We start from the raw sequence: 69873 nt of genomic DNA, 5'->3' as shown, positions 1-69873 counted from the left end.
AGATTTTAAGGCCAATATTAGGTGAAAAAAAGAAAAAACCAGAATGGCCAGAGATGTATGTAGAGGAATATAACTTGTAGGTTTAATAACGTACTTAGTTGGGGTAGGGGCACACGGGTGAGCTATAGAGATGGGTCACATTCATCTGTAACTCTAGTTCTAGGCCATCTGATGTCTTTTTCAAATGATGTCTGTGGGCACCAGGAACATGCAATACGTGCTAACAAATCTTGGGGGGAATCAAAAAGAAAAAAAATAAAACACCAAAACCAAAAACTAAAACCAAAAAACCCTTACTTGGCTAGTGTTGCTAGCTATAAAGAACCTCAAAGCCTTGTGTGGGGAAGTCTGGTCCCTAGACAGTGTCACTTTTGAGAGGCAACTGGACTGTGAGAGCTTTAATTTCATCAATGAATTAAACCAGTTATCAATTCACAGCTGAATGGGCTTTGGGAATGTGGAACCAAGTATGAGGCAGCATGTCACTAAGGATATGGCCTTGGGAGGGGACATCTTGTTCCTGTGTTCTCTCTCTCTCTCTTTCTTTCTCTCTGTGTGTGTGTGTGTGTGTGTGTGTAGTATATATGTGTGTGTAGTATGCGTGTGTTTGTATGTGTGTGTAGTGTGTATGTTGTATGTGCGTGTGTTTGTGTGTCTATGTAGTGTGTGTGTTTGTTTGTATGTGTGTGTGCTTGTGTTTATGTGTGTGTGTGTGCATGTGTGACTCCTGGCTGCCGTGAAGTAATCAGATTTCCTCTTCATGGCCTTCTGTCATGATATTTCTGCTTTACCATAGGCCTAAAAGTACTGAAGACAGCCAAGCATGGAACAGAAACACCAGATATTATAGTACAAAATAAATCTTTCTATTTTTAGTTGTTTCCCTTAGGTGTTGTCATGGGGATGAAAAACTGATTAATACAGAAATCTCTGTGAGTCGTGCAAAAACCTAGTGACCACAGTCACAGTTTTGCTGTTGTTAAGTGGAGGAGGCTCCATGGAGGGAGCCGACTACACTGTGTGTCTTTGCTGGTATCTAGCTTTTGAACTACTTGATGAAATTATCCATTCAGTATGTCAGTTTAATCTGGCTATTTACTGTTGACAATCCAGCCTGAAGATCTATCTTTTAGATTTAAGAAAATTTGGCTCAGACCTTGATGATGTGCTGAGAGCTGGCGAGCCTCTACGCTTTAACCAATGGCAACCCCAAGCACAACAGGCCCACTCACCAACCAACATGGCCCTAGGTGTGAAGCTGAGTTGGAGTGTACACATGCAGATGCTTATGGAAGGGTAGGAGGTGGGAAGTCTTTATGGTGTGGGAAGCAGGCACGGGACTGGAAGAGTTGTGGAGAGTGCCCCAAAGGAGTTGGATAAAAGTCACTAGCTAAGACTCAAAATGGGACAAAGAAAGGAAAGGCTGTTTATTCAGAGATGCAAGAATTGGAGGTTCCCAGGCATTCAAATTCCAGTTACCCATGGACCCGCTGCCCTAGAGGCTGCTTTGTAAATCAGTTAGATCTCTCCAACTGTAACTATTCTACAACAAGCAATTAAGAAGCATTCATTGATTATGAATGACTTCACAATCAAGGCTAGCAGAAGACTCTGTGTGTATGTGTGTGTATGTATATATGTGTGTACCTGTGCACATGCGTACAGGCATGTGTATATGTGAGTGCATGCGTGTTCATACATGTGTGTATTTGCATGTGTGTGCGTACCTATGTATATTGTGTGTTTGTGTGTGCATGCGTGTGTATGTATGTTTGTATGTGTGTACATGTGTATGTGAGTGTGAGTGTGTATGTGTATATGTGTGGGTGCAGGCATGTATGTATGTGTGTGTGAATGTGCGTATTTATGTATGTTGTATGTGTGTGCACGTGCGAGTATGTATGTTTGTTATTGTGTATGTGTGTGCATGTGTATGTTTGTGTAGTGTGTATGTGTGTTTCACATCCATTTGATTCTTTGCTGTCTCTCTACTCTGAGATGTCTTCATTTCTCTGAGTTCTTAGTTGTCATTTTATCTACAGAGCTGGGCCTTGTCCCCTTTGCCTTCGTCCTGTGGCTCTGCTCTGTACATCTGTCTTCTGTCACGGTCCCTTCTAGACTTCAAGCCTTCAAGCCTTGTCATTCATCCTCGGCCTCAGCTGAGCTAGCCAGAGCTCGCTTGAAGGACTCAGACAGTATGGAGCATCCTTAGCCTCTGAACCTTTGCTTCATCTCCTCTGGCTGCTTGGACTCATTGTTCTAGACTGTCATCCTACTATTTCATGATCAGGATGCAGATGTGGTCACATCTGGTGATGTTTCTTTCAGGTTACAGACAGCTGACTTCTTACATTGTCTTTACATGAGAGAGAGAGAGAGAGAGAGAGAGAGAGAGAGAGAGAGAGAGAGAGAGAGAGAGAGAAAGAAAGAGAACTCTCTCAGGGTCTCTATCCTAAGGACACAAATCACATTAGTGAGAGTTTCATCCCCATGGACTAGTTCCTGCCCCGCCTTTATATACTATCACATCAGGGTTGTAATTTCAACAGGATTTTGGAGACAGTGCCAACTTCCAGTTTATTTGACCCTCCAGGAAGTAGTGAAGGGCCTCTAAGTGAAAGGAAGATCCCAGTGGATCTAACAAGGGATCACTGTTCAACCACAGCCAATCTAAAGTAACCATGTATCAATCATGAACTTCCAACAGTCACTCAGGAAACACATTATATTCATTTTGCAGACAGAGAAGCTATGTACATACAGTGTCCTTGCCTAAAGACCACTTGGCTGATAAGTGGCCAGTTCTGAGTTTTTAACCCAATCAGTCTCCAGAGTCTGAGCTCTAGCCTTCAAATCACACATACACACACACACACACACACACACACACACACACACACACACGGGCATGCACAGCAGACTGCTTCTAATTTTAGGCTGTGGCTGTCAATCCAATCTCCTGTGCATCTGCGTCAGGTTGAATTCCACTCTCACTAAATCTCCACAGCTCTGCTTGCCTCCCCCGGTGTCCTCTGCAGCCCTCACATTCCTCACCTTAGTGTCTGGCTCTGTCCTCAAGTCCTCCTGGCCCAGCTTGTCATCCCTAGCTGCCAAACATGGGGCCTCAGACATCCAGGAAAGAACCTTCTAGAAAGAAGCAGTGAGTCTGAATGCTTAAAAATAAAATGTTATTTGAAAACTGCACGGCCATGATGTCCCATTCGAACGGAAAGGGGGGGTGTGGTAAAGCAGAGCAGGCAAAACGACTTTCTACCCACAGCCTGACAGGAGTGGGGCTCACAGACTTGTCCCTGATCCAAGTAGAAAAACCGAGGTACAACAGTGAGGAATATTCTATGAGGTCTTCTCTGAACAACAGGCAAGGGCTCTGGAAAAGACGGACATAGGGGCTGTGCAGGAGACATGAGTTACTCAAGCTCAACTCTTGCCAGGACAGTCACCCTCTGTTGACATTCTCTTGCCTCGCCCAATTCTATCTGCTCTTAGGTACCTGGAAAGTTTCCCTCGCTTCCAGAGCCACACACCCAAGTTCCACCACCTCTGTCATCGGGAAACAAGAGAGGTACACATGATACCTCTCTGTGGAGGCGTTAGATAAGGACACAGGAGTCCTCCTCGCTAGCAGGGGTGTGTGAGGCAACCTGACCGCACAGGCGAGAGGCTACCTGAGGCCTGTTGTCACATAGGTTCTCCTTCAGAGCCAAGGGCAAAAGGAGGAGCCTGCTTCACAGACGTAGCCCAGGCAACTACTGTCTCCAGGAGATCACTGCAAAGGGGCTCGAGTGGGTGACCCTCCAGACAGCACTCTGCCTGGTTGAGAAGGCCCCAGACCTGCAACTGGAAAATTTTCAAACTTAGAAACTTCTAGGAAAACTTAGGCCACATAAACTCCCGATCAGTTAAGACAGTGATTCTCAACTTGTAGGTTGCAATCCCTTTAATGATCCTTTCACAGGGGTCCCCTAAAACCATCAGAAAACACACAGACTTATATTACAATTCATCACAGCAGCAAAAGTACAGGTATGAAGTAGCAATGAAAGTAACTTTATGGTTGGGGGTCACCACAACATGAGGAACTGTGTTAAAGGGCCGCAGCACTAGGAAGGTGGAGAAGGTTAAGAGCAGCTCAAAGCTGATGTGGAGCGGTAACTATTGGTCTTCCAGAGTGTTTCTGGGTCTTTGCTGAAAGCCTGACCCCAACACTGGTAACCAGAAGTGAGTGTGAAAGGGACAACAGAGGTGGCAGCCAGATGAACCTCCATCTAAAAGTATGACACTGGGGAACCCAACTTCATGACCATCTGCTGAACTCTGATGGAGAAGGAAATTTCCCGTCAGGCACTTGAAACACACTCTTCATTATCAAAGACACAACCTTATAGAAATGAGGCTGTGAAGAAGAGCCCTTGTTCCTGGGATGGACGGATCACTGCTGTGACGGCACCCAGACTGGGGGTGACAGGGATCTCCCAGCCGGTGCAAATGGAGAGGTTATATCGAAGGCAGAGCGCCATGGAGAAACGTCCGGGGAGGAATGTCTCAGTTGGCAGAGAGATGAGTGGGAGGTGGGCAGAAACCTTGGAGGGCCTCGTGTGTGTTATTAAAGTATAGACCTGCTAGACCTTCTAAGGCAAGGAGAACATGGGACGTTATTAGCTGGACAATCAGAAAGAAGGGCATGGCTCCCACCGGTTCTCAGAATTGTTCCCTGCTCAGTGGCCACAGAGGATGTGTTACCAGGTTTTAAAAATGACAAGGATGTCTTGCTTGGTCCTTGAGTGAGGATAGACTACAGGCTCAGGAATTCACAGAGCTGGGGGGCGGGATCTGTTTCAGAGGCTCTGGTGGGAAAGCTCAAGCTCAGAAGAATCACATCTTAAAGCTGGACCCAGCTCTCAAGCTGAGTTGGTGGTGGCCTTGGTCCTAACCATGTCTCCATTGCTTCTCCATCACCACCATCAAGTCTCCTTAAGTCCATCCGGCCTCTGTTCTGATGACAGCATTTGGCCATACAACACACAGAATTAATCTATTGTAAATGAAGAAGAGAAAGAAGAAATAAATCATTTTTAAAGGACTAGAGAGTAACCAGGTAGAAATGAGGCCCACCATAACAGGCAAGACTGTTCATTTTAAGGGAAACAAAGAACAAATGTTCCATAGTTCTATATTCACTTTGGGAAGCCAAGAGTGGTCTCCATGTGCCATGCTTTCCTTCTTCTCTGGTCATTTGTTCCAGCTCTCCTAAAAGTTACTGGATCCCCTGAGGAGTGAAATAAGTCTGCGTCAGATTGAGTACCATTTCCTTTCTCTCCCCTAACTCTGATTTCCAAGACCGCAGCAGTAAGCCCCAGGGAGGTACTCACAGCCTGTGGGCACCTTTGCCTTGCCACCAGCCGCCAGGGTCCCCCTGTACCTCCCCCCTTTCCATTCTGTTCCCCATGAATGGCAGATTCCTCTGTCCGGGTCGGGTTTCCAATCACCATAGAAACAAACTGGAGGCAGTTTCATTAATCATTTAGAGCCCGAGAAGTCTAGGTCAGTCTGATTGCAGCATATAATGTATCATCTCCCGGCCACATGGGACTCAGTCGATTTGAATTAAAAAAGATTAAGCTGCCCTGGGCTGCCTGGCCCCATCAGTTTAAGTTCTCATGTGACAGGGGTCTCTGGAGCCATATGGATTAGTGAGTGAAGCTATGCATTTATGTGGCAGGATTCCGTGAAACATTAGATGGGTGCAGGTGTCTGAGCGGAGGAGGACAGGAATCACACGCAGGGGTTTTTTTTTTGTTGTTTTTTTTTTTTTTTTTTTTTTTTATACTTATTGCTGTTCTTTTGAAACTGGAAACAATAACTCAGTTTTATTTTTCCAGTGACAGTTACCACTCTTACTGACCATGAAATGGTACATTTGTTACCCAGGGGTTTATGGTTCATAACGAAGCGGTCTGGGAGGAGCCCAGGAATAGCCGTGGTCCCTGTCATCTCCAGGGTGGCGGATGAGAATGTTGACATTTTTTTTTCTTCCTTTCCTACAGAGTGGTAAGAAATACCTTAAATAAATATTGATGACATTTTAGTTTTGGTTGAATCAAGATTTATGAGCCCCAGGAAATTGACTTAGAGGCAGCTACAAATCACTGCGCCTCTGAAAGAGCTGTGTGGGGATCCCTCAAAATGAGCACCCCCAACACGTCCAAAGGCCCAGCCTTATTTATGGGCCTCTCTGGGACTTCAAAGAAGTTCTGTAACTTAGGCCAGACTCTTTTACTGCTTCATGGAGCTACGATGTTGCTGGGGAAGATCCAGGTTGCCGCGTGTTAGCGTGTTAGCGTGTTAGCTTCGTGTGGGTGGTGGGCAGGGGCTTTGTGCACACTGAACCGTTGATGTAAACTTATTACCGGCCAGCTTCCTACAGCATCATTCCTAAATCTTCTCAGCCTACTTGGCATTATCTGAAGTCCGAGGTGGTAAAATCCAAGCAAAAAGAACTTTTGTATTCTCTTACCCTGACCCCTCGTTCTTGGGGGCAGCTGCCTTAGACTATCAAGGAGGCAGCCTGGCCAAGGGCGATCAATTACAGAGTTCTTTGGAGTGTCTGCATGGGCCCATTAGACCTAGGGCAGTGCTCTGTTACATTCTCTGTTGAGATGCTAGTAGTTCTGAGTTCTCTGCTGAGAAAGCCAGGAGACAGGGGCATCCTGGAGTCTGCAGCCAGCCTGTCTGAACACTCTACACTCAGAAGAGGCAACTTAAGGGGATCAGACAAGCCAAGACCTGGGGATGTTCTGGTCCTCAAACCAGTTATGCTACTCTTACCTGTCTGTTTGACCTGGAGTGGGAGCTGTTTCAAGGTGCTTTCTAGTGTCTATTTTCTCACCTCAAGAAATGTCACCAACTCTCTCAAGTTGTAAAACTCTTCAATTACTTCCGATTTTTAATCACTTGATTGGCCCTCAAAGAGGAGAAACTGTGGCCTAACCAGGGTAGAAGAGACATAAATAGATTTTTATCCAGCCCTAGTTGGCCTTTCTTCTTCTCTTCTTCTTAACCATACAGTACTAAGAGGTGGCCTGCTGCAGCAGCCACTGTCACCTACAGTGCCACAGATAACCTCCAGTGCCACAGCAACGAACAATCCTGCAACCACCTCCAGTGCCTGAGTCACCAGCATCATCGTAGGTGGTAACCAGTTTCACTCCTCAGGTGCCTGTAGCCATGCTGGGCTGTCAGAAACCCATTCTGCCTGGGGGAAGGGCTGAGACCCTAACAGACTAGAGTAATAGAAACTGCCAGAAATTGTTTAGAGGGAATAATGGATGTGGAACCTAGGAAACATGGAAGAAAATTTTCCAACAGTAGGTACCAATGAGACCTAGGGAAATAGCATGACTGATTGGTCTATAGCTGATCAAACTAATTGAACTTATTATCCACTCGTGACTTCTTTTCACCCAAGAAACTTTTTTTGAGAACCCAGGCATGTCACTCTATAAAATAGGTACATAAATCAAGCAATTGCTGATAATAAACAATAAGGATATGTATTTTAATTTTTTGGTAAATAGGCAACTTTACCATATATTAAAATGAAACCTAAGTAATGAGAGAGATGTGTTTGTTTAACATGAAGAATTACATCTTGTCCGAATATATGGTAGTATAGGTCATGGCACATCTTCAACATTCTTCAGAGCTAATGGGTACTTCTATCCTATTCATCAGCCATTTTCATAAATATACAGCAAGGATGGCAGACATCTGTTTAGGACTTGTAATGGTTAGTTGTGAAGGCACTGGGACTCACCTAGAAGACATACCTCTAAGAGGTGTCTGTGAGGGTGTTTTTAGAAAGGCCTGAGAGGGAAGACTTGCCCTGGGTGTGGACTGTATCTTCCTTTGGGCTGGAGGAAGTGACTTGAGTGTCTGAATTCATCCATGTGATGCGTATGAGTGGCCACCTCATCCATGCTCATGGCCGTGGTAGACAGCATCCTTCCTAGAGTCCAATCAGCTCCTTCTTCCCTAACTTGCTTTTTCCAGGATTTTCTCAGAGCAGGGTGAAAAGGCTATTTCAGTACAGGGCTATTTCAGAATTTCTTCCCTAAGTTAAAATTTATCTGACATTTTTTATGAAGCCAAATAATTTTAAATACAGCATTTTAGCCACAAAATCCAAGATCTGCTGATCTGATGTTTGCTTGTTGAGGAGAGATGGGGGGAAATATTAAAAGTCTTTTCCTTAACTGAACCATTATGTTTCCATAAGAACAGAAAACTTTGAATATACAGTAAAAAAGACCACAATGTATGATGTGCATCAGACTAGAACCTGAGCCAAGATGTTTGTAGAAGCATTCAGTGCCATTTGGAATTGTGTGGAATTCTGTCTTCATTAGGGTTTCCATTGCTCTGAAGAGTCACCATGACTAAGACAACCCTTATAAGGAACAACATTTAATTGGGGTTGGTTTACAAGTAGAGATTTAGTTCATTATCATCATGACAGGAAGCATGGCAGCACCCAGGCAGAGCATGGTGCTGGAGAAGAAACTGAGAGTTCTACATCTTCATCTAAAGATAGTAAGACTGATTGACTGTCACCCCCACAGTAACTCACTTTCTCCGACAAGGCCACGCCCCCTCATGATGTCACTCCAGGGGCCAAGCATATTCAAAACACCACAGACTCCTTGAAAACATTACACATTTGATTTTGAATTACTTTGCTCATTCAGAAATCTTTTACTGCTGCTAACGTTTTCAAACCCCGAATTCAGTTTTGTGACCCCATGTGAGGTCATAATCCACACCTTAAGCCATAGTTCAGAGTAGAGGTGACATAGCCTCATCTGGGGATATCACTTGTGAGTTGTAACTTTGAATAAGCCGTTTAACCATCATAAGCAGAGAAAGTCCTAATTACTGGAGCAAGATATCCTGGTACTAGTTTTGTCTCTCTGGTATCTTGGTGTAAGCTTAGTAAAGTAACTTTATGTGGGGAGCTCTCTGGTCCCTTCAGGACCCACTTGCAGCCCCTGGGAGGGAAAAATCTTCAGGAATCTCTCTCTTTCAGAAATTACCTCAGCCAATGAGAATGAGGTCAGGCTCTTCCTGGGCAGCTTGCATGCTCTGGGTGTCAAGCAAAGGAATGCCAGGAGGGCCAACTCTGAACAATCCTGCAAGGTTCTCCTGGCTCCAGAGTTCACTGGGTAGTCACCAGGAAGGGCCTTTCCTGGAACTACATCCCAGCTCAACTTCCCTCTTTTCCACCAGCTCATCCTTTGACCAGGCACGGGTCCTCCCTGGTTCCTTCTCACACGCATTCTGCCCATTCATTGCAAACCTCAGAACTCCCTCCCCAAGGAGCAGCAATGACCTCCCCAGGGTCTGGGGCACATCTCACCTAGGACACTTGCACAGTGAGATTCCCTAGCCATGGGGCTGTGGTGTGGGTTTAATGGGACCAATTCTATTCATCCAGTAATCCATTCAGCTTGTTCCCTGATGTGAATCAGGAGTTCCACGGACTGGCTATCTTTGTCTACCACAAACTGCTTACTTTACAGCCAAATTTAACCTGCCTTGAAGAATAAAAATAGAACCAGGAAATACAGAGGTGCTAGTTTTATTATTTGGTCTTTCTCTAACTATAATAGAAATCTAATTTTTAGCTAGGCATATGATCAGTTAGAGCAAAACCCTTCCAGTTTCTCTAGAAGACAGATATGTCCATGTGATTGATTGGGTGCCATATGTAATATAAGCCATTAAAAGCTAACATACATAACTTCCAGAAAGTCTCTCTCTCTCTCTCTCTCTCTCTCTCTCTCTCTCTCTCTCTCTCTCTCTTTCATACACACACACACACACACACACATGCATGCACACACACACATGCATGCACACACACGCATGCATGCACACACATTGTAAAAGTCATTTATCATCTCTACTATCTTACTGAAGGTTTGTGGAGGTCTGGCCCCAAGTCCCCTGGAATAGAAAGCATCAGGGTCAGTTATTATCCTGGACCCCTGAGATCTGACACTGGGTCCTCCTTTGTACCACAGCATGTATGTCTGACAATTCACTCAAACCAACTTAACTGATATATTAGTTACTTTTTCTGTTGTTTCCACCAAATGTCTGACACAAAAGCAGTGTCTGAGAAGAATGGTCTGTTTTGGCTGGTGGTTCAGAGGCATAGCTCCATCATAGTTATGAGAGCAGGTTAGCCTGTGACGCTGGTCAGGAAGCAGAAACAGCAATGCTTGTGCTCGTCTTCCCGTCTCCCTTTTCCCTTTCATTCAGTCTGAGACCCCAGTCCACGGGATGGCTGCCACTGATGTTAAAGGCAGGTCTGACCTCTTCAGCTAATCTTCCCTGGAAATGCTCTCACATATACAATCTCAGGTGTATCTCCTAGGTGAGTTTAAAGCCAGTCAAGTTAACAATGAAGACCAGCCATTACAGTTAGCATGCCCTGTGCTCCTCCCCCAGTAAATGCCAACAGGTCCTATGCAGGGGGAAAGTCTCAGTTCTCAAAACCTCTTCTGTTGAGATTTGGTCTGTTGCTATATACTGTAATGATAAATATCAGCACCCAAGGCTGGGTGCCCCAGGGATGAGGAGGTTCTCCCGTAGACTCAAGTGATGATATGTAACTTTGCCCTCCCACCCTGAGTTATCCCTGATTGGTGAATAAAGATGTCTACAACCTATAGCTGGGCCGAAAAAAGATGGGTGGAGTTCTAGTTCCTAGGCTTGGGGTCTGATAGGAAATCATGAGAAAAAGTAGGAGAGAAAAGATTGAGAGAGGAGATACCACCATGGGGTAGATGAGTCATGAGAACATGGCCGTGAGGATTGGCCAACTGGAGTTAAAAGCAGCCCAAATGGACCACGGCAAGTTATCACTCAGGGTTATTGATGGAGAAGCAGATTCTAAATAGCTTAGAGGTTAGATATCTGCCCAGCTCTAGTGCTAACTAAGGCTTATTATAAATATAAAAGTTATGAGGTTTTTATCTGTGAACTGATCTAGGGTAGGATAGACACCCTTGATTGAGATTAAATATTTACAACAACCATCTTCTATTTTCTGATGTTCTTTACGGGCATTAGGTGAATGGTGGCAGCATGACAGCCACTGTGTCTTTCATGCCAGCTGCTGTTAACTCTTCATCCTACATTCTAGATTCTCTGCCCATCATGCTTCTGCCTGTACGAGCTTTCCTGGTGTCTTTAGGAGGAAGAGGCTTATTCTTCATGGTCTTTGATCTCATCACACATCTCCAGGATGGGCACGTGCTTCTTAGCCAGAAGTACGCTGGCCGCAGAAGGAATGGACCAATAGGTTCTTAAGGAGTTTCCTAGTTTTAAAGCAAGAAAGGGGAGAAAAAAAATCTTCTTAGGAGAGAGTAAGGCTATTTTCTCCTTTGGAATGTCACAGCAAATTATCACAAACTGTATGATTTACAGCAGAAATTTATTTGCAGAAACTAAAATTTCAAAACCAGCTTGTTGGCAGGCTTGGATCTCTTTGAGACTTCATTCTGTGCCTCTGCTCTGGTAGGTGGAATCTGACAGCAAGCCTGGCCATCCCAGCTCATGGCAGCACATCCATTTGTCTTTACAAGGCCTTCTCCCAATATCTTTGTCTCCGCATTGAAATTTTGTCCTCTTAAAAGGACATTAATTACTGAAATAAGGTCCACACAAACCCAGCATGGGGTTTGTTGTCACTTTGTGGCCTCTGCAAAGATTTTATCTCCAAATAACGTCACTTTCCTGCGTACTAGATTTGGGACATCAATATTGTGGATGCTGTAACTCAATCCACAGTGAGAGACAAACTGAGGATCTGCAGCAGAAGAGATCAGTGTCTACACAAGGTGGCTCCATTAACAGTTGGATCTTTCCTAGCTGAAGCCACCTACCAGAGTTTCAGATTCCTTCTCCAAGGGAAGAAGCATAGGAGACGTGTGGAGAGGCTCAAATGGGGAAACCAGTTATAAAACAGCTGATCCTGTGCAATCCAGCTTGGTACCAAGGAGGACCTGGGGTAGTATAGGGAAGGGAGAAAGGCAGATGCTCTGTGAAGGAAAGAACACAGCATGAAAGCTAGCTGTTGCCTTGGTAAGATGAGAGTCATGCCCAAAGATCTGACTCACCCAATAGACTGGTGTAAAGGGGAGACTGAGGGAAAGTGGGTTCTAGAACTAGCTGGTTCCCTGTGGCTAACACAAGCTGCCAAAGCAAAGGCAGCATTGCAAAGCCCATGTCTACAGCCCATGGAGCATTCACTCAAATTTAATGTCTCCTCCTGGGCCCGAGGAGATAGCAAAGCATCCCAGAAGACAGGCTGTGTCGGGAGAAATAAAGAAATTGGTGTGGCTCAGCTGGGTCTCATCAGATGGGGCTGAGAAGCCTTAGAACACTCCAGGGGACACAACTTCTCTCCTTGGGAGAGAGAGAGGACAGTGGTTGCAGAGTGTCCCTCTGCTTTCAGCGTCATTCTGCTTCTGAAAGCCATCCTTGTGTCCATTGGCTGAGGGCACTGCCAAAAAAGATGGTTGTAGCAGTGAATTTTTATCTTTTTTTTTTTTTTTTTAAGGTCAAGATTTTATTGTCTTCATAACAAAATAGGCTTAGAACTGGATCACTTGGCCCTTTCTCTTCTTGTCGCCTCCTAGTTCAAAATGCTTGTGTCTCTTAATAGCCAGCATCCTCTTAGGTCTGCAGTTGGACTCAACGCACTCCAGTCTCAGCACAATCTTCTTTGCAGTTTTAACCTTTTTGAGGAAAATGGGCTTAGTCTGCCCATCATAGCCACTCTGTTTCCTGTCATAGTGCCGCTTTCCCTGGGCATTCAAAGGATCCTTGACTTTCTTGTACTGTGTCACCTTGTGGGGTTGGTGCTTCTCACATTTCTTGGAGAATGTCCAGGGGACTTAGGAACATTCACCGTGTTCACAGGAGTGCTATCAGCTCAGAAAGCAGCAGTGAGTTTTTAGCTACACAGCTTTGTGCTCCCAGGGTATCGAATGTGTGCACCTTCCCAAGAGTTATCCTTGGATCTGCGAATGAAACACACACACACACACACACACACACACACTAACTTATTTTAAATTCCTTGGCTACCTCAAAGGCTGGGCACTCCTAAGCCAGTGGCCACATGGCTGGTTGGCTTCATCTCCTGCCACTCCTGCATTCCACCCTTCTTCCCCGAGTCACACCGATTCTGTATTTCCTCTCTGTATCAGTTTATAGTTCTGGAAGCTAGGAGGTCCAGTATTTCCTCTCTGTATCCTAGCCCATGCTAGGTCCTGCCCTGTGCCCAACCATTGTTCATTGGCATCTTTATTGCTCTATTAAAAACCAATTGGGGACAAGGACCTTTAGTGTTTGGACAAGCAGATTCCCAATTGAATCAGAAGCCCCTCCCTCCAAGTCCCCCCCCACACACACACATACCCGTGGTCAGATTCCTGAGCAGGACAGGGCCAATGTAAGGCTGTGCAAAGTCCCATGGGCAAATCAAACACTTTGGGGGTGTAGACAGATATTTTCATGGCTGTCTTTCCTCTGTCTGAATAAATGATACTTGTTCAACATCAAAAGTCAGCCTGGGCAACCCTTGACCTACATTCTCCCAAATTATCTTCCATCCTTGACCCTCATTCTGCAAACCCCTTTTCACAGCATGCCTGCCTATGTCACTTGTGTTGGGCCTCATTGGCTTCTCTGAGTGCCGCTAGGAAAGCCTGCAATCCATAGCCTGGGGCTTCCCTGAGAGAGCATCCATAGCTACATAAAGACAAAAACAGCATCATACCAACCTTCTGCCTCTCTGCACTCCAGATAGCATTCACACTAAGGTTTGCCCATTGTATAAACTTAGCACTAGTAAATGTCACCCTGGCCCACTGTCACTTATCCCTAACATCTCCAAACACATGAGCAGAATTGGAGCTGTATTTTCCCCTGTAGGCTTAAATGGAGGGCAGTGGGAGACAGAGGTAAAGCGGGGAAGATGGGGTAGAAAAGAAGGGGCTTGCCAGAGGAGTTGGCCATTTGCCTGGGCTTGAATGATGCACTGGGTTTCACATCAATCTTTCCATGTCTGAGGGCACAGGCCTTGGTCTGTGTATATGGACCATAGCCTTTACTGGGCTTATAATAAAATACTTGATAGATGTAATTTAAAAGGAACATAAGTTTATCAGTTTATAGTTCTGGAAGCTGGGAGGTCCAGTATCAAGGCAAAATAGGTTTGGTGATTTTGATTGCAAGATGACATCTGACACGAGCACTCGCATGGCAGAGGTGGAAGAGCACAGAATTAATACTGATAGTATTAATTCTACCTGTGGTGACAGACCCCTCGTGGTCTAGCTCCTCTGGGGTCTTCAGCACACGGAATATTTATATGTGTTATGAGAAGAAAGGGGTCTTAGAGGAAATTGGGAGGTTCTCTGTGTACAAACTTCCCACTTTGCTTCTCAGGGGTTACAAAAGGCAGTGCTTGACCCTTTATGTTCTAGCTCAAGACCCAACCCAAGGAAAACTCTGGCTTCATTCCCAAGCTGGCTTTGCTCACAAGTCGTGAGAACAGGAAGCCCTCAGAGGCCATCCTGGTGTGAAATGATCACCTGCTGCTGCTGCTGCTGCCGCCTCCTCCTCCTCCTCCTCCTCCTCCTCCTCCTCCTCCTCCTCCTCCTCCTCCTCCTCCTCTTCCTCCTCCTCCTCCCCTTCCCCTTCTTCCCCTTCCCCTTCCCTTTCTTCCCCTTCCCCTTCCCCTTCCCCTTCCTCCTCCTCTTCCTCCTCCTCCTCCCCTTCCCCTTCTTCCCCTTCCCCTTCCCTTTCTTCCCCTTCCCCTTCCCCTTCCCCTTCCCCTTCCCCTTCCCCTTCCCCTTCCCCTTCCCCTTCCCCTTCCCCTTCCCCTTCCCCTTCCCCTTCCCCTTCTCCTTCTCCTTCTTCTTCTTCTAAATACAAATTTTTATTTGCACTTCAAAATACACTTTATTAGTGTAGCAAGACTGCAATGCTCTTACTGCAATGCTCAGTGTCTTAATCAGGTGTTCTAATGCTATGAGAAGACACTGTGACCAAGGTGACCCTTATAAAGAAGAACATTTCATTGAAGCTGGCTTACAGTTTCAGAGGTTTAGTCCATTGTCACCATGCCAGGAAACATGGCCACACACAGGCAGACATGCTGCTGGAGAAATTGAGACTTCTACAGTCTGCATCGCAGGCAGCAGGAAGAGATAGAAACTGGGCCTGGCTTGAATATTTGAAACCTCAAAGCCCACCTCAAATGACACACTTCCTCCAATTAGGCCACACCTACTCTAACAAAGTTATATTTCATAATCCTTTCAAATAGTGCCACTCCCTATGAGCCTATGGAGACCATTGTCATTCAAGCCACCATGTGCAGAGCATACCAAGTTATCCAATACATACTTATTTGCCTTGACTTAGCAAAATAATTCAGTTAAATTAAAGATATACCAGAAATGAATTCACAATTGGTTATCAGATGCCCTCCAATAAAACATGGATAAGATCTATGCTTAGGAATACCCTTGCCATAAACTGAAGAAGCTTATTATCACAAAGATACAGAATGTTTAGGCAAATAGATGAATGGTCTTTTAAAATTCCTTTAAGAAAGATATGTGTGGAATGGCAGCTTGGCTTTAAAATCTATTTTTTTTTTTATTTTCATTTCACATATATGTCTGTATGAGGGTGTTCAGTCCCCTGGAACTGGAATTACAGACAGTGAGCTGCCATGTGGGTGCTGGGAATTGAACCCGGGTCCTCTGGAAGAGCAGCCAGTGTTCTTAACATCTGAGTCATCTCTCCAGCCCTAAAATCCTTTTATATAGTGTCAAAAACTTCTTCCTCTTAAAAGAAAAGAAAAACTTTTGTGATGCTTGGACTTGAACCCAGGGCCTCCACCCATTTGGACAAATGCTCAAATATTGACTGACTTGGTCTCTCTGGCTTTCTATGGCACACACTCTGCCCTACTCGGTGCTCTTTAGAAATCTGCATTCCTGTCCACCCAACCATCCTGTTCTTGTCTTTTCTGGACAGGAACATGGTTGATCTCTTCCCCACCGCAGGCCTCTAATTCTTTGCTCTGTTTTTAACCTGCTCCCTTAGAGCCACCCCTGGGCAGCGTGTGACATACAGGGCTCCGAAACCTTTAGTTATAGTCTATCAACTTACAGTTCTAAGAACATATTACAGAGTGCAGAGATTTACAGCCTTCTCAGGCCTCAGTTTTACATACAGGAAACGAAAGTGGAACTGCCCATCTCCTACGCTTCTTATGGAGATTGCATGAGAAAGTTCACAGTGCAATGCAAGCATTCAGTAAGTGCTCAATGAATGCCTATTACCTTGAAGGTGTGTTCACAGCACAGTGCAAGCATTCAGTAAGTGCTCAATGAATGCTTATTACCCTGAAGGTGTGTTCACAGCACAGTGCAAGCATTCAGTAAGCGCTCAACGAATGCCTACTACTCTGAAGGTTTGTTTACACAGCACAGTGTAAGCATTCAGTAAGTGCTCAATGAATGCCTATTACCCTGAAGCTGTGTTTACACAGTGCTGGAAATGGTATAGCATCCTCTCTTTTGTAACTTTTTATTCACTTACTCACTGGGAACATTTCCCTGTACCGTTCAATGTTCTTCAGAGCATCTTTTGCGGCTGCACCATTTCAACTCAAGAGTTAGGGTAATTTATTTAAGCACTCTCAGAGGGATTAGTTCTACAAACTATTTACTTAGACCCACACTCCAGGTCAGAGCTACAAGGCCAAGCACTGAGTTGGATGCTTCTTACGAGCCACTGACCCTCTATCCCACCCCGGTCACCTATTTCCTGTCCTACGTCATCCTATACAGGCCTCCCTCCATCTTCAGCTGGGATGAATTGTCCTCCCTTCCCAGCCTTTTCCTGCTCCCGGTAACAACCATCAACCAACAGCCGTCGGTGTGCACCCATCTCTGTGGCAGACAACGACAGGTGCCTGAGAGAAGAGTTGTTGTCTTATCTTCAAAACTGACTCTTCTAGGGGCTAGAGAGATGGCTGCTCTTGCAGAGGACCTGGGCTTTGTTCCCAGGACCCACGTGACAGCTAAATACCTATAACTCAGTTACAGGGTATCCACAAATACCCTTCTCTGGCCTCCGAGGTTTTCTGTATGCATGTGGTACACATGAATTCCCACAGATTCTCGCACATAAATAAAAGTAAATTATTTAATTAATATTTAAGAATTTTTTTTAAAGAACTGGTTTCTCTTCCAGGAAAGAGCTTTGTGCACATCAGACAGACAGAGAACTTGGGAAGTGGCACTCAGGAACAGTGGGAAGCGACAACTGGAGCTGCTGTTCTTAGGGGCCATTGAGAAGAAGGGCCAAGAAGGCGCCCCTGCAGGGAGCAAGGTGCACCAGGGCTGGCTACCCGTGGAAGCGGGAGTGGGAGGAGCGGGCTGGGGGAGGGGCTAGGAAGAGCACAGCTGTGAACCCTGTAGGGTCATAGTCCTGCTGGGGTCTGAGCTAGTGGGGACCTACAGGACCAAAGGGGCCCCAGCACAGAACGAATGCCCCCAGTGGCCAGAGGCAATCATTTCGAAATGAAGGTAATGATCCAATTAGTGGTTATCCATCAAGTTCAGTTATCTTTTCCTGGGCTGGGGAGAGGAGAAGCTGAGTAAACACGGGCCTTGGACTGTGACAGAAAACCAGACTCCCTCGTGCTGGCAAATGAGTTCAAGATGTGGACCTGCAGGTTTGGGACTGTGGCTCCTTATTATGAGATGTGGGGCCTCTGGGCCCACAGCCCCTCCCCCACCACGGTGAGCCGGCGTCGGAGACAAGAGCCTGGGAAGCACAACATAGCCACAGTCAGACCTGGATCCTTCTGCAAGGGCTTTCACCCCATTTCAGACTTCTAGAAACCATAGCAGACCTGCCGGGCAGAATTCCTCCTCCTTGGATTCCCTGCCACACGTATCCACACCCTTCCGTTACTCTTGAGACTCCTTATTTAGACACTAAGTCCCTTGAAGATGCTAAGTCCGTATGTCTTCAAATAGGTAGCAACACAGAGAAATCTCCTATCCAAGTGCCCACTTGATTTTTTTTTTAATTATTTATTTACTTGAGACTTTTTTTCTGGTTAGTTGGTTAGTTAGTTGCTTGGTTGGTTGGTTGGTTGGTTGGTTGGTTGGTTGGTTGGTTTTTGAGCCAGAATTCTATTAGGCTGTCAAGGATGAGCTTGGCTTCCTGACCCTCATGCTTCAGCCTTCCAGAAGCTTGGACTGTAGGCATGTGCTACCACACCTGGCTTCCAACGTCCACTTCAGAACAAAGAAACTGAGGTCCAAGGATGAGAAATAACTGGCCAACACCACCCTGTTGGATAATGCCTTCCTCTGCACCACACCTAGTCTCCTGGCTCAACAGGTAAGGGGTACATGCCAGGCATCAGGGGCAGAGTCAAAGCCCTGTGCATAGCTATCATCGAGTGACATGAGGCAGAAAATCGACAAACTAAATAAACTATAAAGAACATCACAGGTTGAGAAAGGCTGAGGAGAAAAACCCAGCTGGGAGGGAGGGTTGGCAAGATAGGACAGCTGGGGGCCTTTTGGTGGGCTTGGGAAGGCTTCTAGGAAGATGGTGTGCAGGCAGCATATAGCAGGAACAAAGGGTGAGGGAGGCAGCTTTGAGCAGACTAGGAACTACAGGTGCAAAATGTCCCAGGCGAGACAGTGTCTGGAAAGTTGCGGGGGGTCAGGGAGATCCGAGCAGAGGTCAAGGGGGTTGTCATTAGAGGGTACAGAAATGTAGGTTGTTTTAAAGACTGTAAGCTTTGTTCTGAGCATGGTGGGGAGCCACCCCAAGTTTAAAAGCTAAGACTGAGCTCACCTGACTTGGGCTTTAAAGCAATGGCACTGCACCCCTCCCCCATGCACACAACCCCTACACTCCACAAACAGCCAAGACAGAACTAAAAACCAGGGTCTGGTCCAACATAGATGTCGACCTGCTCACAGCTGACCAGGGAAGGGCAAGCCTGCATACAAGGATTATACTACCAAATGCCTGGGGCAGAGGAATGCACCTAGGTCCACCATGTGTCCTAAATCAAGTGGGACTTGGGGCTTGGGTGCTTCCACACCACCTCGGGACCTCAGGCTGGGCTAAGGAACACCGGTTGAGTGATGGTGCAGAGTGCCTCAACTCCCTCTGTTCCCTAACAAAGACCATGGTTTCAAACAACCTTTCCAGGCTGGCCAGCCATCCTTGAGACTCTTCATCCAGGCCCTGAGCTTCATATTTGGAACTGTCCTCCAGTTTCTCTGCTCTCTGTACGTCGTGCCGTCTCCTACACCCCAGCCGCCTTGGAAGAGAACACTGTGTGTTTGCTCTACTCCATCAACTGGTCCTCGTTTGGAGTCTCAGCTCACGTTTACCTCCACCATCCTGCTGACCCAGCGTCGCCAGCTGTCTCAGGGGCTGTACTGCAGGACACAGCCCCTACCCCTCTGAGCCGGCTCAGCCTGACCTGATCTCCCTGTCTTATCCTGACTTTTCTGGTCACCTGAACTCACAGGAGCCAATGAAGGAAACAGCCCCCTTGGTTTTCAACCTACGAAGAACAGAGGCAGAGTCCTGATTCACCGGAACACTGGTACGGATCGCTCTGCGCTTTATTCTTTGACTGTCTAGAAGCCACAGGCCCCTTCGTCCATGGGACAGCAGGGTCTCCTTTATGCTTTCTTTCTGCCCAGATACTCCTCTCTCTGTGGGTTTCAGAGGCAGCATGGAAGTGTCTTGCTTCTGTAGCAGCATTAAAGGATTTGCAACACAGACTCACTTATTGTGCAGAAGTTTTCTAGAAAGTTCATTGCTTTTTACTTCTGACCTAGGCTATCTCTCAGTGGTCAGAGATGGGATTTTGCTGTTTCAAATGGACTACCATCCCTGGCTGCTCATCCCATACATCCTTATATTCCGGCCATGTGCCTAGTAATTGCAAGATAGTTTATCTAGTAATCTAATTTCAATTTCCTGGGGCCCCTTCTGTACTCTTCCCTCTATTTGCACCAGTGAAAATCTACCATGGGTTTCAAAGTTGGATGCCACCTGCCACTCCAGTGTCATGTGACATGGAGCAGGTGGTGTGACCCCCTCTGAGCCCTGGGTTCTCAAGGCACAGCTAGTATTGGTGGGTGAAAGACAGACTGCCCAGTGAGAAGCAGGCTTGGAAGAGCCACCTCTTCCATGGGCGCCTGTGGGGTCACCACCAGAAAATCCTTATATCCATTGCATTGTCTAGTTTACTCAGAGAGTCTCTGGAACTTCCCATAGTTGCCATGGGAGCTAAGAGAATAAGGGAGGTTTTTCTAAATTTAAAAAAAAAATGAAGTCTATCAAACAAAATTTTCTAATTGAGTACATCAGACAGCAAATGGGCAGTGTCTCCTGTGGTCACGTGTTTTGGGGGAGGGGCTATTTAAATGTAAGAAAAATGGTGCTGTGCTTAGTTAATTATGTCTGTTACTAATAACGACCCCATATAATGCATTTGCCAATGGTGTGATAAACTGTAATGCTAACGGCTATTATTAACTACCTGTGACTGTCCTTTGTCATATGTCAATGAAGAATCTGTAATATATACTAAAGTGTATGGGTGTGGGAACTTGACTAGCTTAATCTTTGTTTCAATACTTCTTTTTGTTGTTTTGAGTTTGGGGGGGTTATTCTTGTTGTTATGGAGAGGGTTGTCATTGTTTGTTGTTGTTGTTAAATACAACCTCTGCAGCCCATTCTAGGATTCATGGAAATCCTGGGTCAGTATCCCAAGCCCTGGGACTAAAGGTGATGTCCAGCATGCTTGACTTCATTTGATTTACTTTAAGTACTCATAGCTTTCCTCACAGGGCTAGGATGTAGTAAGTTATAGAACACTTGCTAGTTGGATTTCCAGTGAGAATTCTTCAAGTCAATCCGTTTATAAAGAGAAAGGAGTTTTTCTGGCTCAGAGTCTGGATGTTTTGACCTATGACCAATTGGCCTTACTTACCTTGGTGAGGTAGAAAGTCATGTGGCAAGATATGGTAGAGAAACCACCTGCTCACCTTATCCTGGAAAGAGAAAAAGTAAGGGGTAGGCTTTCAGAGGTCTCTGCTGGGCACACCTCAATGGCCCGAATACCTCTGAGAGCCCTATCTCTTCTGGTTCCACTAACTCTGACAGAACTTCTCTTAGGTACCAAACCATTAACACACAGGACTTAGGGGAGCATTCCAAAATTTAAACTGTAATGATTCTTAACAGTACAGTTCACTTCTGTACCTTACTTCTTCAAAAAGAGCATTCTAGAAATGTGGGCCTTTAATAAGAAATATGTCACAAAATAGTCAGTATTTACTATGCACTTGAGGAAGACAAATTGATCTGTGATGATGGCTCAGTTGGTAAAACACTGTCATTATAAGTGTGAGGACCTGGGTTCAAATTCCCAGGCCCCAGTAAAGCTGGGCACATCTGCACACATCTGTAATTGATCCCAGTGTTTCTTCAGAAAGACGGCAAGCAGAGACAGGTGAGTGTCATGAACTTCAGGGTCAGCTTGTCTGGTATACACAGGAGCTAACAGTTTTTAAATGAGCCTGTCTCAAAGGCAGAGGGTGACCCCCACAGTTATTTTCTGACCTCCAAACACAAGTACTGTGTGGCACGCACATGTCCTTTACTCACACGCACTAACTCACATATACCCCCACACACAGGAAGAAGAGAAGAAAGACTAGTTAAGGTGCTAACCCATGGAATGAACAAAGCCAGTGTGATCCTCCTACAGAAGGGAGAGGTGGCCATAAAGAAGATCCCCAGGCTCACTCCGAATGCAAAGCCTCCGACACTGCAACCCAGAGAAGTCTAAAGCCCGGGTACCTCAGCAAGAGAAGAACAGTATCTGTGCTGGTTCTTTATCATGGTTAGGGACGTAGGGAATGTTAGCAGAGGGCATCATCACTGTCTCTAGATTTGGTTCCTTTCTGAGTTCAAGAGTATCCAGAGGAGAGACTACTACATAAGGACCCCTCTACTGCAGATGGTACCCTTTAGATATCATCAAACTGCCTTACTGCAGAGTTACTGCTCTTCAACACAGCCTTCTGGGCTAGAGAATGGTTACCTTTTTACCCACAGGACTGAAGCTTCATGAGGTGGGGTGCTCCAGACAACATAGACAAGTTCCAGAGCTGGGACTCCCACTGGGTCTTCTGACTCCAAATCGTTACACGGTGCCATACCATTTGATGAATGAGGTCACCCCACCTACAGTACCCATTAATTTAAACAAGATCCTGCAAATTGGTAGTTGTCACCTTGAAGTCATAAATTCTTTCATCTTCTAGGGTTTTCTTTCTGAGACTTGCTTTCGAGAAGGCTTAGAGTCACTACATGTGGAAAAGGTTAGGCTGTTTGAGGAAGATGTCCCTGGGAATATGAACACCCCATCCATGGCCAGACTCCCACTGCCCTGGGCACCTGGAGGAGCCCCAAAAAGAACAGGGGATCCCTGAGGTGTGTGTCTGTAACTGGCCCATTCTTGCTTGCTGCATGCCTGTAGGTTTATATCCTCTGCAGGGCCCAGCCATATTAAGTTGCTTCAAGCAGCCTAGGAAATGAAGGCAATTATAATGCCTTGAGAAATAGTATATCCCCAACCATAAATAAATCAGGGCTCTACCTCTATCAAGGCCTGTGAGGGCTATCACACACCATGAGACTTATGCTCACAAGGGCTGTTCACAGCACCACAGAACTGAGACAGAGTAACCATCTTCATGTATTTACATCTTCCGGGTGACCGGGCTGCTGTGACAGATGTTTGTGAAGAGTCTGATCTCTCCAGATTATGACCTCAAAGTCTGCTCCCCACCTCTCACTCCCATCCCTTTGGTCTGCCCCCCCTTCGGTAGACCCCTATTTCTTTCATTTTCTTTTTCTTTCTTCACCCCATACCCTTGGACCTGCATTTTCCTCAGCATACCTTGTTTTCTTCATGGTCCTGGAAGAGTGGCTGGAGAGAAACTCCTAGCACTGAGAGGAGCTGAAAAACACAGCCAGAGAGGGCAGGTCTGGGAGAGATGGGGGAGGCACCAAAGAATAAACCTCTCCAACACCGTGATTTGTTGCTTTGCCCGAGGCCATTCATCCAGGACCTCTCTGGGGACATATAGCCTTTCCTTGCTTAAAATTTCGACGTAATTAAATCCACTAGGTGTGTTCTTGGATGTCAACCATGTCCTGGGCAACATGGAGAGTCAGAACCATATGGAACCAAGGAATGTTAGAAGCTGCCAGGCCTTTGGCAACCTAGGTTAGTTCAACTCCTCACTTTACAAATGAGGAAGCCCATGATCCAGAGAAGTAAAGTAGTGTTGTCTTTGTTGTTGTTAGATTGTGTAGCTAATTCATGGCAAAGCCCAGTGTAGACTGCACAAATCACAGAAAATGTTAACATGGCCTGCCAGGACTTGGAGGTTAGAGGAAACAAGACAGACAGATCCCTTACAAAGAGCAAAGAAGATGACACGGTGCCATGTGCAGTCTTAGGAGCTGGATCTGGGAGAGAAGGGAACCAACACTGGCTGGCAAGTTTGGCAGCTCTCTTAGACAGGGCAGGAGTGGAGCTGGATGCTGAAGGAAGCTTGGCATCTTACTTGGCAGGGATTCCCAGGGAAGTACCACAGTCAATGACACTTCCGGTAAAGGCCTGATAGCTACAATAAGCATGGCCTGGTCACAGCAGGTCACTGGGCTCCAGAAGGAAGGAGGGATCAATATCTAACTGTCAATATTGGATAGGGTCGGAGGAGTCTGGACTTCACAGTGAGATTGACTGATGGTTCTGGAAATTTTTTTTTAATAAAAAGAAATCATGTTTTTGAGCTTGATTTCATGAGCTTGGATCAGTGAGACATTGGGACAGCCTTAGCTGAAGCTCACCAAATCAGCACGGACTTCTGGATGACTCTTGGGCAGTATTTGAAAAGTGTTGCTCTAAAAAACCTGGCCTACAAACCATGTGGAAGTCCATATGCTCACTGATTGTAAGGACGGGGAAGCTTCTTTTGCAGTGGTATGGATCACCGCAGAGTTACAATTGAGTAAGAGAGACATAGAAGGCTCCAGTGACAACCTCCCCCTCCCTCAAAAGAAACATCCTAGACAGGAAACTATTGATAAGAACTCTTACAAACTGTGATAAGGATGCAGAAGTGTAGCTCTCCATAATTGATCGTTTCCGCTGGGGATGGGGGTAGGAAAGGACTCAGTTGTCTTTAAGGGGCTGGCCACCGGGAGTCTGACCATACCCCAGGGAGTATATGGGCAATACAAGTTGGAAAATTGGACTTGGTATTTTTTCGGGAAGGCGTCACAAAGGTTGAGAGGTACACCTGGGAGGATTGGGAAGTGAGTGTGATTGGGGTGCATTAGGTAAAATTCCCAAATAATTGATAAAGATAATGTGCTAGAGAGAGAGTGAGAGAGAGAGAAAGAATGAGAGAGAGAGAGACCTGGTCAAGAGTGACTGCATAGTAATCGTTCTTGCACTCAGTAATTCTTACAAAGTGAGATAAAACAATGAATTGTTTTCTAATAGGGTAAAGCGTTTGAGGATGTTGACAATTAGTAAAGATCACACTTTTTATGAACACGAACGTTTCCACATTTCTACCTTGTTGAGTAACTGGTTAAACTGTGGAGCCTGTGATCTTTCTTCCAGTCACCAGACATTCTTAGGAGCCCTCAAATATCTCCCAGAATTGGCCTCTACTGAACACAGGAGCTAAGTTACTTCTTATAGCATCATTAGTCCCTGCTAAACTGAGAAGAGTTCTGTGGGGAGACTGAGTCCCTTAATCACACAGGAAGCCTGTTCAGAACCTGGAGTCTGACCTACTTGGAATGGTGGCAGCGAGTGTTCTCCAGGTACCACATAAACCTCCTAGGCCCTGATGGTGCCTGGGGCTGCCTTGGACCAAACCAGAAAGAGCTCAACTTCCCAGGAGCTATCAAATGTAGCCTTAAGGAGAAAATTAAGTTGATTTAAAGAAAGCACATCAAGTGGTCTCTCTCTCTCTCTCTCTCTCTCTCTCTCTCTCTCTCTCTCTCTCTCTATCTCTCTCTCTGTGTGTGTGTGTGTGTGAATTTATAGTCCAAGATGAACACTTGAGTTCTCAAAAAAATCTCAAAAAATACAAACAACAACATTTTAAAAGAGTTGATCATTTATTCATTGCTCTTTAAGCTTTATTTTTGACTGTGTTCAGACTTAGAAGTAGATGCTCTCAGCGAGGGCAGACTACATCTCTCAGCAATCTCAGTTCCTGGCACTGTTTCCTGGCTCCCTTCACGCTCCTGGCCAAAAGTTTAGCATATTCTGCAGCCTCCTCCTTGTTTGCTTAGGGTGTTGGTTCTTTAGAGTTGTGATACATCAATCTTTGTGTTGGAGGACACACTGAGGAGCAAGATGCTGAATCTCGGAAGCTTTGGTCCTGGCCGTGCTCCTTTGTCTAAGGACTTTCTGACAACATATTCATGAATATCATCTTCTCTAGAGAGATTGAAAAGCTCTGAGTTTCTAACTACTTGTTACTGTTAGGTTTAAAAAACGTGCTACCCCCTTTGCCCTGGACCAATGCTGCTACCAGCCCCTCTCAGCTCCCTTTTTTTCCACCTGGCTTAGTTCCTGGATAAGTCACAGCCAAAAAGGAAGTCTAACCGGCTTCCTTTTCTACCTGCCATTACTCCAGGAGGGGTTACGCTACCACCCCACTCCTGAGACCTTTGAATCCTTGGATAAAAGACACACAGTCAGCCTTGTTGCCTTAGTTTTCCTGCTAGGCGCAATTGCTGGGTGCAAATATCTCCTGCCTGGAAATGTGTGCCCTTACCAACTTACTGTCTCCTGCTCTCCTTCCACCCAAAATTTAATTGGCTTGTTCTAATTAGCCCCTGCCAAAAATTTTTGGTCACCCACCCATAGTGGATGTTACGGGCCATAGTTCTCTCCAAGGCCTTACATGATTGCTACATTCTCATTTCTCCACAGCATGGCAGAAAAGGCCCCTCTCTCCTTCCCTATGTCTCCTTTTCCTCTTGTGACCTGGAAGTCCCATCTGTACAATCTGCCCAGCAATTGGCTCCCAGCCTTCTTTATTGACAAATCAAGAACTAATTAGCGAACTAGACCTTAGTCACAGAACCTCCCTTTAGAGTGGCTGCAAAGGAGATAGTTAGCTTTATCTTGCTACAACTGCCTGGTGATAAGAACAGACAATGTAGAGGCTGGAGACGTGGCTCAGCACTTCAGAGCACTGGCTGCTCTTCCAGAGAACCTGGGTTCAGTTTCCAGTTCCTATGTGGCATCTCATAGAAATTGTCTGTAACTCCAGCTCCAGGAGATCTGATATCCTGGAAATGTGTACCCTTACCATATTTACCAAATGTGGCTTCCTCAGGCCAGGGCACACATGCAAGCAGTACACGGACATGCACACACGCAAAAGACCCATACACATGAAACAGATGATAGAGAGATAGAGATAGATAGATAGATAGATAGATAGATAGATAGATAGATAGATAGATATTTTTAAAGAAAGGAAAAAGTAAAAGAAAGAAACATCAGAATGAAGGAAGTGTTTTACAATATCTTCTAAAGACAGAATAAAGATTAATCTGTAGGTAAGTTTCTTCTTTCCTTGGGGCTCACAGGTTAGCTCTGCAGGTAAATGTGCCTGCCACCAGCCTAATGACCTGAGTTTGATCTTGTGATGCACATAGTGGAAGGAAAAATCTATCTTCCACAAGTTGTCCTCTGACCTTCACATGTGTGCTCTGGCATGTGCATGCCCTGCACACGCCATAAATAAGTGTTATTTAAAATTACCCTTTATGCACACCAAGAAAAAGGTCCAACAGTGCAGAAAGTATAAATTTATTGGCAAACCATGAAATTTACTTGAATTTGCAAATAGAAAGAATAGAGCCCACTGTGTGCCAGCCTTGTAGAGTCAGTACCCAGTCTTTTCAAATTCTTTCTCACATTCAACCCTTTAGTTACTCTTGATTGCATCAATTGCTGTTTTATTAGGTTCTCATTTCAGCATCCCGAGGGCCTGGCTCCTCTTACCCTCTGAATTGGCTGGATATCAAATTCTCTGCTAGTTCCATCTTCTTTTTCTGTGTGATCTTCCTAGGGGACACTGGTGTTCCCACTTGTAAACTTCCCAGCATTTCTTCAAATTAGAGTCAAGACTTCCTTTCAACTTCTCCATCGCATACTTCCCCTGTTAGAAGTGTTCCAGTCTGGTGAGGGTGGGTGCGTGTGTGAGGGACAGGAGGTATAAGAGAGGCCTGGGCTTCCACAGGAGGTGCTTTCTCTTCACCATTCCTTCATTTAGTTCCTAGCACAATGGCAGGACTGGATGGATCTTTCCACAGCTGTAGAAGACTGCATGAACCTCCCCAGAAGACAGATCGGGCCAGATGAAGTCGTCAGAATCAAGAGAAGATTGACTTAAAGATGTGTGCAGCATATTTTTTTGTCAAAGCATTTGAATCATAAAATCTCACATGAAGGTTATCATCAGCAAAAAGGCAAGGTCAGAAAGCCTGTGAGGTGAAATGAAACTGAGACAGACAGAGTCCGACACGACACATGGCGACAAAGAAGGAAGCAGCCATGGGCCCTTAGCCCACCACACATTAAAAGCATGTGTGCGCTTTCTTCTGCTGCCATCTTTATATGCTCACAACAGTGTTTGTCATAAACACTAGATTAAGCTGCAGGGATAGACTGTTTACAGGCAAAGATTGCCTTATGACCACCAGGCCAAGCTAAAACTAGCAAGATCTGAGATGGTTACAGAAATAAAACACAAAGACAAAGGGAACTGAAACCAAGGAAAGGCTTCCTGAAATAAATGCCCTTGGAAATCCCTCAGTATCAGTGTTGACCCCAGGAGATCTGGCAGAGCAGGGTCCCAACCCCAATAGTTTTACTTTGAGGTAACATTTCTGATGTGTGAGCTTCCTTGACAATAGCATGGGTGACTTTGCAGAAATGTGAAGCTCATTTTTGCTAGAAATACTGACTCTTGGCCAAGGGAGATGGTTCAGAAAATACAAATACTGGCTAAGTGGTGTGATTTGCATGAGAAATGCCCCCCATAATCTCAGGTATTTGACCACTTGGTCACGATTGATAGGACCTTTAAGAGGAGGTAGAGACCTTGCTGGAGGCTTGGATAGGGCTTTCAGAGTTCAAGCCTCAGGCTTCTTTCCAGTTTTCTCTCCCCTGCTGTTGACAGTGTGGCCTCTCAGCTTCCAGCTCTGTATCTTCCTGCTGTTATGAACTTTCCCTCTGGAACTTTAAGCCAAAGCAAACTGTTTCTTCCATAATCTGCTATATTAATCAGAGTGGCTTACAGGCTGTGGTCCAGTTAATCCAACAATGGCTGTCTCCCAACAGAAAGGCTAGCTATCTGGTAGTTGTTCACTCCATGAGACTGGATGCCTTTGCAGTCCCAACCTGGTGCTGGAATCTAGGGAGTTTCTAGATCCTAAAAGTCTACACTAGAATACAAAAGAAATGGGTTCTAATAATAGTGAAGAAATACCTCAACAGCAAGATAGATGAACATGCCAGCAAGAGTAAAGACAAGCAGGCAAAAAACAAAAGTTCTTAAGTGGACTGTCAACAAAAGGTACAGCTCAAATTCAGGGTAGGCTTTCCCACTTCAAATGATCCAATTGAGAAAATCCCTCATAGGCACGTCCAGATGCTTGGGTTTTAGATGATTCCAGATGTAATCAAGTTGGGCATTAAGATTATCCAGTCCAGTCAAGTTTGGTCACAGTGTTTTATCACAGCAACAGAAATAACTCTTAACACTGAGCAAACTTGCTAACCCAAGTTTGATTCCCATAAGCCACGTAAAAGACCAGGCTCAGCACTCCTATGGTAATCTGGAAGGCAGAGAAAATATAATTGCCTAGAAGCTCAAGCCAGCTATCCTAGAGAACATAACATAGCAGTTAAAAACAACAAAGAGCTGACTCCATAAAAGGGAAGCCAAAACCAACTCCCATGGTTAAGTTGTCCTGTGACTTTTAAATGCCTGGCATGACACATATGTCTACTTGTGTGCATACATACATACTCACACACACACACACACACACACACTCACAAACATACTCACACACACTCACAGACACACACATACTCACACATACAGGTGCACTCACACACCTACAGACACACACATTGATACACATACATACATTCACATACACACACTCACACCCACACATACTCACACATATGCTCACACACATACACACTTACACATACTCACACATACTCATGCACACTCACAGACACATACACACAAATGTGCACTCACATACACATACAACCACACATACACACACATACATACACACACACACACACATATACTTACACATAGACACACACAGACATATAAAAACATCACTTACAAAATACAATTAAAAATAAACACTGACTTTTTTTTCTGAAGCCGATAGTGGGTTAAAAGCTTGGTATCTCTGCCTTTGAATCGTCTGTCTCCTTCACTGTACCAACCTTTGAGTCCGACTGTCCTCAGTTCTGAATGTAGATACGTTGATCGTTTGAGAAATGACTCATCCAAGACTACAACACAGAGGTGGGCGGGGCTGCTGCCTGTGTGAGGGGTCTGTGTCTTCTGCTCCACCCTTCTGCTTCCTCAGCACCTTCAGCTTTGCAAGTTCTCAGCCACAAGGCCAGGACATTTCTGCACGATGACACCAGCCACAGGAGTGGACTCAGCAATGCCTGACTGGTTGCACTGGGAATGCTTGAAAGAGGATGAGTCCATCAAGAGGAGGCACTTGGCAGTTCCTGGATTAGGTCACTATCTTTAGTTCATGAAGCACAAGGCTAATGCCCCTGCATACAAGAAAAAGAACTATGCCCATGACTAAGGGCCAATCATCAAACATCAGTCTATCCCGCAAAGCAACACAAACCCAGAGCCTGCTTTGCTTATAAGTAGCCTGTCAGCACTGGCTGCATTTGATACAAGTTGGCCAGCCTGGGTTGATGTCCCAGTACAGAACGCTTGCCAGCAGAGTCTGTAATATGTGGCTTGGTCTCGTTTCTGCTGTTTCCATGCCATAAGAATCCCACTGTACTATAAGTATTAAAACCAAAGAAGCCATGACACTCCTATGTAAGCCAAAATTACATGGGAACAGGAATTAGAAGTAAACAGTAGCCAGAAATATCAGGAGGAGAATGGAAAACACGGAGAAAAACGGGATGTAGGATGATGCAAAGAGACAGGCTGCCCGTGGGAAAGCGTCATGGCCACCCTTGGGAGAACGTCCTGGGCCAGATTGATGGGTTCTAGAACACATATTCTGTTCCAACCTGTTTTCAATCAGCTGGCAGGAGTTATTTTTCTCTATTCGGATTGAAATCATCTAGACAAGCAGTAGCTCTTTGAAAGCTGGCAGTCCTGGGCCCTTTGAGTGCCAAAGACTATGAATTTAGCATACAGAGCCTTGTAATTCCCAGCTCTGAACTAGAGGCTTATGATGGCTCCTGGATTTAGAGACTACAGACATACATACTCAGGTTAGAAGCTATATCTCTGAGCCTTGACTCCCAGTGACCTGACACCTTACAGCCTTGATTCTCAGCAGCAGCTAGTCCTAGCAAAAGTTAGCTTCCTCTAATGCTGCATCCTCGGAGCACTGCATACTAAGACCCTCGCTCCCCAGCAAGGGCTAGTGTTGCAGCTCTCAGACCTTGGGTGTTGAGACCCTTGGTTCTTAAGAATTGACAGCTCTCTCAAACTTGTCCTTGGCTCTACATAGTCTTCTGCCTGCTGCAATCTTGGCCTTTTCTTCTTTCTGCCATCCTTCTCTCTTGGCTGTCTCTTCTCCCTGTGCTTTCTGCCCATGTCCTCTCTGGAATTCTGCTTTCTCACTGCTGTAGTTATGATGCTGCTGCTATGGTACTGTCGCTGCTGTTGCCATGACCACCTGTCTCAATTAAGGTTTCTATTGCTTTGATGAAACACCATGACCAAAAGCAGCTTGAGGAGGAAAGGGTTTATTTGACTTATTCTTTCAGATCATAGTCTACCATTAAAGGAAGTCAGGACAAGAACTCAAGCAAGGCAGAAACTTGGAGGTTGGAGCTGATGCAGAGACCATAGACGGGTGCTTCTTAGTGGCTAACTCCCGATGGCTTGCCCAACCTACATTTTTATAGAACCCAGGAGGACCAGCTCAGGGATGACCTGAGCCCTTCCCCAATCAATAACTAATTAAGAACATGCCCAACAAGCTTGCCCAAAATTACTGAGGCATTTTCTTAATTGAGGCTCCTTCCTCTCATATGGCTCTAGTCTGTGTCAAGTTAACAGTATACCACTGCAGCAACCACTGCTGTTACTTCTGCTGCCAGGACTGTGGCTGCTTTCTCTTCAGGTGAATAGCTCAGTCCATTCTACTAGTGATTCAGATGCAAAGCAAAAAGCAAAACCTCCACATTTGTTGAACATAATGTTTCAACTGACTAAAAAAAAAAAAAAAAAAAAAAAAAAAAAAAAAAAAAATGGGTGTAGCTTAATTACCTAGCCAGAGTGAGTGTGGCAGAGATACAGCATGCAAATGTAAGTTGATGATTGACACCATCATTCCAATATCCCTGAGACTACAGCCCATAGGTAAGGACCAAGCATGGCTTTTCATTAACACGCCTTCTGCAGAGTCACAGGGGAAGTATCCTTCTGTCCCCTCAATCTGTCACCGTCATATAGAGTGATGTGACATCATTCACCAAGAGTGGCTAAGCTGAAGGAAAATCTTCCAAAGTACAGTTTATCTGGAGCAATCCTGAGTGGACAAAGTCTCCCAAAGCAGAAATCAGAGTTCTTTGCAGCTGGAGTGGAACATTCTCAGAATATCTGTGAAGAGTACGAAGCAGCCGCATTGCCATGACAGGCTGGTCACCAAAAGAGGAGCTGTTTTGTTGCCAGCTTGGCACTCAAGATAACTGAGAAGAAAAGGGATCGTCATCTGTCCATCAAAGGGTCTGACAGTCTTGACCCCCAGCAACCTTGCTTATCTAAAGGAAAAGTATTCATTGAAGGTTGCTTACAATTAAGGTTGCTTAAATTATCATCAATATTGACACCAATTTTCAGTGCTATGGAAACCAGAAGAGGCTATTGGATCCCCTGGAGCTAGACTTACAGGCCAAGAGAGCATCTAACAGGAAAGCTGGGAACTAAACACAGGTTGTCTGAAAGAGCAGTGTGGACTCTTAACTGCTGAGACACCTCCCCAGCCCTGGCAGCTACTTTCTTCCTCAACAGTCATATCTGTAGTTGATGACATAGTCTGTGAACATCAAGCTCCAGCTCCTTTTGCCTTTAAATGTGGACTCAAATCAGCAATCTTCCAAAGACCTCAACTGAAACTGCACCGTTGGTCCCTGTAGTCCTCTGAAGATGTCCCATAGTGAGTGGCATTATTTAAGGTGTGTCCTTGTTGGGGTGGGTAGGGCTTTGTTGGAGGAAGTGTGTTACTAGGGGTTGGGCTTTGAGGTCTCAGATGGTTAAGCCATGCCCAATGTGACATTCACTTCCTGCTGCCTGAGGATCAAGATGTAGAACTCTCAGCTACCTCTCCAGCACCATGCCTGCCTGCATGCCACCATGCTCCCTAACCATGATTATGATGAACTAAATCTCTGAACTACAAGCCAACCACAGTTAAATATTTTCCTTTATAAGAATTGCTGTGATCATGGTGTCTGTTCACAGCAATAGAAACCCTAATTAAGACAGTCACTCTTGATCTCAGGCTTCCAGCTTGTTGGTTGATCAGCTACTGGATTCTCTGCCTCTCTTGCATACAAATAGCCATTGCCAGGTTACCCAGCTTCTGATCATGTAGGCTAAACTAATAAAACTGACCCCTCTACTTCCTGTCTACCATCTTGTGAGCTACCCTGCTCTGATAAACCCTCCTGGCCATGATGAACTGACACAGATGAAATCATTAGACAAAATAAGTCTTTCCTCCCCTTAAGTAACTTGGTCACTCTGATGCATAAATAACGAATATAATGGGTAATTGTCTGAAAGTTACTGTTGCCCACCAGGGTTCAAATGTTGTCTAAAGTCTTATGGACTCTTATTATTAAATTATTAACATTGTGCAGAAGGGTTTATTCAGTGGTTAAGAGCATGCACTGCTCTTCCAAAGGACCTAAGTTTGATTCCCAGCACCCACATCAGGCAGCTCACAACTGCCTGTACATCCAGTCCCAGGGGCATCTGACACATGTGGCCTATTCAGGTAGCTGAACTCATATACACAGACACACAGACACCTAAATAAAAGCAACAAGAATTAAAATATGTTACTATTATTTGTGAGTTTTCTAATGTAAGGAACAAACAAGTTGTCTTTAAGAGAAAACAGGATTAAACTAGTGCAGGAATCTATGAAGTATAAAGAAAATGTTGCATAAATCTTGCAGCCCTAAAGAGAGAAACTATTCCCAGAATATGCACCTGAAAACACAGTTGCTCTTCTTTTTTGAGAATTTTTTAAATAAATATACAAAGCTATAGATAGATAGATAGATAGATAGATAGATAGATGATAGATTACACACAGGCACACAGGAAGAATGCTGGGCATGCAGCGAAATAGTAAAGTATTGCCCAGCGTGTGCAAGGCCCTGGCTGCAAACCCCAGCACTGCAGAGGAAAAAGCTTGTGTACTGATGTGCAATCTGTTGTTGCTGTTATCCTTTTCTTTTTAATTTGGAGCATCATGGACCTTTCCCCACAGGTGACATACAAATCCATGTCACCATCTCTCATTAATCCCATGGGATTCCATTCTGTACATTGTCAAATTACTGGAGCTTGATTCTCTATCAATGGACAGTTGTGGGGCAGGGCTCCAACTTTTCACTATTATAAATAATGTGATGAGGGCTGGTCGTGGTGTTGCACACCTTTAACCCCAGCACTTTGGAGGCAGAAGCAAGGGGATCCAAGTTCACTGCCAGCCAGGACTACATAGTGAAACTGTGCCTCAAGTAAATAAATAAATAGTAATGAGTAAATCATTTTTTTCATGATTGTGTATTTCTATACAATATAATATTATATACATACATTTTTGTTCAAATAATATAACACTCAAAGTTTTACAAACAATACCAAATTGTTCCCCAAAACTATTACGCCAGTTTATCCTTGCACTCCCAGAGTTATAATGTCTTTTCCCCACATCTTTGCCAAACTGGAATGCCAGCAATATGTGTCATGTTTCTTAACCTAATAGGCAAATTAGAACACAGACATTGTTTCAATTTTTCTTATTTATTATTGGTGAGATTAAGCACCGTTTCCTTTGTTTTAACCACTTGTTTGCATCCTATTATATCTTCTGTGGATCTGTGCAAATGGTTTCCCCATTTTTCCAATGAGTTGATTTTTTTTCTACTTATTAAAAAAAAAACACTAATTGGCTGGTGTGATGGCTCAGCTAATTGCCTCCAATTCTGATGATTTCATATGGTCTAAAAAGAGGACCAATTCATGCAAGTTCTGACATCCATATGTATGCCTTCAGACAGACACACAGACACACACACACACACACACAAATAATAATAGTAATAATAGTAAAATATAACTTAAAATTTTTAAAGAAGACAACTGTTGGAAACATATACAATAAAATTCTCTACTGACATTCGTAAGTTAGCATTTTAGTTTAGTAAGCTCTGCACGTGGTTGTCTTATTGGGTCAGTGTGGGTTTTTTCAACCCTTTGCTGTCCTTACAAAAATCTCAAGAATGTAAATTAGGGGCTGGTGCATGGCTTTGATCCCAGCACTCAGAAGACAGAAACAGGCAGATCTCTGAGTTCATGCTCAGCTTAGTCTACATAAGAAGTATCAGGCCAGCCAAGGATATGCAGTGAGAACCCTTCTCAAAAATAATAATAATAATAATTCTCATGTTTTATTAGATACCTGGGGCAAAAATCGGTATGTGGAGAGGCCAGCCCACCATGCAACATGGGTAGGGGAAGATACCCAGAGGCTTGCCACCCCCATGACCCACCCACAGAGGGAGCCACTACAATGTACAACGTGCAAATACCTGAGACTGTGGTAAAATCCCAGCCCAAGCTGCCTCTGAAGGCCATGCTGGGGGGGGGGGGGGTGCGGGGAGGGGTGCGGGTTCAAGGCTACGCAGCAGCAGTGTCAATGTCCATGGCTCTTATTACCATTAAAGACCAAGCAGACATCCCTGGTCTGGGCTGCCCCCTGGTACCATGTTGAAGTCCGAGGGCTGGCCCCGCCCCTCACTGGATTCAGCACTTAGTACAGCTAGCCCATCTCTCCCAGGCTGGAGCACTCTGAAAAGTGGGCTCTGCTTCTCACCTAAGCAGCGCAGGAGAGCTGCCCTGGAGGCACAGAGTCGTGTGAACTGGCTTCCAGGGTGTGAGCGCAGGAGAGCTGGCCCCCACCACTCTAGTATGCCGTGAGGTGGCATGGGCTAGAAAGAGATGTCCTCCCCACTACCTTGTGTGGGGCCACCTGTGACAGTCAGAAAAGCTGGCCCCGCCTCTCCGGGTGCAGTACTCCAGAGAGTGGGCCCTGTACATCTTAGGAGATCCGCAGAGCTGGCTCTGGTGGTGAAGATTAGCAGCCCCAAGGGCGGGAGAGCAGGAGAGCCCTGCTTCTTGCTGGTTGCAGCACTGGGTGAGCTAGCCAGGGCAGTTCCGAGAGCTCGATGGTGTGGTGTGGATGCGGAGAGCTGGTAGGCTAACCAATTCAGATACTACCCAGGCCCAGATCCAGGCTTTGAGTTGGTCCACACTAACATCTACCCCATCTATGAACTGATGGAGTATTTGAAAATCCTGCAAATCCAAACCTGCAGGATCTCCATGACACAGGGCAACAACAGGATGTCTGAGAGCATTCCCAGCGAGAATCCAGTATTGATGATGTAACAGAAGACAGAGAGGCCTTGAACCAGAGCAATGCTTCACCACAACGGACATTTGCAAGCAAAGCTGTGAGGACAAAAGGGTGTACTCTGGGACACACTGCAGCTTCAGTGACAAGATTTGTTTGTTTCTTTTATTATTTTATTTTATTTTAAATTTTTCTTTTCTTCTGTGGGAGGTTGCAAGAGCAGAGGGCAGATACAAAGGGATGGGGTAATGAGTGGTTGGGGTGCGTGATGTGAAACCTAACACAGAATCAATAAAAAGCTTTTAAAAAGAAGTTGTGTGAACTAGGAGGCAGGCAGGCTATGAAGTGAGGTAGGCACGCGGGTGACAGACAAACGTTCACTGCCACTATCTGATGCCCATGGTCACATACTCACCGGGTCTCACCATTATTTACACAAGCAAAAGGAGGGCCAAGCCCTGCTCTTCAAGGTGTCCGGGCATTCACTAACAATCTAGATGGTGGTGTTTTCTTTCTCTGCTTTCTTCTTTTATTTCCTAACTGGCTGTAGTACATCTCATTAGTTCTGTTCAGCGTTTGCCTGGCTCAAACCTCTGACCTTGGAGGTCTCCATCAGAAGTGTGAGTCTGCCCTTCTGGGCCAGCTCTAATGCCAACGGGAATGTCTCAAGACAGTTCCCTGACGAGCGCTCTCTCCTTCCAAGCCTCTGTCCCCACGCGCACAGATACATGCTTCTGTATAACGCACACCAAACAAGGGTGGTGGTGCCTTCATTGGCTTATTGCTCTCCAAGCATAACTTGGTTAACATCAACAGGTTCTCTCTGCTAACCACAATAACTACATGGTGAATAGTTGGTGGTATGTGCTCCTTCACAGGTGCCAATTTAAACCAACATCTAAAACGTGAGCGAGCGTCTGTGGCTCGGAGCGAACAGAAGTGTTTTCACTGTTGAGTGAGGCTTCTGCTTGGGGATGGGTGTTTTCCTTCCGCTGATTCTCACTGTTGTCCTCACCCAGGCACACTGGCCTCTCTCCCCTCCCTGGGCTGCAGGAGGCCAAGGCGGTGCCCACAGCTGCTCAGCAGGGGCTCCCTCTGGCAGCTGATTAGCGCTGAGCCCTCCCGGTCTCCAACACAAAAGCCTGAAAACTTGCCTTGGCCAATGAGGGGAACACGTGAGATGGAGTTCCCAAGTCGTGTTTCATGTTTACAAGGCTCTCTCATCAGCGCTAGTTGGATTAAATTTAGTGATTACAGAGATTTTTGTTTTTATCAATAATACCCTTGATCTTGAAAACAAGAGCAATTTAAACAGTCCCAGATGCTCTAAATCTCGCCACATGTGTGGGGTGGATTTTTTTTATTCGCATTGTATTTGAGGCTGTCCCTTAAACCAATTAGATATGAACGGTATTTCTAAGGCCGCGTCTCCCAGCTTCTTGCAGCAAACCTCCGCTGTTCTGAGTTATTTGACTGCAAAGCTTTATGAGGAAACTACTTAGTGTTAATTGTCCCGTTATCCCTCTCTGGGCAAAGTAGGTGTGCAAAGCCACCCCACCCCTTACATCTCCACTCCCTCGCATTTCACAAAGTTCATGGAAAAACCACAGTTGGGGTTCCAGGAAAAAAAATATCCGTGGACCTGCAGAGTTGTTGGGATTTAATGTATTGATGTCTGTTTATTTCTTTTCAGAAAAAAAAACAAAAACAAAAAAACCCTCAAAAAGTAGCTCATTTTATTAGAGTCTTACCACTATGGTCGTCTTCAGCTTTTTCTGTCAGTGCAATTTTATCAACTCTTACTGAGTGCCCAGTGACTTTCTGTAAACATCTGCTCTGTCTCTAAATCAGAGGAATCTTAGTGACTCTGGTTGTGCGGCAGTGCATTCTGGGATAGGAGAGGACAGTAGTAAGGAAAGAAGGCATGAAACAATGAACTACCAGGGTACAGAGAATGAACTACATCCTGACTTTAGCATCCATCAGAGACACTGCACTTAACTAGAATGTCTTTCTCATCTATGACAGAAGCATGTACCAAGACAACTTGAGCAAAAACATCTATCTGGACACCTTAGAGCAGTGGTTCTCACCCTTCCTAACACTACAACCCTTTAACACAGTTCCTCATATTGTGCTGACCTCCAAGCATAATATTATTTTCACTGCTACTTCACAGCTGTAATTTTGCTACCATTAGGAATCATAATGTAATATCTGTGTTTTCTAATGATCTTAGGTGACCCCTGTGAAAGGGTCATTCCACCCTCTGAGGGCAGAGACCCGCAGGTTTGAGAATCACTGCTTCAGAGGATGCAGCTTGCACAGTAGCTGCTACCATGGGAGGAGGAGCCTGTAGGAGGTGGAGCCTTCTCTGCTGAGACCTGCATGCATGGATTTCGGATGAATCTGACTGTGGAGACGGGGAATGAAGGGATGATAGACACACGTTCCGAAAAGCAGCGCTCAGGTGGACACTGTGTTCTGAAAGAGCTGTGCCAACAGCAGCAGTCCAGAGACTCAGCACAGTTATTCTTATGTACAGTGGGTTTAGCTAAGCTTGACAGGGGCTCTCTGCGGAGGAGCAGTCTAGTCCCAGTTATCCAGAGGGCGGGTGCTACCAACATCCAATCACAGACCAGAGGAAGGCCTCGCCAGTTTCACAGGTCTGAAGCCCTGGGGTCTTTCAGGTATAGGAGGAACGGTAAGGTGTTGCAGTGGGGAGCACTGAGGGTCACATTGTATAGGAAAGTCCTTCTGGAGATGGGTGGAAGTCACTGTACCCACTGCCCAGAGAAAGTCCAGGGTCAAAGAGTCAGGCTGTCTTCTTGCTGCAATGCTGAGAGCAACTTCACAAAGGAAAAGTTTGTCCTGGCTCACAGGTTGAGACTGTAGGTCATTATGAGGAGGAGGTTGAGGCAGCAGGGGCTTGAGACATCTGGTTTGATGGCATCCAAAGCCAGGAACACAGAACACAAGAAACCAGCGTCAACCTTGCCTGTCTCCTTTTTATGCAGCCTAAGCCCGGAGCCCAAGAGGGATGCTGACCTCCTTTCGGGTTCTAGTTCCACCTCAGGTAACCTAACCAAATGTAACCCGTCCTAACTAATCCTCTCAGGAATTGTTTAGAATAAGTAAAATGCCTGGAGGCTTGTCTCCATGTTTCCTGATGCTGCGGTGTAGACAATAGGTCCTGTCTTCAGCAAGGGACCTTTAGATGGAAACGAAGAAACAAACACCTTCTTAGAATGAGACCTGGCCTAGATCCCTGCCTCTCAAAACCAGCCTTGGATTTGTTTGTTTGTTTGTTTTGTTTTGTTTTGTTTTTGTTTTTGTTTTTGTTTTTCTCTTTTCTTTTCTGGACCTTCCTTAAAGTTTCCTGACTTTGGAGAAACCCCAGTTATCCTAGCTGAACTGAATAGAGTTTTGTGTTCCATTGTGCTAGGTCATTAAAAGAGCAGCCCCAGTTACGCAGGCCAGCAAGGGAATGGACATCAAAGGAGGGGTCCAGAGAGTGACTCACGCCAGTGTGCAGGGACTACTGGGTCCCAATCATTTCTCATCCCTTGATACACTGCGAGTTTAATTTTAGCCCAAAGGGCAGAGTTCTCTCACACTCCTTCCAAAACTCAGTCCCCCAAACATCCTACAACCTACATCCCAGTGTGCTAGCCCCTACCTCCCACTCAGCCGGAACTAGACTCTCCGAATCATCCAACCATGGCTAGCAGCAAAGATGGGCTGTATAGAGCCACCCACACCCTCTCCCAGGTCGTTCCATCTGCACTTGCAGACTGAGCAGAGTAAGATAATAGCTGGCAGCCTAAGAATCGATTCCTATCACACCTATGCTCAGATCCTCACTCTGTCACTCAGAGGCTTGCCTCCTCTGATCAGCTGCCGATCAGCACGCGGGAATCCCCTTTGTGACATAAAGAGCTGAATAACCCTGAATGGACACAGAACCCTTGTAGAAATCAGCTTGCTGTCAGGGGTCAAGTGCTTCCCATTAAATGTCAAAAGGCCACTTCACAATCAGAATGACCTCCTGTCTGTGTTTGTTATCTGTGTGCCTTGCCAAGTGTAGGAAACGGGTGTTTGTAGTGCCTGGCAGCCTGCTTCCGGCTATATTTGAATTTGAAGATTCAAGACATAATAATAAAAACGAATTTTTTTCAACGTGCAACCCATCCCAAGCATAGATTATTTCACAAAAATTAAGATATTCACTCTATGCATTTGGTCTTATTTTCCTATTTTAACAAAGAAATTAAGACCCAGAGAAAATGGGCTGTTCAAAGACACAGAATACATGAATATGACAGGGCTTTGAATTCAAGCTTGGCTTCGTCAGCACACTTGAGCCGCTTTTTCCTGAGGCTGCTGCCTCTTGTGCTGCTGTTACAGTATAGACAGCAACACACGAAAGAAGCAAGTAAGAATTCCCAGGCCACAGACAGGGGTTACTAGTCACTGGAGAAATTCTTAGAAGACCCAGCAGAATTCAGAAGGCTGCACCAAGGCAGGAAAACATCAGAGCCTAAAGAACCCGGGCAGGAAGATTTGTGGACCACCTATCTGGCCAAGATACTTGGTGCCAACTCTCATCTACAGTGACTCAGTGGCACAGAACGCCTAGGAACACTATCACCACCTGGAAAATAACCACAGGTCAAGTTAGCCCAGGCTGGCCATGTGCTCATCCTACCCAACTCAGCCTTGACCGGCAGGGGCAAGCTCAGGTGCATCGTGCCAAGAAGACCAGCTCAGATGTTCCCTGGGAATTAGGACACCTTGAGCCCGGTAGAAACTGCTCCCCTGCCTTGGAAAAGACTGGCAGTCCTGTGAGAAGCACTGCCTCCTACCTCGAGGCCATGGAACTTTCCTCCTTATATAGATTTAAAAATCATGTTGAATTCTTGCTTAACCTGATTGATCTATAGACTCATGGGCTGGGTCTGCATGAGCCAGTCCACCATCATCAGATAAATCTCCTTGCCCAGTCTTTTCTCCTCTTTGAGAGGTCTACCTGGCTTACGCCTTTGCTCAGTTCATTTCCCTACCCCCCCCCCAACCCCTCTTTATCTTCCCTTCAATATCCTAAATCTCTTCCTCCTTCTGTGTATATCCAACATCTTCCAAGAAGCCTTTCTTGGGCTCTTCATGGTCTCTTCCTCTAATAAACACCTTCAGCCATTAATCTCACTTGTCTTTAAACTGTATTCTGTACTATCCCTCTTAAGATAGTTCAGAAACAGTTTCTACTTCTTGACCTTCTCTCCTGTCAATTAGAATAAAATTGGAGATGTTCCTTTTCTCTGTTTTTACATTCCCCTTACATGAAAGAGTATATGACCAAATATGATGGTGAAAAAAAAAAGACCTACAAAAATATTAACTACCTTCATGCAACCTTGTCAAAGAGCTTCTTTGTGCATTATTTTATTTTTTCCTCCCAACAGCCCTGTGAGGATATTACATCTCACATTATTACTGAACGATTCCTGAGGCCCTCACTGGAGGACAGAGTCATCTAGTGGCTGCTGTTGGTGCCAGCTGAGGCTTCAGGGGCTCTTAGCCAAAGACCTACATGTGGTGTGGGTTGGGCTTCCTCATGGGATGACAGTCTGGGGTCATCACACTTCTCCTGGTGACTCAAGATGCAACATGTGAATGATTCTCACAGAAGAACAGGGAGACAGCTGGGCAGCCTCTTCTGACCCATGTCTGACGTCATGCCATCTCTCATTCTAATGCATTTGATTGTCACTACGCCTGCTTCACATTCATGACTGAAAAAAACAAGGATACCACTCAATGAGAGTGCCCAGGGAGTTATTGAACATGGTTTTAAATCATCACAGGTCCACATGGAATTGACTGGTTTTTTTTTTTTTTTTTCAGTGAAGATAGTCAGTGGAAAGTATAGGGAGGTTGCTAATGAGTCAAAGGCTCAGCTCACATGTGTGGGGAGATGCCCAGAATCCACATAACACCATATACAGTGGTATTCATCCATAATCCCAACACTTCCATGGTGATAGGGGAGGCAGACACAGAAGAATGTCCAGAAACTTGGGGAACAGCTAACCAGGCAGATGCAGGAGGGAAACAAGGGCCCCTGTGTCAGACAAGGTGGAAGGCAATGACTGACATCTAAGATGGTCTCCTGACTTCCACTTATGTGCTATGGCATGACCCTGCCTGTACTCATGCGTGCACACACACACACACACACACACACACACAGCATACATATATGGAGTAAAAATGGCACTAAGTGTCTCATGTTTGTAATCCCAGCAGGTAGAAGAGTCGGGAGTTTATGGCCATCACTGACTACGTGGCAAGTTTGAACCAAGGCTGGACTACACAAGATTCTTTCTTTAAAATGAAAGAAAAAAAAATGTGGCTGATGAGGAGCCAGCAGTGAGAAGTCGCCTGTGTTCCCTGTGCAGGACTTATTTTCTTCCTGTCATCTATGGACACGTGCAGTTGGGCTGAGAAAGGGGAGGAATCAAGACCGGCAGTCACCCTACGTCTTCCCACGAACTGCAACTACCTGAGATCTGTCTGCACCTCTAAGTGCAATTTGAGAGGTGTCTACAGCTGAAGATGAGCTCTCTTTGTTATCTAGAAACAAATAAACTAAGAGCACAGGTGTCCGATGTGCATGCCCTGTATTAACCCTTCTATAGAGAGTGCTGGGAGCCAAACCCAGGAAACTACCTGCTGTACTAAAAGAACTTCAGGAAATTACCTGCTGTTCTAGAAAGACTAGTCAGTACAAGGTTAAGAAAGGACGTTCGCAGGTCTCAGGTCCCAGGAACTTAAAGAACGTCTGGCATTTCCTGGGAGCCAGTCATGACAGTGGGATGGTCTAGGGCAATAAGGATATGACAGTGGACTGGTCTTAGGCAAGAAGGATTCAATAGTGGGATAGCCCTAAGCAATGACCTTTACCCAAACTTCCCATTTTGCTGTGTCTTTATGACCTGCCCCTGAAATTAAAGTTTCAGAGCTTGATCAGAACCCCAGACAAGCTCTCATTCTTTGTGTCTCTTGTCCTTTCATTCTTTCGCCCCCTTCCCTAGGGTCTATTCGAATCCCCGGGGGCTGGGGCAAGAGAGCAGACATGGCCCAGCGTACAACCACACAAAGGGCTGCCTGAGGTCAGAGCTAGAAGATGGGTTTAGGGTTGGGAGCTAAATGCAGCTAGGGCTAAGGCTAGACCTTAACACTGGAGGTGGAGGTGGAGGTTAAAGGCTAGAGTTTAGGGCTGTGGCTGCTGGCTAGAGTTTAGGTTAGAGGCTGGAATTGCAGGCTATAGGCTAGAGACTGGGGGATGGGGGAATTGGGGAATTGGGGTTTATTTCTTCGTTTAAGTGAGAATCTGTTTGGGGAAATCTCAGGACTAAAGTCGGAGCAACAGGCTAGAGGCTAGGGCTGAGATTGGGTACTGGAAGCTAGGGCGTAGTGTAAGTGCTAGGTTCAAGACCAGACGCTGGAGGCTGGATTCAGAGTAAGCCTTCACCCCACTTTCCAGTAGGAGCTGGTACTCAGTCCAAAGCCTGCTGACACATCTGACCAGTATGCCAGCAATCTCTTAGATCCTGTTATTGGTCTCATCACCATATCAATGCAGCTGCACATTTAAGCCAATTGCAATTGTGAATTTCCTTTTAAAAGCTTTTGTTTTAGTTTTGTAAATATTGTTTAGCTGATACACTGGAATTAAAAATAATTACAGAATGAGGAATATATCTGCATCTCAAAGAAATTAGCATATGGAAAGGTCTAGATTTAATCCTAGCATATGAAAATATTAATTAAAAAAAACAGCCGGGCAGTGGTGGCACGCCTTTAATCCCAGCACTTGGGAGGCAGAGGCAGGTGGATTTCTGAGTTCAAGGCCAGCCTGGTCTACAGAGTGAGTTCCAGGACAGCCAGGACTACACAGAGAAACCCTGTCTCGGAAAACCAAAAAAAAAAAAAAGCCAGTAACAGCTGGGGATGTTGCTCAGTTGGTAGAAGGTTTGTCTAATGTATACAAAGTCCCATGTTGTATCTCCAGCCCTTCCTAAAGCTGGACATAAAGACGAATAGCTATAATCCTTGTGCTCAAGGGTTTGAGACAAGAGGATCAGAAGTTCGAGATCATCCATGGTTACATCTTAGGTTCAAAACCATCCTGGAATACATGAGAGTCTGATTTTTAAAAAAAAATAGATAAATGCAATCATTTAGTCACAGAACTGCTTTTTAGTTTCATCAAGTCAAAGTCAAGGGTTCCGTGCAATGCACAAAATATGTGAATCAATATTTCACAATTAACATCAATTTCCATTTGGAAAGATGGGATAATGAACTCACTGTCATCTGTAACCTACCGACACATTTACATACTTCTATTAGGAACAGTGATCTGCATGCAGTTTGTAATCCAGATGCTCAGAAGCCCTGCTAATAAAGCAGCTGACAAACACAAGAAACTGGAACATCTGGCCAGAGCCAGTGTAGTATCTGCAGCATGCCAAGCAGTACGGCTACAATTTGGAAAGGTTTCAATCTTACCAAATACAGAGATGGAAGCTAAAGTAAAACAAAGATGGCATCCATTGAACAAGGTCATAGACAAAGACCAGCCTCCATGGTCCTCAGCCACGTTAGTGTTGTTCATTGGCTAGTGTCTTAGGGTTTTATTGATGTAAAGAGACACCATGACCATGGATGCTCTTGAAAAGGAAAACATTTAATTGGGCTTACAGTCGGCTACAGTTCAAAGATTTAGTTTGTTATCATCGTGGCGGGAAACATGGTGATGCACAGGAAGACATGGTGCCAGAGAAGGAGCCAAGAGTTCTACATCCTAAACGCCCTGTCTTTTCACTTGCTAAACAAAACAGCCTAATGTAGATGAAAAAGGAATGGGGTGAGAAAGACACCCTTTCTGGCTCCAGAGCTCCACAGTTAGCCTTATGGCCTCGCTAGGCCTCAGGTTCCCTGTTGACAGAGCAAGAGTCGTCTCCAAGAGACTTTAATGGATAATACCCTTTGGAAGAATGGGGGAACCCTGCATTCCAAAGCTCAGTCTAAGACAAACCAAAGGCTTCTATCAAATCCAAAGGCCTGCAGCTCAGCGCCTGGCTGCTGTGGCCCCATAGGAAAGTGCTTGTCTGGAGCTCATTGTCTAGAAGACTACCTTAGACCTCTTGCCCCTTGAGCCGTGTCTCCCCAGATTCTGACTTTCTATCTTCACATATTTGCTCTCCTCCTTAAATGTGAGCCAGAGCTGGTGAAAAGCACTTGTACAGTGAAGAAGGCTGGTGTCTGGATCCCTGCACCCATGTAACAAGCCAGTCATTCTGCACATACCCGTAGCCCCAGTTTCAGTGATGGGCACAGGCAGGAGGATGACCGGGGCTTGCCCACTTCCAAACCAACACACACAAATAGTATAGTGTAGTGTAGTGTAGTGTAGTGTAGTGTAGTGTAGTATAATGTAATGTAATATAAACACACACTTTCAAGTTCAGGGAGAGACTCTGAGTTAAAGCAATATGTAGAGGGTGATAGAAGAGGATGCCTGGAGCCACCTTCTGGCCTTTGAGGGTGCACGCAGGAGTGCATACACTGACACAGACACACACAAATAACATAAACAAACAGTATCTTTTGACAAATAAGTGAGGTAGTTGGAAGCTGGGATGAGGCTCCATGTCTTGTCCAGCATGCACAAAACCCTTGGTGCAATTCCCAGCACCGTACACATATACACAAAGTGAAACTCAAAACTTAGGATCCAGAAACATTTTAGACAGGTAAGGTGATGCGTATGTATAATCCCAAGATTTTGAAGACTGATGCAGGAGGACCGCCATCAGTTCAAGGCTAACCTGAGCTACATAGTGTTTATGTTCCATGAGAGCCTGTAATTGAAAAGCAAACAATGAAAATATCCAATGTCACAGTTAGATACACATTCCATTTCTTTCCCCTCCTTCCTTGTCCTTTTAGCCCAGGTGGTCCCCAGGAAGAGGTTGGTTAAACAACTAAACAAAGCCACAGATGACCCAATGTCTTTGTTCCCAAAGCTGCTCTCTTTCCAGGGTTAGGGAGCAGAGTTTGTCCTCAAAGCTCTTTCTCATCCACTGGTCTTAGAAAGGCAGTCTCTGGGTTCTCTCACCCACCTGGAATTTAACTGGGGAAAAGGACAATACTTTTCAACAAAAAGAAAAACCAATCCTAAAGCTAGAGACAAAGCAGAAACGGAACAACACAGTGGCCAAAAGCTCCCAGCAGCTTTTAATGGCATGAGGCACGTGCCATCCCCAGCACCTCCAGAGTTCTCAGCTTCGGAGCATGCTGTGAGCAACTAGGACAGCTCAGGTGGCCTTAGCATTTGTTTTCTCTGTGGGGAGAAAGCAGTAGTCTAAGCAGTGGTTTATCTGAGCTGTGACAACTTCAAGGTAAGGAAGATAAGGTGAGGTAAGATAAGGGACTGGAAACAAAGAGAAGGGTCAAAAAGAGACTCAGACTAGAGACAGAGAAGAGCTGGAGAAACCATGGCCATGACAATGCCCACTCCAGTACCCACAGCAGTGCAGCAAATCACAGCGGCAATAACTGATTACATCACTGTCTCATGGATCTGTGGGTTGACTGGGCTGGCTGGGTAGTGCTCACTTTGGGAATCTGCAACCACTTGAAGCCTTAGCTACACCCAGTGCCCTAAAAGGCCCTTCCATGACTGCCTGGCACCTGTGCAGAGACCGAGGGTAAGCTGGATAGTAGCTGCCATGTATTCATGTTACATGGCCAGTCTGGGCTTCTTCACAATGTGTTGACTCTCAGCACAGTGGATTTCTCCCAGAGCCCTAAATGTGCTCTCTAGCTGCAGTCTAGGACAGAAGCTGCAGAATTGGTTGTATGACTTGACCTCAGAAGTCACTCAGTATCAACTCAGTATCACACCCTTGCACATATTGGCAGCACTGACTAGACACAGAGGGTTAAAAATACAAAGAGAAAGGGGGGCAGAGAGGGGGGACTGAGAGGGGGAGGAAGAGAGGGAGAGGGAAGTTTGGAGAATAGATGTGATCAAGATATATACTATATAAAATTTTCTTTTTTTAAAGTTTTTTATGGGGGGGCGCTTTGTTGTTGTTGTTTTGGTTTGATTTAGTTTGGTTTTCAGTTTTTCAAGACAGTGTTTCTCTGTGTAGCCCTGGCTATCCTGGACTCACTCTCTAGACTCAGAGATCCACCTGGCTTTACCTTCCAAGTGCTAGAATTAAAGGTATGTGCCACCACCACCTGGCAAGATTGATTTTTTTTTAAATTGTGCATCTGTATGTAGATGTGTGTACATGTATGTGGGTGTCCTCCAAGGCCAGAAGCATCCAGTTCTCCTGGGGCTGGAACTACAGGCAGTTGTGAGCTGCCTGACTAGTGTGGAAACTGAGCTGAACCCCAGTTCTCTGCAGGAGCAGCACACGCTCTTAGCTGCTGAGCTATCTCTCCAGATCACCAATATGAATTTAAAAAAAAAAAAAAAGCAGAAGTCACTGACTTTACTTCCCTCTGGTATACTCTAGTGACTTAAAGCTCCAAGTTAGATTCAGTACCGGGGGACTTCAGCAAGTGAAGGCACAAGCTACCAATGTCCCTGTACTGTGGCTAGAGCTGCAATGCAGTGAAAACTTCCAGGAAATGAAAGGCCCCATGCTGAGGATGGCCACTCTGGTCCATTGTACGAAGGTGGTCCTCTAGACCTCAGAGGAAGTGTGTGTATGCTTGCAGTAGTTTAGATGCTGAGGATCCTTCAAAGGCTTGGTGCCAGGACATGGTGGAACTTTAATAATGGGGCCTAATAGGAGGTCTTTGGTAACTGGAGGCGTGCCTTTAAGGAGGATTTTTTTCTCTTTCTCTTCCTCTATATCCCCTCCCATGTGCAATGAGCAGTTCAGTTCAGCTACCCTCCCTGTGGTCACCATCCAGCACCTCCCCCAGGGGCTTCAACGCTGTAGCTCCACCTGACTGTGTACTGAAACTCTGAAGTCGTGAGCCAAATCAAACCTTTTCTCTGGTAAGAAACGGGGTATATCTGCTATTTTCTGACAGCAATGGAGAGATGACCAACAGTGTTTGAAAGAGTCAGAGTTTGCAGCTCCGAGTCTTTACTCTTTATCTTAAAAGTACCCCAGTTTGCCAGGCCTTGAAGCATGGGCCTGTGATTTAATCCCATGTACCCAGGAAATTGAGGCAGGAGGATTAAGAGTCTAAGATCTCTCTGGGTTACAATAGTGAGTTTTATGGCTAGCATGGGCCTCACAATAAACGGAGACAGAAAGAAGGAAGAAGGAAAGAAAGAAAGAAAGAAAGAAAGAAAGAAAGAAAGAAAGAGAGAGAGAGAGAGAGAGAGAAAGAAGGGAGGGAGGGAGGGAGGGAGGGAGGGAAGGAAGGGAAGGAGGGAAGGAAGGAAGGAAGGAAGGAAGGAAGGAAGGAAGGAAGGAAGGACAGTCAGTGGCAGAGCACTTGCCTAATGTGTAGAGACCTAAGCTCAAAATCTAGTATGAGGTCGGGGGTGAGGAAGGAAATAATTTAAAGTGACCATTCTCTTCTGAATTAAGTAATACAACATCTTCATGAATTCAACACAAAACCTAAGGGGGGGTGGGGAGACAGAGAAACAGAGAGACTCAAGGTCACTCTCAGAATCAAGCATGAAAATTAGAAAAAAAATCAGTGGCCAATTGTTACATTTCCTAAAGCAACAAAATTCAGGTGGCTCAGTGGGTGCATTCAACTCAAGAGGTCTTCTACTTCCCTTCCTGCCTGTAAGTTTAAATGTGTGTGTGTGCACACGTGTGTGCATGTGTGCACTGGTACATGTGTGTGCACTTAAGGCAATGCAAGTGTCCTTCTGCATATCTGACTCTGCTCCAGAAAAGACTGCCAAATGAGTAGTTTATACTGGAAACAGCCCGGAATGTCTGACTACTTATGTAGCTATGTGCTGTATGGCCTCTTAATTTAGCCCTCATTCCAGATGCATGACACGTCCTTTTGACACCTCGAAGAAATGTTTCTCAGATGGCAGGCTGGGCACTACAGCTCCAGGCTGCCAAAGGAAAACACACGGCTCAGAAAATTAAAAGTGATTTAGATCCTCCTAGGAAACGCCTCGCTTCAGGCTACTTGCTGTGGTCATTTATTAAGTGGCTTAATCAAGAAAAAGAACTCAGTCTCAGAGCAATTAAGTCCCTTTCTGGGCACTCCTAGATCCCCTGACGATGGATGGAGAATGTGTTCATGATGTATTCTCTCCAGAAGAGAACTGATCTGAGATGGATAAGGGTCAGGGGCTTAGCCAGGGAGACTGTTGCCTGGAAACATACCTAAACCTCCAGGTCTGGGGAACTTCCCTTTGATAGAAGCCAAGATGCCTTTTAGAGTGGTTTCATTTGCCCTTCAGTGGGAAGGTTAGAGTCACAGCCTGGCAGAATCTGAAGCTCTGTGCTGTCCTGGCCCAAGCCTATCCTCCCTCTGCCAAGGAAAGAAAGAGAATGTCAGTATTCTCGGCCACACACCTTGACTTTGGATTAACACCCAGGGATACTTTCTCAAAATGCCAGACTCTTGACTAAATTAGAGAAGGAGAAGGATTCTTCAGGGCCCTTTTGAAATACTGAAGGAACATTCTGGAAACTGCAACTCCCCTCCCAAGAAGTAGATGTGGGTCGAGGAAAAGAGCAGAACCAAATGGATTGGAAATTCCTGTGCCAGCGTGAAGCTGGATAGGCGTCCTTTACTCAGAAGAATGTCATCAGGGGCCACCATGTGCAGGCTCTGCATAAGAAGACAGCAGACAATGGGGTCTCTGCAGAGAGAGCCATCTTACCTTCCAGCTGGCGGAAGGAAGGCAGAGGAAGAGATCGTGTGTGCATGTGTAAGTGGCCATGTAGATGAACAGATAGGTGTGAAAGGGAAGGCACGGGCTAGGGAGAAGGGAGAGAGGGAAGGTTACCACTACACTATAAGCCCACGGTGCAGCTAAAATCAACTCTAATCAGATATTCTGCTCAAACAAACATTAAATAGCTATAAACAAACATTAAGTGCATAGCCAGTCCTGCACAATCAGCACCCTGTTCTCTTCTAATCACCCAGTCTTAGTTTCTATTCTGTTGCTGTGCTACAAGGCAACATTAAGGAAGTAAGAGTTATTTCATCTTATGGGCTTTAGTCTATGATTGAGGGAAATCAAGGCAGGAACTCAAGACAAGAATTTGAAGAAGAAACCATGAAGGAACACCAGTTGCTGGCTTGCTCACCATAGGCTCATGCCTAACTAGCTTTCTTACACAGCCCAGGACCACCTGCCTAGAGATGGCGCCATCCACAATGGGCTGGGCCCTGCTGTCTCAATAATCAAGACAGTCTTCCACCAATGCGCCCAATGCCAATCTAACCTAGGTATCCTCAACCAAGGCTTTTCTCTCAGATGACTCTAGGCACTGTCAAGCTGACAGTTAAACTGGAAGACACCACCTTTTGCTTCCATTCTGGCTAATGTCACCACAGTGCCTACCTCCAGCACTCCCACTAATCAACTCCTTAAGCCTGCCCCCAGTGACACACTTCTTCAGCAAGGCCACACTTCCTAGACCTCCCCAAACAGTGACACTAATTATTCAAAAGTCTGAGCCTATGGGGGACATTTCTTATTCAAACCACCACAATTATGGAGAGAGAAAGAAAGAAAGAAAGAAAGAAAGAAAGAAAGAAAGAGAGAGAGAGAAAGAAAGAGGAAGAAAAGGAGGGAGAGAGGAAGGGAAGGAGGGAAAGAGAGAAAGAAGAAAGAAAGAAAGAAAGAAAGAAAGAAAGAAAGAAAGAAAGAAAGAAAGGAGGAAGGGAAGGAGGGAGAGAGAGAAAGAAGAAAGATTTGATGTCTAAGGAAACTGACAGGATTGGCTGACAGCTGAGAATGATATCTGCTCCTGATGAGAAAGGGACAGGAGGGGCAGGAGGACAGGAAAAATGGGCACAGTCTTCCATCCACCCTCACACTACGAACAGAGATGAAAACCCTATTCTATATACAAGAGGTGCTGAGATATGAGCCACCCTGCAGCCTGTCCACACCACTGACCCGGGGATGAATTTGCACATATGTGGGGAAACCACATGCCAGACCAGATCTCTGACCCCATCTAAGCTAAGAACCTCACAGGGTGCTCAGACTATAGGGAACTCCCTGACTCTTTGGGCAACAGAACTGTGTTTACTCTGGAGAGCTGTCTCTCCCTGGTTTCTCAGTTCAGATGTCTGAATGAAGAAAACACATACTCTAGGCCTTCTCTGGTACATCTCTTCCTCTCACCTGGCCCAGTTAGAAAATAGACCCTCAGCCTGTGGCCCTTCGCATCCTTCATTGTGAACCGTGGCATTAACTTTCACCCTTCACGTCAACAAGTGTTTACTGAGATACTACTACACACAAACTGGGTACTAGTCCACATGATGGAGATCTACCCAGGAACTGATCGGGCCCAGAACTTGTGTTCTAGGAGGAAGACGAGCAACAAGGGACCAGGCAAGCATCATGCCTTCACATGACGGGAAGAACTATGAAGAAATCAGACTGCATACACATACATACATGCAAATTTGTCCCTGGGTCATGGTGTGGACAGGATGCAGGGTGGCTCTTGCCTCTGGGGACTCTCAGCACCTTTTGTATCTAGAGCAAGGTTTTCCCTCTCTTCATAGCATGGGCTTGGAGATGAGGTGGCAGCATAGGCGTAAGTTAGAAGTGGGAAGGGGCTTTGTATGTTTGAAGATCAGGAAGAGATCACGAGGGCCTGGTGTGGTGTGAGGGCAGGCAGGGGTCACACTAGCCCTTGAGATCTTGCTTAGGCGTTGTGGTAGAATTTCCACTGGAATGCACAGCTGGAGCTGCTGGGGAAAGCTGTGGGGAGAAACCAAAGCTGAGAAGTCACACACTGGGTACTGAGTCAGGCCCAGTATCTCCATGATGAGCAAATCAAACTCAGACCCAAACACATGGTGATTCAAGTCTTAATTAGGATTCCTTGCCTCCATAGTAAATGGCTCACTGAAGCTCAGATGGTCTCTGAGCTCAAAAATAGGAAATAGATCAGCTTCTTCTTGCTCTTCTCAGTCATTTTGGAGGCCTGTCTTCACCTTGTATCCTTCCCGTACTGTCCTCTCTGTTTCTGTCCCCTAATTAGTCTGCTATCCAAAGTCCTTGCCAAGGCTACCTTTCTCCAAGAAGCCTTCCTAGCCCACCAAGCAATGTTTGCCCTTGTCACTTTAGGCCTCCGTGCGATGATAGCAGCAAATGGATGTCTTGCTTTCTTCTGCATCATAAGATCAGTGGTTTTAGGGGTGGGATGAAGCTTAGTTGGTAGGACATTTGTCAAGTGTGCATGAAGCTCTGGGTTCAGTCCCCAGCACTGCATAAACCAAACATGGTGGTTCCTGCCTACAGTCCTAGCACTCGGAACATAGAGACAAAAGGATCAGAATGTCAATGACATCCTTAGCTACATGGTTAATTAGAAGCCAGCTTTGGCTACAAGATACTCTGTCTAAAAAAGAAGAGAGACAATTGTTATCATTGCCCATAGTTTGTTTCTTTGTCCTTGGCTTTGATTTGGACAGACCTGAACACAGTTGAAGCACCTTCCATTCCTTGGGTTTGTCCTGGGGGGTGGAGAATGTCGATTTGAGGGCGGCTGAGGACTGTCAGTACTGATGTGGACAATAGGTGACCTCTGTCACGTCTCACATGAGACACAGGCTAGGGGGAAAAAGCTGCAGATTTCTCATAAAAGCCCTCAGCCCCAGTCACATGTCGCAGTAGCCACAAAGATCACAACACGTTGAGGACACAATTCTTCCAATTAAGAGTGCACGCTGTTCAGTAACTGAATTTATTTACACTTTCTACTTTCAACCTCCCTTCTTACCAGGTAAGATGCCCTCCCAAACCCACGGCTGTAAGTCATGACTGAAACCCCTGCTGAAGGGGAGTTGGGGCTCCAGAGGCATGCGTGGTGAACTTGCCTCTGGCATGACTTCAGGAGTGACTTCTACATGCACTCATATGTGTACCTCTTAACTATAAACATGGTGCATTCATATACATCCACACACATACTTACGGACTGTATATATATGCTCCTTGTATGTGTTTACATGGATATTCTCATTCAGTTCTATGTACGTCCCTCCATATATTCCTAAATGTCTTCCAGAATTACTAAATGTATTGCTTAATGTATTTGATTCATTTTCTAAGCCTATAACGAAAGTGTTTGAAACTGGGTAATTTGTGAAGAAAAGAGGTGAGGACAAACTCTGAAGACCAGCCTCCTTTGCAGCAACCCACTTGTAAGCTAACTGATCCAGTCCTGCAACAGCCAGAAAGAGAGGTGCCCTGAGCCCCAACACAGTACAGTGCAGCACAGCCCCCAATGTCCTTTAGCTTCTATGCGTCCGCACACAATTCATTGGTCAAAGCCAATCACACAAGCAAACCCAAGGTCAGTAAAGCTAGGATTTGTGGATCTCCTGCAGGAGCATAAGTAGGCAAAGAAGGGTGTTTACCAGAAGGGTGGAAGAGGACCGGAGCTGTAAACTGTGCAGGGTGGCAGAAGCCTTGAAAAAAAAGTTGGCAGCATGGAGAGACCATCCAGACCACCTGCAAAGTTCAATAGTAAACGGTCTCATGAGGCACGCTAGATATCATCCTGGGGCTAGCAGGTGCCACTGGATGAAACTGTAAAGTCTTATCTGTGCTAAATGGCCCTGGACATGTTGTGATGGAGGGACTTGAAAACATGTCAGCACTAGGGGGTGTGAAGGAAAAGAAAAGGAAGAAAAGGAAAAAATATATAATTAATGCCTCCTGTTTGCCAGGCAGTGCACATTAGCTACCAGACCAGGACAGTATGCCTACCGTCTCTCTGCTCCTCCAAGTCTGCCCTCATAGTCCCTGTGCTCTAGGCAGTGGGTCACATCCCTCCCTGCCCCCACCCATCCACCAAGCCATCTGAGCATCATTGACTGCGTAGGAATCACCTGACCCAAACTGAGCCCATAGGTCTCTCTCTCTGTCTCTCTCTCTCTCTCTGTCTCTGTCTCTCTCTCTCTCTCTCTCTCTCTCTCTCTCTCTCTCTCTCTCTCTCTCTCATTCCCTCCCTCCCTCCCTCCCTCTCTCTCTGTCCCTCTTTCTCTGTCTCTGTCTCTCTCTCATTCCCTCCCTCCCTCTCTGTCTCTCTCTCATTCCCTCCCTCCCTCCCTCTCTCTCTGTCTCTCTTTCTCTATCTCTCTGTCTCTCTCTCTCATTCCCTCCCTCCCTCCCTCCCTCTCTCTCTGTCTCTCTTTCTCTATCTCTCTGTCTCTCTCTCTCATTCCCTCCCTCACTCCCTCCCTCTCTATCTGTCCCTCTTTCTCTGTCTCTGTCTCTCTCATTCCCTCCCTCCCTCCCTCTCTCTCTGTCCCTCTTTCTCTGTCTCTCTCTCATTCCCTCCCTCCCTCTCTGTCTCTCTCTCATTCCCTCCCTCCCTCCCTCCCTCTCTCTCTGTCTCTCTTTCTCTGTCTCTCTGTCTCTCTCTCTCATTCCCTCCCTCACTCCCTCCCTCTCTATCTGTCCCTCTTTCTCTGTGTCTCTGTGTCTCTGTGTCTCTGTGTCTCTGTGTCTCTGTCTCTCTGTGTCTCTGTCTCTCTGTGTCTCTGTCTCTCTCTCTCTGTCTCTCTCTCTCTCTCTCTCTCTCTCTCTCTCTCTCTCTCTCATTCCCTCCCTCCCTCCCTTTTTCTCTTTCTCTTTCCCTCCAGAATTTGGAGCAGGAGCAGAGGTTTTAGAGTGTTCTAACTGGAAGAATGGTCAAAAGCAGAGGACACTGGAAAATGATTCATCAGAGATGGGAGAACAGAGGTACCCAGGGCTCCCATTCCAGCACCAACATAAGCACTTAAGCGAGAGAAATGCCTTGATCTTCAATTGTTCTCCAAGCCTGTGAATCACTTTTACCAGCAATGATGCTCCCTCCACTGAAACCTAGTGCTTCCCTCCCTAACTCTTACATGTTTATTGTCTTATTTCTTCTGTAATCTGAGTGGGTTTCTGCAAAGACACTCTAAGGTATCTTTGACTAAGAAACTGTATCCCAGACTCACCCTAACATAACAGATAAGAACTCAGTGGGGCCATGAGCAGAGCTAAGCCTCACCAGAGGTGGAGCTGAGGATGCTGCCTCCAGAGTACCAGAGGCAAATGGGGACTGAATGGCACAAACTTCAAGAAATTTCAGGGGTTGGGGACTGAGATTCAAGGAGGGCAAGTGATGACTTTTCCTAAATAACTCTACTGTCTCTGGACACTGGGCGTGCAGAGAAGCATGATGGGAAGGCTAGCCAAGGAAGTTCTCTGCAGCCCAGCAGCTTGGGTTTTAGAATTTGGTTCTGGTGTAGCTGCACGTGATAATCCAGCTTCACTGAGCTACACCACCAAAGTTGTATCTGAGTGTGTGGGAAACTATGCCTGACACCCAAGGCAGTCAGTGAACTCTTGTTATTACTACTTTTATTGCAGAGTAGCTGAGGCTACCAAAACTTGAGACTTATGGTGCAATCTGTGGTGTCAAAGGTGACCTTCCGTGTACTATCTGGATGACCTTGGTAGAGTTGCTTAACCTTCCTTTGCTTGTCTTCTCATCTGTAAATGCCAGTTACATCCACTTAACAGGCTTGTTATACCTACTGAATGTTAGCATGTTACAACACACACATGGAATATTCTAATAATGGAGAGCTCATGTTTTTCCATTTTCATAGATATATCCGGCTTTATTTGAAGGCACAGAGGGCTGATAAAGGAGTTAGGGAAGAGAAGAAGAGTGGACTCAAGTTATTTTGGTCCCCATCACAGTGCATACTTGACTATAGAATGTTTAGTATAATCTGCTTTGTGCTCAGTCCTGAGAACGATCCCAGCAGAAAACAGCAACATTGTCTCAAGCCTGTAGGAATATGCAATGTCACGCTTACAGGCAGCTGTCTTTTGCTTGTTGAGAACTGCTCTAATGAGACCTAAATCCTGGAAACACCATCAAATAATGCAAAACATTTTGGCAGCTGCCTCTCCCATTTGTCTCAAAACAGGGATCCAGCCTTTTCAAATACATTCTTGCACTTCCTCTTCCCAAACCCCTGGAGTAAGGCGCTGGCTAATGCCCCCCTCCCCCATCAGGAAACTGACTCCTCAAGATTAAGTTGCTTGTTCTTGGTTACATTATTAGTGAGCCACAGAGGAGGCTCTAACCCAGTTAGCTAACTCCAAAGCCCACACTCCTTCCAAGTTTCCTGTGGATGGCAAACATCAGAAATGCAGGTAGTCTCCTGAGACACCCTCTTCCAACCTCCCTAAAAATCTCCAGTCAGATACTTCAGCATCCCTAGATTCCTGGCTATCTCATTGAGGTTTGGTATTTGTTGTTTGAAAAATAAACCTTTTTGACCCTCAGTCCAAAATTTTTCTGAAATATGATAGTCCTCACTATGTCTGCAAGGGGCATGTTCCAAGACTCCAAATGCATGTGTGCTCAAAATTACAGCTAGTGCTAAACTGAATGTTAGCATGTTACAACACACACATAGAATATTCTAATAATGGAGAGCTAATAAACTCTCTATGAACTGTTTTCTCATATGTATACATACTACAATAAAGTTTAATTTCTTTATACACAATACAAGGTTAACAACAATAACTTGTAATAACAAGAAACAAGTACAAGAATGGATAAATAGCTATCATCATTATTCTTGTGCTTCAGGGCACAAGTAAAGGTTGCTTGAACAGAAGTTCTACAATATCACAACAGAAGCTCAGGTAATGAAGAGTTTGGGTGACTTGAGGCTGAGCTGTGGATGTGCTTGATGAACAAAGAGGTGATTCTCATCCCAGCTGGGTCACAGAGGGACAGCTGCAGATTCCTCTCACAAGGAGAGGAAGAGTGGGCACCATAAAACAGGTGAGTTCTTTATTTCTAAACATATCTGTGTGGGGCTAAAAGGATGGCTTGGTGTTTAAGAGCACTGCTGCTCTTGCTGAGGATAGGGGTCCAGTTCCCAGCACCCACAAGGTGGCTCACAAACGTCCAGAATTCCAGTTGCAGAAATCTGACTCCCTCTTCTGGCCTCCAGGGGCACTGCACGTACTCTGTAATATTTTCAAAGTTAGGTTGTCATTGGTCATTGAAAACTAAGGATATTCAAAGACTGAGCTCCACTAATTATATGCAGTTCTGAACACACTTTCACAGTCACAGCCCTTGTGATGATAGCCTCAATGATTAAGCACCTACTAAGGACCAGATGCTTACTGAGCTTAATAACTACATTCAATTTAACAAATAACTGTTGAACGCTTGTTTTTGAGCTCCTAACCCCATTTTACAAATGAACAAAATAAAGCGCCAGGCTTCAGTAGCTCACTGAAATGGTGCCTGTGAGTCAAGGGCCCAGAGCTGCCTGGTGCCAAAGCCCACAACCCCTGCTCCACGCCCCTTACATTCTCTGTGTGTGAGCACATGCTGACAGTGCAAGTCTATTAGAATGGTTGGAATGGAGACAATTACTGCAAAAGAACCAGCCGTGCCTGTCATCACAAGCCAGAGTGCCACCATGCTAATAGAAGACATGTATTTAAGGCTGGCTTTGACCAGTTCCCTCTGCAGCAGTCTCATGGACTGGGGGTCCCTGTGCTATCTGCTGTCCCATATCTTGTTTCTACCTACTTCATTCAAATGTTCTTACAGCACTCTGCATAAATCAATTAGTGCACATCATCCCATAAGAATTGGCCTGGGGATTTTAGTCTTAATTCAAAATGACAACAAGGTATTGGATTTCCAAGGTAAGAACAATGTTGGCTTTTTCCAGGTCCCCTTCAAAGTGCAGAGCTTGGTGGGAAGCCCTGAGTTGTTGGCTGCCTTGGAAAAACCAGCTGGGAGTAGACTCTCATCCAGGTGCTGCCTAAATAAAGATTGCCAACAGCATGGGTCACTGCCTTAGGGGAGGGATTGTCACTGATAAGTGGCATTATGATTACTGGTAATAAAAAAGAGATAAGAGAGATGTGCCAAGCAAGGAATCCCTAGCTCCATAGAGTTTCTCACAGGTAATAGAAAGAAGGAGATGGAGAAGGATGAGGAGGAGGAAGAGGAGGAGAAAGAGGAGGAAGAGGAGGAGAAAGAGGAGGAAGAGGAGGAGAAAGAGGAGGAAGAGGAGGAGGAAGAGGAGGAAGAGGAGGAGAAAGAGGAGGAAGAGGAGGAGGAAGAGGAGGAAGAGGAGGAGAAAGAGGAGGAAGAGGAGGAGGAAGAGGAGGAAGAGGAGGAGGAAGAGGAGGAAGAGGAGGAGAAAGAGGAGGAAGAGGAGGAGGAGAAGGAGGAAGAGGAGGAGGAGGAGGAGAAGAAGGAGGAAGAGGAAAAGGAGGAGAAGGAGGAGGAGGAGGAGGAAGAAGAGGAGAAGAAGAGGAGGGGGAGAGGAAGGACTAGCTTCTTCCAGGAAATTTGATCTATCTTTTGTCTATAGAGAATTTTTGTAAAGTGAGAAAATATAATTAAAGATTGTAAGCGCGCGCGCGCGCGCGCACACACACACACACACACACACACACACACACCATTAAAGTAACTCAGAAAACTCTCCTGTGACTGGAGAAAACAAGCTGATGTTGTAGACAACGGGTCCCTGGATTTTCAGTCTGTGGCTTCCTAGACTATGAGACTCCCAATTGTGCACCTTGGAGGAGAACGCCCAACTCTGTAGGATTTTTCCCTAAAACAAAATGGGAGTTTTAAAGAATGTGCTAGGTTTGTAGAGCAGAGGGGAGAAGAAGGAAGTCATCGACTGGCCTAATGACTTCCCAGTTGTCACTGTCAATCAAATCCCTGCGGGTCATTCAGGCATCCATTCAAACAAATCCTAGGAGCCCAGACCTTTCAGGAGGACCATAGAAGGCGGGGCGAGGACCTAGAGTGATCTTGTGACCACACCTACCTTTGCACCCGCGTGTGTGTGAGAGTTTGTGTGTGTGTGTGTGTGTGTGTGTGTGTGTGAGAGAGAGAGAGAGAGAGAGAGAGAGAGAGAGAGAGAGAGAGAGAGAGAGAGACGTTCCTCACCAACACATACCATGTATCCTTTCTCTTTCTCTGCCCTCAGTTAGATGGGGCAATGCTACCAGGTCAGCCTGGGAGGAGCTAGCGATCTGTCAGGGCGCCTTCTCCCTTCTGCCCTAGAGGCCTAGGGGAAACTGAGTAAATTCACCCTTAGACCTGAACTTGGGGACTTGACGCGTGGCGGCGCTCGCACATAGTGTCTATAACAGAGTGTCCAGGAAAGCACAGTCACTCTACTGTCCCGTGGAAAAACCACCCTGGGGTCGATTTCAGCAGTTTCCTGAAAATTCCATGAACCGGCCCCTCACCGGATGCCGGGTACCCTGCACCCGCGTCCTCCATCTCCATCCGAAGGGGCCCCCGCACAGGGTGCAGCGGGCGTCCGAAGGTGCACCAGGCCTGAGCGGCGACCGCGGGAGGGGACCGGGTCAGTTATCTCAGGAAGGTGGCCAGGCACTGATTGTCGCCTGAAACACCGCCTGCTACTGGCACCTCCCAGGCGGATCGGCTGCTTTGAGGGCCTCCAAACGCTCTTCGAGCCCAGAGCTCTCTCTTTTCGTTTGCACAAGATCCCGGGTGTGGCCACTTCCCCGAAACCGTTTTCTAAAGTCAGTCCTCCAGACTGCCTCGTGGGTCGCAGGCTAAAGGCTCGCAAGTCAGAGAGACACAGAAGGACGCCCTGGGATCCGTGCTGCTCTGACCCACGAGATCTATTACAGTCACAGCCACGTGTGGCACGGGCGACAACGCGGTTTACACCCTTTCCAGAGTACAGTCAAGGAGCCCAGGGCCCTGCAAACTTGCCCGGGCTCGGGGTGCCCTGGGATCCGTTCAGAGAACTGAGAGGAGCATCTGACCGTGGCCTTACACTTTGAGCAACACAAGAAGCCGTGGGGTGACAGATTTTGCAAATGCTAGTAGCACTTGCGGGGACACTGCAGACCTGGCGACTGCCATAGGCAGGTGGTGAGGCACAGAGGACCGCGATACAAGCCCGCTTGGACTGCTGGTCCGCTTTCAACGAAACACACTGCTTAGTTGGTGGCTGAGAAAGAAAAAGAGTCAATTTGCAACGCCGCACTAGGACCTGCAAAAGCCGGGACGTCCCTCCTCTTAGCTTAGTGCAGAGCATCGCAGATTAAGCAGCGGCAGAGTCAGAGTCAGTCCGGGAAATTTCTGCAGTTTTATAGGCTGGGAAAAATAAAGATCAAGCAAGCGAGCACAAGCTCTGCTTCTCTGATTTCGCACGGAGAACCCACTCCCTAATTTTCTTTATTGAATTACAGGGTTTGCCCAGAGCGAAGATCTCCTGGTCGACTGGCCTTGGATATAGACAGCAAGTCCTTTTTTCCGATTCACTTCGAATGGCAGCAAACCCAAGCCGAGAAATCCCTTGAGTGACCCATGGGCTGCACAGGATTGCGATGTGCCAGAAGTCCGCCGGTCAGTCATTAGTGGTCTTCAGGCTCCATCCTAGAGTTGTTTTCTGCTAATCTCCAGGCAGAGAGCCCCTAAACCTTTCCTGCCCAAAAGTCTGGGGCAAAGAAATCCTGTCGGCGTGAGCTCATTGAGAGCACCCAATCCTGCCTTCCAGAAAGTCCGACGCTCCCAGGGAACTTGTAGAGCAGCTGGGAGTGCAAAGAGACATTTCAATGAAACGCAAATTCCCAAACATTTGCAAAAGTTTCCTCCATCCTGGCCATAAAGTACTCTGCCTATGATGAACTTCTAATGCAAGCGGTGTGGGGGTGTAAGGTTAGGTGAAGGAAAAGGTGCACGGCTGAAAGCTGGGGTCAAGTAGAGATCCAACGTATTTGGCACTACAGGCCTCTCAAGCAGCTGCTCAATGCGCTAGAATCGAGGGTAGGGCCGAGCTTGTCTGAGTGTCACGCTGGTGTCTATCAAATCCCCCCCACCCCCACCCCCCACCCCCCGACAGCCTATGCTCTCTGTGTGCTGGTGCAATTTCTGGGAAGGAGTGGCCAGACAGAGACTGCTGTGTGTGAAGAGACCCTAGCTGAGATTCCAACCTTTTTAGGGCAGGCATCCAGCCGGGCCCCAGCTGCCAAGAGGTTCTGGCCCAAACCTGCTAGAACTGGTCTGTGACAGAGGTAGGACAGGATAGCTAGTATCATATCGCACTCCCGCATTGGGTAATGGGGGCTACAGTTTTTCTATGCTTTCTCGGTAATGACTTTTCATCGGGCACCCTGGGTGGCAGGTCCCTCCTCTGCTCTGCTCTGCTCTGCTCTGTCTGTGGCTCCAGGCAGGATTGGTGGCCTGAGTACCACAAAGGAGGTCCAGAATTCTGGAGCTCCAGGACTCTGAATATCTGCCTACCGTGAGCGTTGGCAGGACCCAGAACTGAGAGATGCTCCATCAACTTAAAGCCTCGAAGGCCCATGGAGAGCCAGGTTTGTGTCAAACCCGGTTGGAAAGATCATCCTTGGCATTGTTAATACTCCCAAACCTACAGCAGGCCAGCAGTAGAAGGGTGACCACTGAGGCCCCAGCTAATGGTGAAATGGGCCCAGAGTCTAACACCAGACAGTGACTACCTGGTTTGGCACCCAACCAATGTATTGTTTTCCTTCTCTGGCCTTCTTTTACCAAAAGAAATTAAAAAAAAAAAATGTTGGCTGTGATGAGGGCTGCAACCTCCTGGTCAGCTGAAACCTTTAACTCTGGCTGAAAGAAAATCCTTGGAAAAGATAGATCACCCTTAGTAGCCAGCTATGCCCTGGAACCGCCTGGCAGTCTGGATAATGTATCTCCCAGGTCTCCTAGGATCCTCAAATCTCACTAGAGGATAAGTCCCATGTGATGGATCTTTAGATAGGGTCGCCTGGATACACTAGGATCTGCCCTACCCACAGAGGAAGTTCACAAAGATGACATCTGGATTTCTGCAAGAGCTTGTTCTGGTGCTGGCTTAGCACCTACTTAGGCAGTCTTCTGTCCTCAACTCAAGAGGACAGGGATCCGGGAGGCAAAGTCTTAGGGGAAGCCACAGTGCTCCACTTTCCATGCTTACATCGCCACCGAAAGACTTTTGGCATTCTTAAGCAGAGGGAAAGTTTGGAAAATCATTCTGGATCCTTAAGTAAATAAATATGTACTTTATCCATAAACAACCGGCAAAGCCAGAAACCAAGGCTGAGGCTCTGGACTCCCCCATTTTCAATATCTGTCTCTCCATCGCCTTAGAAAGCTGACAGGGGTGTTAACAAAATGAGGCCTAGAGGTTTTAGCGTGATCTGTGTCTCCTTGGGTCTTGGCACTGAGCATGTCACTAGGAGCTTGCAGCTGGGTGGGTGAGGGCAGAATGGACGCTTAAAGGACAAGCCGGGCTTTTCAAACCCTAGAAACTTCAGGGTCTTCTCTGACCCCACCCCTCCAGTGCACCCCTAACCTGGTATTGCTCGGTTCTGCCAAAAGACCACGTGTTTTCTCGAGGTGTTCTGACAAAGAAGCAAAAAACAGGAGCTCCTCCTACCCACGTTCTAAGGCCACCATGCCGGAACTTAGCGCTGGGTTCTCAGGCAGAAGCGACCAGGAACCTGAGCCCAGTAGTAGGGAGACAGGAAGCTGGTAAATGCTGCCTTCTCTCTCTTCTCTGCACCCCTACCCCCACCCCGGGAAGCGCTACAACCACCCTACACTGGCTGCCCTGGACTCTCCAGGGCAGTCTACGGGTCTATGCGGGCTCCCCGGTTTTGTGTCGCCGTCCTTACAAGTCAACTTCCGTAAAGGCCACACAAGACTGCTGGGAGTTTCTAGGGCCCTGGGCCCCGTGGGGTTAAGTCTGAATCCCCGCCTGGCGAGGAGCAAATCGGGCCGAGTGGGGGCGGTACCGGCCGCGGGGCAAGCAGCCCGCTCGGAAAGGAAGGAAAGGCGGGATCCTCCGGGAAGTTGATTCTCAGGCGTCCAGCTGCGGCCACTGCCAAATCTCCGACTTCTCCCCCCACCTCCTCCCCCTTTCCCTGGGGGATAGCTCGGGTCCCGGGTTTCTAGCATGGGGGTGGGGTGTTGTCAGCTAGAAAGCCAAGTCTTTCAGAGGCTCCCTAAGAGAATCCAAACTCTCCATCCCACTGACCTCCTCCAGGATTACAGTATCTCTGCCTGTCAGCTGCGACCTTCCGAGCGGCGACGCGGTGACCCAGCCGGAGCTGGAGCACCTGGCGAAGCCTGGGTGAGGCTGTTGCGATGCCTCTTATTTAAAAGAAAAAAGGGGGTGTCTCACACTTCTTCCTCTTGAAGGCTCCTTCTGTCCCCCTCTTTTCCTTTCCTGAAAGGCACTCCTTAAACGGTCCTCCGCCTTCCCTTCTACTCCCTTCCTTCCCCACCTTGGTCCTCCTCTTTTCTTCAAGGGCCCCCACCTAGCCCCCCTCCTTCGGGGTCCTCCTCCTCCTCTGCTCTTTGGGCGTCCGCCCCGTCAATCACCGCCGTCTCGGGCCCCAGCTCGGCTCCTCTCCGCCTCCCGGGCTCTGAGAGTGCCTGGGGCTCCCATCTCGGCCTCCCTTCGCTCTGTTCAGAGCCGGGCCGATCTGTCAGCGGAGCTGGCCGATGGGGGGAGCCGCCCGGGCCGCCGGGGCTCGGGTTACCGGTGACTGACAGCGTCTCCATGGCGAATAATTTGACTCGACTATTGTCTGGCGCGGGCAGGCCCCGGGTCAGATAACCTGACCAATCAGGGCGCGGGCCGCCGCGCCTCATGCCCGCTTAGAATAATATTATTAAAAAAGCTGCGAGCGAGCTAGACGGGAGGGAGAGCGAACGAGCGAGGAGCGGGCGAGTGAGCGGCGGGCGGGCGCGGAGCATGCGGAGCGGCGCCCCGGGCGGCCCCCGGGCTTGGGCGCGGGCGAGGCGCGCGGGTGGCGGGGGCGCGGAGCAGCGCAGGGCCGGCGGCGGGAGCGAGGACGGATCGCTGTGACTCAGGAGTCGCTCGGGAGCCGGCGCCTGGCCAGGGGGCCCCGCCCGCCTGTCGGCCGGCCCGGGCCGGCGGGGAGGCGCCCATGCGGGGCCGCGAGGCGCGGTGAGAGCGCGCGCGGGCGGGCTGGCGGGCGGGCGGGCGCGCAGCCGGCATCATGTCCATGCTGCCCACCTTCGGCTTCACGCAGGAGCAAGTGGCGTGCGTGTGCGAGGTGCTGCAGCAGGGCGGCAACATCGAGCGGCTGGGTCGCTTCCTGTGGTCGCTGCCCGCCTGCGAGCACCTCCACAAGAATGAAAGCGTGCTCAAGGCCAAGGCTGTGGTGGCCTTCCACCGGGGCAACTTCCGCGAGCTCTACAAGATCCTCGAGAGCCACCAGTTCTCGCCGCACAACCACGCCAAGCTGCAGCAGCTGTGGCTCAAGGCGCACTACATCGAGGCGGAGAAGCTGCGCGGCCGGCCCCTGGGCGCCGTGGGCAAGTACCGCGTGCGGCGCAAGTTCCCGCTGCCCCGCTCCATCTGGGACGGCGAGGAGACCAGCTACTGCTTCAAGGAGAAGAGCCGCAGCGTGCTGCGCGAGTGGTACGCGCACAACCCCTACCCGTCGCCGCGGGAGAAGCGAGAGCTGGCCGAGGCCACCGGCCTCACCACCACGCAGGTCAGCAACTGGTTCAAAAACCGGCGGCAGCGCGACAGGGCGGCGGAGGCCAAGGAAAGGTACGAGTAAGTGAGCATCGGCGCCGGCTTCCCTGGTCCCCGGGGGAAACGAAGTGCGGGTGCTGGGTGGGGGTGGGGGGTGGGGGGTGGGGGGATCTGGACAGGACTAAATCGCACCCAGGCCCCAGTTACCAACCTCAGCTGCAGCCCAGTCTGGATCAAAAGCAGCGCTTAGGTCGCTCCTGAAGACTGAGCGGCCCGGAATTTGTCTAAAGCGGGCAAAGTGGTGCGTAAGTTCTCAGTGACTAATTCCTCAGTCGCTTGTGGACTTGATTGGAAAACCAGCGAGTTTCAGAGAGGGCAGGGCTGTGGGCCTGAATTCCCTGCGAGGTAAGCGTAGGCTCAGGGCCTTCGATCAAGCAAGGGGATCAGGAGGTTTAGGACGTCACCTCCAGGTCAAAGCATTTTTTCCGGAGTCAGAGTTGGGATTGGAATCTCCCTAGTATTATCTGGGCAATAAAGGCAATACCTATGCAAGATATCCATCCCTTGTCTGGGCATAAGAGCTGACCACAAGGGACTTGGAAGTTATCCCGCGTGGAAAGGACCCAAAGATGTTGGGCCTCGGGGAGGGAGTGTCAGCTGTGGGAGAGAAGGCAAGCACACACCCCTTTTCTGGCCTGCTGAATCCAGCAAGCCTTCCCTGGACTTGCCAGACCTTTGACCTTTCTCTCCTCTGGTCCTACTCTCTTTGATGGGCAAATCAGGTGTGTGAGGTAAACTGAGCTCTGCCGAAGGGCTGGGAGTTTTCTTTTCTATCGGAATCCAAGACTTTTTCTGAAATAACCTAGGCTACACCCCCCCCCCCCCCCCGTGACTGTCTGCAATCCCCCAAATTTGGACAAGGAAACTAAGGAATTAGAGAGAAACGGACTATAGGAACAGAATTTCTCCTTCGGGGAACAGCAAAATAAGACACCCAGGTTAGGTGATGTGGGTGCGTTCAACACAGTTTGAATGGTCCTAGTTCAGAGTAAGGGTATCGAACAGTAGGAGCAGCAGAACAAGCTGCAGACTGGACCTGGGTATTTGAAACCTCCAAGTTGTACTCTCAATGACAATGATGTCTCCCGCTCACTCCTCCAAAGAAATCTGAAAGGATGGCCATTAGAAATCCACAAGTACATTTTACCCAGGTTTTCAAATGCCCACATCTGGGCAAGGACTGCCCGCAAAAGCAGGCTAGGGCGTGGGTTCATTTACTCTGGGTTCCCCTCTTTTGGGCTGGCACTGAGTACAGGATCGCCAAAGGCTAGGCTTCCTGACCAGGCCCCAGGTGGGGGCTACAGAGTGTGCCCCTTGTTTCTGCCTACGATCTGAGCCAGCTCTAACCACCCTGCCCCTCCTTCTCCCTTCTCCCTTCTCCCTTCTCCCTTCTCCCTTCTCCCTTCTCCCTTCTCCCTTCTCCCTTCTCCCTTCTCCCTTCTCCCTTCTCCCTTCTCCCTTCTCCCTTCTCCCTTCTCCCTTCTCCCTTCTCCCTTCTCCCTTCTCCCTTCTCCCTTCTCCCTTCTCCCTGGGGCTGTTCTCCATCGCTTCCAGTCACCCGGCTAAACTTTTCAGTTGGAGGGCTAGGGAAGAAGAGCCCTCCATTCACAAAGTCTCATCTTTCTGCGCAGTCAAATAGGGCTTACAAAGCCTGCCGGTTTGGAATCAGTAGCAACCAGAGGTTTCCTTCGCACAGAGCAAAGCAAAGGGAAAGTAGGCCTGTGCTTATCCAACTCTAAGTGAGCCCCTCAGCCTTGGGTCGCTGTACCTAAAACTTCTATTCCCCACTTGTACCCAGCAAAGCTCATTTGTCCGGCCTACGTGATTAGAAAATCCAGGTGTTTTCCTTCTCTTTTCCAACTCCAGGCACCCCACTTCCGTGCCGCGGCTCCGGGAAAGGAATGGGGTGGGAGACAGGACAGGACGTACAGAGAGCAGGAAAGGTAGTCATGAGATTAAGGACGTGGGATACAGGGAGAGGGGCAAGAGAAAACTAGTGTTGAGTGTTTGAGAACGCAATTAAGAACCAAAGGCCAGGTGTAGCCGATGGTAGAAACGGAAAACACCCTTTAGCAACTGGCTAAACCGGGCCCAGGGGCTGGTATCCTGAGGGGTGGCGCGGAGTGGCCTCGCTTTCCCGCTGACCCCGCTCCTTTGCTCCCGCGCTTGCAGGGAGAACAGCGAGAACTCCAATTCCAACAGCCACAACCCGCTGGCTTCCTCGCTCAATGGCAGCGGCAAGTCGGTGCTAGGCAGCTCCGAGGACGAGAAGACGCCATCGGGGACTCCTGACCACTCGTCGTCCAGTCCCGCATTGTTACTCAGCCCACCGCCGCCCCCTGGGCTGCCTTCCCTGCACAGCTTGGGCCACCCTCCGGGCCCGAGCGCAGTACCCGTGTCGGTGCCCGGCGGAGGCGGCGCGGATCCACTGCAGCACCACCACAGCCTGCAGGACTCTATACTCAACCCCATGTCTGCCAACCTTGTGGACCTGGGCTCCTAGAGCTCCGCTCGCCTCCCGGCGCTTGCTTTCCGTGCATGGTGCGGGGACTTGAGAGGCGGTGTGGGAGGGCGGTAGATTCTGGAGTCTGGACCGGGTACTGGAAGTCTGCCCTGCCACGCTGGAGCGGCAGAACCGGCGGCGGGACAGTGGAGAATGGTCTGCTCGGGGTCCTTTGGGGGATTCATTTTCAACAAGTTGCTTTTGAGAGCCTTTGGAGGCCAGGGACCGAGTCTTGAACTAGGCAAGGGAATAAATTATAAACCACCACCACCCCGATTTTTTTTTCATCTCTTCTCCTTTCTCTCGCCTTTTTCTTTCCTCCACTTTCCTTTCGGGTTTCTTAGGTCTCCTCTTTTCATTTTTTCTCTCTCTCCTTTTTACTTTTCCTCTTTTCTCCCCTCTATAAATTTCTCTCTTTTCTCTCTCTCTCTCTCTCTCTCTCTCTCTCTCTCTCTCTCTCTCTCTCTGATCTGGATTTCTCACATCATACCCTCAGTCTTCCTTCCTTCTGGTCATCTATTTGGGTTCCTTTCTCTAACTTTGTAAGAGTCCGACATGATGTGAACGGAGGTAGACATTATGCGTCTTTGGTCTTCAAAGACCAAAGGCTTTAGGCTCAGTTGGAGCCTAAGGTGACAGCTTCTAAATAATAAATGAGCAAGAAAGGCTGCATCTCAGAAGCACCTGAATATTAATATTAATATTCTCTCTCTTCCTCCCTCCCTCTCCCTCTCTTTTTCCTCCCTCTCTCCTCCCCACCTCTCTGGTTCTCCTCCTCCTGGGACTGTGACCTCCATGCTCCCAGCCCAGAGTGCCTCCACAGCCGCAGACTTGCCTGTTCCTTTTTACGCCCTCATGTGAATGTTCGTCGGGAGATATTTCTGCTTTTATTTTATAATAAAATTAGAAATCATAAATATATGGATATATGTCCCGAGGCCCTGTGGCCTCGAGTGAATCGGCGTCTGATTTCCCTACAAGGACTGGATATTCCGGGTAGGCAGGCCTGGGCAGTGATACGCTGGCAGAGTACTGGAAACCTGGAGCGACCTTCCCTCACTGTATCTCTGGCAAGGCGAAGGCATGAGACTGAAAACTCTGAAACCTCCTCCCCATGAGACTTCAGTCCCTTTTCTCAGCAGAGCTCTCTGCAGAAACACGGACCAGACTTCCACTTGCCCCGTAGCCACCTCCAGGAGACCCCCACTCCCATCCCTGTGCCTGACTCCCCACCCACCCACCTACCTACCAGTACCTCTGGGCTTGTAGAGGAAGATGAGAAAGCATGCGTGCAGAGGTAGTAAATGAGTTTGGAGTTGTGGGGCCTGGGAGGGAAATTGGGACGTTTTGGGTCGAAATAACTACTCCTCAGTGTGGTCGAAGTCACTAGAACTGGAAACGATACTGTGGGCAAAGTCACAAGACCAGCAGCAGTGGCTGAGACCTAGTTTCCCAGAGGTTAATGGTGGCAGAAAGGTCTCTGGGTCCCTGCAACCTACATCAGATACAATGGAGGAGAAAGAAGAGTGGACAGCCTCAGTGGGAGCACTGACTCCTACGGCATCCCAGAGACTACTCAGTGTAGTGCCCTGCGATCGCCGCTCTAACTGTAAATAAGTCTACAGTATTGTTTTCGCGTGGAGTTTTAGCCCCCTTCTGTCCAACAAGTTCAGGCCAATCCAGACAAATCCAAATCAGGCAAGATTCAGTAATAAGGGGAAAGTTGAAGTTTCTCAGTGTTGATTCGCAGTAGCAGTCACTATTGAGCAGAATTTAAAGGGTAGCAGCCCTGGGCTGGAAGAGATGGAGGGGAGGAGGCAGTTTCGGGGATTTTAGGAGGACTTTTCCTTTCTGATAAAACCACCACTTTCTATTCTAACCATAAACTCAGAAAGACTCTTCTCTCAAAATTTTTATTGAGAATTTCTTCACCCATGACTGAGAGAGTTGGATGAACTAACTGTTCTCAAGGCTGTACAGTTGTGCCCACCTGGAGTCCAAGGGAAATATACAAACCTGGGGAGACTCCTGGAGGCTGGATTCCCCCCCACTTGGGCCCAGCCCTCTCCCCCAAGTTCTGATCTGAAGAGAAATTCCAACCCCAGAAGTACCCTTGGACCCTTGGCATCCCTGCTTCCAGAACACTCCTCAAGCGCTCCCTGGAACTGGTTTGCTCTGGTTTAGACTGAACAACCTAACTTCCTCCGACTTGAGGTGTGCAGAACTAGCAGCTATTATTGCCTGAAAGTCTGTCTGGAGCATTCCAAATGGAGCTGCCTATGTCAGCCCACTTGGCCAGACTGCTTGGTGATGTCATAGCCCACACTTCTGCA

At 47.0% G+C, this 69873-nt stretch overlaps 1 protein-coding gene, 1 long non-coding RNA gene and 1 pseudogene across 3 annotated transcripts; 1 reads left to right on the top strand and 2 right to left on the bottom strand.

Moving 5' to 3' along the window:
• Nucleotides 1-12680: 12680 nt before the first annotated feature.
• On the bottom strand, nucleotides 12681-40940 carry LOC143443832 (large ribosomal subunit protein eL42-like; annotated as a pseudogene).
• Nucleotides 40941-56049: 15109 nt separating this feature from the next.
• LOC143443932 (uncharacterized) lies at nucleotides 56050-63936 on the bottom strand. Its single transcript, XR_013113383.1, has 2 exons — nucleotides 63502-63936; nucleotides 56050-61033 (listed from the first exon to the last, which is right to left on the bottom strand). It is a non-coding gene; the product is annotated as an uncharacterized LOC143443932 (long non-coding RNA).
• Nucleotides 63937-64426: 490 nt separating this feature from the next.
• On the top strand, nucleotides 64427-68457 carry Six2 (SIX homeobox 2). Of its 2 annotated transcripts, none has more exons than XM_076942402.1 (2): nucleotides 64427-65058; nucleotides 67210-68457. In XM_076942402.1, exons 1-2 carry the CDS (start codon nucleotides 64493-64495, stop codon nucleotides 67538-67540), a joined length of 897 nt encoding a protein of 298 aa, XP_076798517.1. In that variant the 5' UTR covers nucleotides 64427-64492; the 3' UTR covers nucleotides 67541-68457. The 2 variants fall into 2 exon arrangements, with proteins under 2 accessions (XP_076798517.1, XP_034370173.1); XM_034514282.2 differs by having other exon boundaries at nucleotides 64432-65052.
• Nucleotides 68458-69873: the final 1416 nt, after the last annotated feature.

The sequence above is a fragment of the Arvicanthis niloticus genome, chromosome 11, assembly GCF_011762505.2.
Source record: "Arvicanthis niloticus isolate mArvNil1 chromosome 11, mArvNil1.pat.X, whole genome shotgun sequence".
NCBI lineage: Eukaryota > Metazoa > Chordata > Mammalia > Rodentia > Muridae > Arvicanthis > Arvicanthis niloticus.
The sequence above is the reverse complement of the archived record's forward strand: the minus strand, read 5'-3'. Positions and strand labels throughout refer to the sequence as shown.

Bases quoted from the DNA above. Each gene is read 5' to 3' on its own strand.
- Six2 (XM_076942402.1), top strand. From the start codon at position 64,493: ATGTCCATGCTGCCCACCTTCGGCTTCACGCAGGAGCAAGTGGCGTGC. The intron at 65,059-67,209 runs GTAAGTGAGCAT...CCGCGCTTGCAG, and splicing joins GAGGCCAAGGAAAGGTACGA to GGAGAACAGCGAGAACTCCA.